At 42.5% G+C, this 72,089-nt stretch overlaps 1 long non-coding RNA gene across 1 annotated transcript; it reads right to left on the bottom strand.

Annotated features, from left to right (window-relative positions):
* Positions 1 to 31,961: 31,961 nt before the first annotated feature.
* Positions 31,962 to 59,118, bottom strand: LOC114767763 (uncharacterized). The gene is made up of 3 exons (XR_003742983.1): positions 59,065 to 59,118; positions 58,915 to 58,962; positions 31,962 to 32,009 (listed from the first exon to the last, which is right to left on the bottom strand). It is a non-coding gene; the product is annotated as an uncharacterized LOC114767763 (long non-coding RNA).
* Positions 59,119 to 72,089: the final 12,971 nt, after the last annotated feature.

Raw genomic sequence — 72,089 nt, 5'->3', positions numbered from 1 at the left:
CACGTACGTCCAGGCGGTCCAGGCCACAACGGCCACGCTGACCTCACTGCACCGCCCCGGAAAACAGCGATGGAACGCCGGGAGTTCATTTCTGCAGCACTCCTGCGCTAGACAATTTCTCTCTTATTTTATGGGACCAAACTAACCTTTTCCACAGTCAACCAAATGACCAGGCGCATCAGAACAAATGAGAACAAAAAAAAAAAATTCCCATTTCCACCGTCTGTCACGGGCATAAAGGGCTTCTTTTTTATCGCCCGGGGAAAAGAAGAGAAATCGCAGCACAATTTAACACATGGTACTTCACACATAGAGCATTTCATTGGCGTAGGGATATTGTCTGTGTGACAGCATGGCGGTGATTTCATTTAATTACGACCCCCTTAATTATTTTTTTTTTGTGTATCTTTTAGAGCTGACGCTAGCGATTACTGAACGAATCCCAGCTCCTTTCAGGCCTGCGAGGATTTTAGCGACACAAAAAACAAAAAGTGACTACTGAAGATGCACAAGGATGCATAATCAACAATTATACATTTTGCATGCTGCATTAATAACTTTGTTGTGGTTTTTCATTGAGAATTCCATGTACATTGAATGCTGTGGGAGTTGTCAATAGCAGAAATCCCATCCCAAACTATCTAGCAATTTGTCCAGAACTATGATGCATTTGTTTGAGATTCAGAAAGACAAATTTGACTCCCGTAATGATCATGTTGGGTAATTCCTGCCTTCTGAGTGATTTAATAGAAAAACTGTTTAAGTAAATAGCTGGCAATTACTGAAGTATTAATGTTATCTTGATGAATGTTATAATTAAGCAGCCGATACACATTGATGTTGTTGAATGGAAGCCTCTTTGTACCATTGGTGCTGTGCTGTGTCTTTGGTTTGCCCTAAAGAGATTAAAAGTGTAAGACGTTCTGATTGGGAGACAGATGCACGGGCGACTTTCCGAAAGTATGAGCTGCTGTGGTGAAGTAGGAACCGCCTCGACAGCCCCTGTGACAAATGAGATTATAATGGACCAAGTTGGTGAGATGGTGATGGTCAGAACTGCACAATGCTAAATCTTTCTTATAGTGTCCCCCAACCCCAAATCAGGTCGAGAAAGCGCTGCTGATACCCTGGCCTTCCGGGCCGGCCTTGTTGCCTGCAGTGTTTGTGGTTCCACTAACAGCATTCCACCTCCTTTCTTAAAGTGAGCAGATTTGGACATCAGGCAGTGGTAAGATGTAAGCGGCAAATCGCAAAATCCTGAGCATGACGTTGCGAATTCAATAAACCTTTCGGCATCCTGTCTGAAGCGTCAAGCCGTGCAGGACCATTCATCTGAGGAAGGTCCACTGTATGTGCCGCATTTCTGCTATCGGCTGAGCTCGGGTGGCAAACCGCTGTCAATGACAGCGATATTTAGAATATTCACCATATTCTGAACAAGACAGAATTTCAGGTATGGCGTTTGCACGAGTTGCTTTTAGACTTTTCCAATCACATTCCTGTTCATGTTGGAGAACGTAGTTGGATTAAAGTGAAATATTCCCTTCGGAATTTAACAGTAAAAAACATAATGTTGCTGCATACCCATTTTGAGTTTTTTTTTTTTTACTTTGTACTCCAGCTCAGTTTTTCTACAACAAGCTCTGGTGCTGCTTACCCAGCAACTATCTTTAATGCCTTGGAGGCGAACCCAGAGACTGTGCATGCCAGTGCCAAGTACGAACTGGGGTGAGAGAATTGCACAATTCTATCTGTAAATAATGTTACTGCAAATATTACACAGGTTATGGCCATGAAAAAAATATTATCTTATTCCAGAATATCGCTGTCCAGGTAAACATGGACAATCATACTTATGCAAGGACTACTTTTAAAATAAAATATATTTCAAAAATATTTATTTTGTATTATTATAATATCATCAAAATAATAATTAACAAAGCACTCTCAATAATCAATAACACAAAAAAACACACTGCATTATCTCTAAAAAGTAAAGCCAACCAAAGTCTAGCGCCCCTGCTGGCCAGCCGTGGTACAATTCTATTTCCACACATCCCCATGGCTTTCATGACAAAATTAGCAATGTTTTTTTATGACTCTGTTCAAGACTAAAACATCTTTATCCACATATTATATTATCTCATTCAATGCTCTGGGATCTGTTCATAAATTTATTTTCTCTGGATTATAAAATGTTATGCTGCTATTCCACAAGAAGGCATGAAATGATTGACAGCCAGGCTAGAAGAGACTTCTAGCTACACCTACACTGTGGGGCGGATCTACAAATGAGTAGGTGGACTTGACATCGACTCTAGACTGTGCTGCTCAGACTCCGGCTCTAAATTGGACATAATAAAAACTTAGCCGGACTGTTTTGGCTTGTTTGCTGTAGGACGGAGGCGACGGAGCCACAGAGGTTTCTCTGTGAAGTCAGTCAACACATTCCAACTTTTCTCTTTGCTGAATGTGTTGTTTTTTGTCTCTACTACTTTTTTTGCCAAATGAGCACCAAACCCCAATTTGTTGTTTGGAGCGTCGCAGTGAAACCCTCATGCAGTTAATGGACGTGCGAGGCTGTCCAAGCAACCCGAGTGTGTGTCTGGTGATTGAGCACATGACCCGCTTTCCCTGGGATGGGGCCAGCCATTACGCGCAGGACCGGTGCAGCAGGGGAGGCGCAGCCATATGCACCAGACCTCGCCGGGCAGGTGTTCAGCACGGCCAGGTGGGGTGCAGCTGAGGCTCCGCGCCCCGCCGCCGTTGCGAACAAACATTTTGCTGGACGCGATCGAACAGGGAGGCAAACGGTTTGCTTTATTTCATCGAGTCAGAGAACAAAAAGAAAAAGCGGCCAGGCGGTTTGCTTAGAAGTAAAACCGAAAGGGTAGAAAAGAAAGACACAGTTGACATTTATGCACTGCGTTTCCAAAGGACCACATTAATAATGTCACGCTGTTGGGGTGAGAAATGAGGAACCCCGTCGTACATAGGATGCTTACTGTGCTACTTGTCTGTACTCCCGGCGTCTGTCATGGCTGCCCACTGCTCACTCAGGGTGATGGGATAAATGCAGAGGACAAATTTCACTGTGTGCACCGTGTGCTGTATCACATGTGACAATCACTTCACTTTCTTCTCTTCCTTTCTTTCTTTCTTCTTCTGCTCGCGAGCGAAGTGAAACGTGCGAAAGAAGAAAAGAAGAAGGAAGGAAGTGAACCGGAGAGGCACCACGGCAGATCGGCCGCGGCAGCCAGGCGTGCGCAGGCCCCGATTCCCCCCCGCTCCCGGCGGGCCGAGGAGGGCGCATGGAAAGCAGGGGAGCGAGGAGGCGAGAGAGGAGGGCGTGAGAGCGGCGGTGGGTAATTAAAGAAAAATAAAGAGTGATGCGAGGCGGACGCGGGGCCCGCGAGGCTCCCCGGAGGCGCCGGAGAGGGTGTCTGAGCGGGAGCGCGGGCAGCAAACAGACTGTTGTCACTGCTGGTCTCTACACACACACACACACACACACACACAGGTTACACACTGAGCTCTTACTCATTCTGCTGCCCAAGGGCTCCCGGCTATTCTCTCTTTGTCTCAGTGCAGCTTTATATAGCCCGCCCTGATGAGCTAATTTAGCTTCGTCGTGAGAGGGCATAATTCTTCTCGCATGATTAGGTGGCACTACGAGGGGACGATGCCGCTGTCCACGCTGCTGCTGTTCACCTCCTCCAGCCGAGTGTGTGTGTGTGTGTGTGTGTGTGTGTTTATGTGGGTGTCTTTGCAGCATTTTTAAGGTTCTTTTCATTATTTATTTAGCTGAGGTCACAGCGGGTAAATTAGGTTAAGTGAGCTTCTGGCAAAAAAACGTTGCGGCACATAAATAATAATAATAAAACGAATGGGAGAAAGATGCTTTCTTTTGTTCTGCACGACAGCAGCATTCAGCAGCCGTCGTGGAGATGGCTGGAAAGTCATATCGCTCAGTGGGGTCCTGAAGAGATGCACCTTCCCGGAATGCGGCTACTTTTTTTTTTGGTCCACCGTTATTACTTACCCTACTTATGTATTTTTTTCCTTGTTGGGCGAAGTCGTTCGGGAACGAGCTTCATCAGCCGCTTTGCTCCTCGAGCCCAGACGTGACCTTGCCTATCCCCCTGCTAGAGGACCAGCTGTGGTCCATGATTCATTTAACACTCCTGGCCTCATCCGCATCGTTCCACTGTCCAGACACACGCACCGCTGATCTTAGCGCTCCTCAAGCGTAATGCTCCTCTTTACATGGAAACGACCGAGTTGCACACACTGCTGTCTGAGTGCCTTTGTTTGAAATTTTCATGTCACATTTTGTCGTTTCACTGGGTCGCATATGGAACGGTTTCATAAATTTCGTATAGGATTTATGTATGACAACTAAAAAAAAAATACACACTTCTGCACCTTTTGAATATATATTTACATATATATTCCTAATCTATATCAATCGATGTCTTGTTTCCATATATGAGACATATGGAATACATAATCACCTATAGAAATCTGGATGTGTATGATTTGTCAGGTTGAGATGCCAGATCACTGGAAGGACGAGAAGCACAGTGGAAGCAGGCATTGTGTACCACGCAACACTGATCAAAGCATGTTTATTATGTCCCCACAAAGAGTACTCTGGGCCAAAGCCATTTTCTGTTGGAAAAAGACGCATTAGCGCTCTTCTTGAGACTGAAACGAAAAGTCCATGGTTTCAGAAGTTAGCTTTGAAGGGAAGCATGTTTTCTTCATTATTTTCTATTTACACAGATGGCATATGAGATGTGAAATGGCACTGTAGGTGTCCAAGATCCCATTAAGATGCTTTGTGGTCAGGGATATTCAGTAGATGGTCGCTTGGAAGGCTCCTGCACTCCTCCTGAAGGACTTTATGTGGGCCGCGCTCGTGTTGCTCATTAAACGTTGTCCATGTGTTGACTTTTTTTTTATCAATGTGAAAATGCATTTTTTTTTGGCCTTGTTAACTCTCATGCCAAACCTTTTGGCAGGGTTGAATATTTGGAAATTTGACTTCCTTAAATAATTATGTTATTAAATTTGCACCTCAAAACTGATAACTCATAACATTTTTTTCATGTAGAGCATTTCTTCATTTTTTTAAATATTTTGTCCATATACCTCTGAAAACCACCCACCAGGTCATTTTATGTGTCACCCAGAAAAATCATTTAGATTCTGAATCTGACAATCATTCTCATCCATCATTAATTAAACTTTTTACTGAATGATTCATAAAATAGTGCTTTTATCATAAATAGACAGCGCCAGCATTGTCTAAACAAACTGGAAGCCAAAGGTTACAATATCAGAAAGTGAAAGCAAAAAACCTTATTATTATATAGACTTTTGAGAGTTTTATAAGGGTGCAATTTTTGCCTGAATAGATTTTAAAGTAAAGTGTCTGCAACGAAGCACAAAGGTTAGCGCACCCCGTGACTATATTCCATGTAGTCACTGCATAAAAAAATGTAGTGTCTGAATAATGAAGAGGAGTGGTTTATGCTCCTGGAGTTAAATATACACTCAGAAAGTCGGTTTCTGAACAAATGTCACGTGTAGGTCATGCAGCTATTGGTACAATGTATCTGGAGAAACTATAAAGCAAAGCGACAAAAAAAGGTCAAAACCTCAGTGAACAATAATTGTTTCACCTAATGGGGTCAAAATCTATAGCAGTTCTGCATGGACGCCGATTTCTTGGTACAGTAGATGACCGCCTCCACAGGTACCTTGGCAGGGTTGGCATTCAGACGCCCTACCGTACGGCAAGTTTCATCAGTATCGAGCGTCTCACGCCTCGGCAATCAGCCCTCAGGTTCACTTGTTTGGTCCGTGGCCCAGTTGTTCAGATGGACTGGCCGCCTTGCCGGCCAATAATGGACCAGACTTGCCGCGCAAACAGACCGCGGCTCAAGGAGGTGAAACCACCTTTAGTCTTTCTGGATGAGGAAGACAATCCATCATTGAAGGATCACAGGAGGTCCTTGTTTCATGGCTGTGCACCGATATGTCTGATCCCCCCCCCTTCACACGAGAACATCTTCATCAAGTGCTGTTTGGCATCTGCCGGCCTAATGAGCACAGATGCTGGTCGCTTTCGAGTACTTTGGATACTGTCAATTTTGAAAGACTGGCAAGCTTTCTGGAACGAAGTGTAGCTCACATAGTCCTCGTATTGATGGCTCGTTTGACAAATATTGTCGTTGTGCGTGGGTCTCCGAGGAATATTTCATTTATACTCACTGGGCCGCTAAGTGCCGTGATGGACGGAGCAAAGAATAGACCAATCATACCCTTCTTTCCTTGTCACTCTGACTGCCTCGCCCTTTTCTGAAAAATGCCTTTTCTTTGTACAAAAAAGCATTTGGAGTCTTTTTTTCTTTGTGGAGGTTTGGTCGTCATCACATGCTCATGACTGAATCACATGCATTGCAGGCAGTCCCATTCATTAAGAGCATAATTAAGCACATAATAATGGCGAGCTGCAAACCGCAGAATTTAATTAATAGGGTCTTATCTCTGAGAGCTGGACATGTTTAAATGAAATTCCTGGTCTAAAAGTTTGAGAACGATGAGCCAAATGTTTATAACCCAGAAACCCAACAGACACCTGAGGCACCTCAAACTGTGTCATGACTTAAGCATCACCATGGTGGATACCCAGCCCCAAAAAGTTACCCAGTAAGAACACAATGATTTGTAATCCAGTGAATAAACTTCTTCTGCAGTGTTTCACAATGGCAATCACTTCACTTTCATGTCTTCATCAATGGGATAACAAGCCCACACAAACCACAAACCTAACCATGGGGGTGTTTTCAATTATGATTTCCAATTAGACAGTCGCTGTGAAAACCCCTTGGCAGAACATTAAATCACAAATAAAAGTCATTCACCAGTTTCAAGCTCTGTTTTAAGATGTTGGATGAGCTGTTCATCTGGATACGCATAGATATGCTCTAAGTTATCAAATTTAGCTGAGTCAACACGAATGACATTCATTGGAACTCTGTTTCCCTTCAGCAGTCCAAAGATACTATCCAAACTGGAACCAGAGCTCAAGAAACACCAACACAAACCATCTGTCACGTCCTGAAGGGTTTCTCCTGTGTCTCGATGCTTGGCCTCCCCTGTGGGGACCTGGCTGTCTGCTCCTGCCTTGTTAGTGTGTCTTTAGCACCCGTGCTGGCGACAGACATTACTGTTTTTGGGTTGTCTGTCCAAAGGACAAAGGAAATAGGACAAGGTCAAGGTGACCTCACGTTCTTGACACATCAGGACCTTGTTCAGTTGGGGTCTTCAAATCTGAAACGCATGTTCTGCTTGGACTGGGGTCAAAGGTCACTGGTGCATCTCTATGGTGGGGCTGCTAATTTTGAATTCTACCTTCGTGAGCATGAGTCACTGTTCTTCATTTTTTCATTATTATTATTACTACCGTGTTCTTGTCGTTCACCTTTTCCTTCTTTCCATGATTGCCACTTGTACCTCAGTTTTTTGTTTGCGTTCAGTCGTTGCCTAGACTGTTATAACCTTGTTTTTAATAACCTTTACCTTGTCACTCGCTTCCTGCTCCTGGTGTCGTGCCTTTTCATTACCGCAGCATTGTTGATTCAGATGTTATTTCTTTTCTATCCCAGCAGGGAAATGTTAGCTCAGCGAACTAAGGCCGGGGTGTGAGACGAGCCGGCAAGTCTTAGAAAGGAACAAAGAACGGAGGCTCGCAGGTCCGGGGGTTCAGATGAGGACTTCTCTCACGGCCATAGAATATTAGCTGTTTAATGTTAAATGTGAATGGAGGACGTGCTAGAGGAAATATTTGAGGTTTCCTGTTCTGCAAAAAAAAAAAAAGGCGGAAAGGACAGAGTGCAATTTGCAACCTCCCCGGGAAATGCTCCCTGCGACGGAACACAGTTCTATGCTGTCATTTTTCATAAATTACAGTGTCTGCATGTTTCAACTTATAATAATCATGACTTCTTGAGGGAAGAATTGTGCAGTAACCATGACATGCGTAGCAAAAATGAAAGAAAGGACATCAGGGAGGGCGAGAGGCGGCTCACTGTGACTCAGACCTTAGTCACAGTCTCCATTCTTCCTCCACCATGACTATCATGATATTTTTGCATGAGGATCATAATTTCAAATGCCGGATTTTTGGCACCGGGCTTTGGAAACATCATGCAAAATTTGGCATTTTGTAATCAACCGGAATTTGTCATTGATCATCATCTGCCAGGACGTGCTCTGCAAGCATATTAATTATCTCATCACTGTCTCGCATGCGTCAGGAAAATGACGGTGGAGTCGATGGGAAGTGGGCTAAGCACAGATGGAGCCGGGATGCTCTCAGCAATGTGCTAAAAGCTCTATTCAATTAATCCACCAGTGATGATCGCGGGAATCTGGTCAGAGAAACACTAAACCCGCAGCATTAAAAAACGCTTTTGGCATTTCATTAACTGGAAAGTTATTGGAACTAAGGAAGGTTGGAAAAGAAATCAGTAGCAGCCTGGCGTAGCCGTGTAAATACAGTGCCGGAGCGAAGTAAGACTGAAATGCTAAAGTACCTCATTTGCATTTCATCTGCATACATAAAAAGGCTGGGGACCCTAAATATATTTATGTTAATAAAGAGGTGTACATCACACTGGTGGCAGAATACAAGAGTGTTGGCGAGGCATAATGTCAGCACTGAAATGTCAGGATGATAAAAAATAACCGTCTGCATGATATTGTAAAAGCTGCTTGTTTGTTCGAAGTATTATGCTGTTAATTAAAAAGCAAACACATAAATACTCATGTAGACCAATAAATTGTTCCTATGAGAATATAATTTTTTTCTCTCATTGTTCTAACTAAATATTTTTAAAAAATTATTACATTTTGGGTTTTTTTATTTATTTTCGGGATGGAGTTGTTGGCTGAAGAGCCACTTGGATTTGACTGCACAGTATAACAGGCCTTCAGCTTTTATTGAGTTCCAAAGCAAAACTGTCAGAATGTTCCGGAAGTGTGCGGTGTGCTTGAATGGCAGGCCAAATGGCGCTTTGTTGTGGCTCTGCTTGCAGTGAGAGCAGCGAGGAGATTGTCACACAGGCCAGTGACTCACCGGATGCCTTTTCACTCCAAGTCTCCAGCAAAGAGCTTCAAGGCTTCAGTCCACCCCTAGTAGTCCACTGTCCTTGCCGCAGAAAATAAATTTCACTGCATGTCGACTTGTCAGTCACACACCAGCATACTCGTAAATACGTTTACCCCTCGAGGAACTGCCACCGGGGAAGTCGCCTGAGGGGGTTCGGTCCCATAATTCTCATGTGATTTCATGCGAATTTTGGGCTGCTGTTTATTTCTTCTCAGTAATGACATTAGAAGTGAAGCTTCATTTGTGGTGAATCTGTACACGTGCAGCATGCCAAACACATCTGTAAAGCTGATATGACAGTGAAGGACTTAGCATGTGCAGTGCGTCCACAGCGTATTCAAAGCCCATCACTTTTTCCACATTTTGTTACGTTACAGCCTTATATACATGTGATTTCTCAGTTTATTTATTTGCCAAAACATCAAGTGAACTTTTTTTCATGTTGTCACATCATGTTGGGGTGTGTCTGAGGGAAAAACTCATTTAGTCCATTTTGGAATAAGACCAACATAACAAACAAAGTGATGCACATTGGTGCCCGTTGCTCCATACTTTGTATGCACCATTGTCAAGGCAGCAATTACAGCCTGAAGTCGTTTTTGAATATGATGCCACAATCTTGGCCCACCTATCCTTGGCCAGTTTCGCCCATTCCTCCAACCTCTCAAGCTTCATCAGGTCAGATGGGAAGCATTTCTGCACAGCCATTTTAAGATCTCTCCAGAGATGATCAATCAGACTCAATTCTGAGCATTGGCTGGGCCACTCAAGGACATTCAGAGAGTTGTCCTGAAGCCACTCCCTTAATATCGTGCCTGTGTGCTTAGGGTCTGAAAGATGCTGAAAAATGAACCATAGCCCCAGTCTCAGTTCAAGAGGGCTCTGGAGCAGGTTTTCATCATCGATGTCTCTGTACATTGCTGTAGTCCTCTTTCCCTCTATCCTGACTAGTCTCCCGAAAAAAACATCCTCACAGCGTGATGCTGCCACAACCATGCTTCACTGTAGGGATACTATTGACCATGCCTGGTTTCCTCCAAAAGTGATGTCTGGCATTCACAACAAAGAGTTCAATCTTTGTCTCATCAGACAAGAAAATTTTGTTTCTCATGGTCTGTGAGTTCAGGTGCCTTTTGGCTGCCTTTTACTAGGTAGTGGCTTCTGTCTGGCCACTCTACCATACAGGCCTGATTGGTAAATTCCTGCAGACAAATTCCTGTTATACTTCTAGAAGGTTCTGGAGCTCTGACAGAGTGGTCATGGGGTTCTTTGTCACCTCCCTCGTCAGCTCTCTCCCTTCTCCCTTGATCGGTCAGTTTAGGTGGCGGCCAGCTCTCTGAAAAGTCCTGGTGGTTTTGAACTTCTTCCACTTACGGATGATGGAGGCCACTGTGCTCATTGGGACCTTCAAAGCAGCAGAAAATTTTCTGTAACCTTCCCCAGATTCGTGCCTCAAGACAATCCTGTCTTGGAGGTCTAGAGACAATGCCTTTGACTTCATGTTTGGTCTGTGCTCTGACGCGAACTGTCAACTGTGAGACTTTATATAGACTGGTGTGTGACTTTCAAATTATGTACAATAAACTGTTTTTTTTCCACAGCTGGACTCCAGTTAAGATGCAGAAACATCTTAAGGATGATCAGGGTAAATAGGATGAGTCAAAATATTGTGCCTTGAAGTTTCATCTTCAATGGAAAAATTCAATCCAGCTTTATGTGATTAAAGACGTTATACAATTTCAAAAAGACTATAGAGAAGTCATAGAGCTTTGCCACGGTGACATTGTCACTTTGTGCATGTCTGCAACTAGATTCTTCCTGAGATTATTTCCCATCATGCCCCTGCTGTGTGCTTGCAAGAAGGGGAACTGTTGAATGGTAGAGCAGAAACAGCAGCTGATTTTGACCACAGCTGCCCTTGTGCAGTGGTTTGTTACAAAAATAAAGAAAGAAAAGACGCTGCTGTTCTGGCTTTGCTGTGTCCCGAGGTGACTTTTCCCAATTCCAAAAGACCTTAAGGACATGCTTTACAACTTTTTTTCAAGAGTCTTGAAATTTTCATGAAAGGATTATAGTAAACATTTAAAAACTTTTTCAATACTTTAAAACTTTAACAAAGTCAGGACTGAGAGTTCACACACTGGCCCGGGGGACATTTCCAATCGGTCCCCACCACAACGCTCTCTTCCTGGACATTATCGGGACTTTATTTATCGTCTGTATCAATCTCTCATTTGTTTCCTGTGCAATGTTCTGTATGGGATAGAAACCAGCCTTCAGGGAGTCTAGAATGCTCTGAGTTGTGTGTAGGGATTGAGGTTGTTCTTATTTAACACTTATTATTTTCCAACTGATAACATTGTAGGACTGGCAGACCTATGAATGGTAGCCATGTTGGAAAGGACCAACCATCTGATCTTTGCCTAAAGTATTAAAGTGTTTGTAATGAGCTACGAGTTCCAAATGAAACAAAGTTGAAGATGTTTGTATTTCTGCAAGCTATTTAGCAGGGAAGACTGTAGGCTTGAAAGATGACATGACCATCTCCTGCTCATCTCCTGCTCTTCCTAATACTATGTTATGGAGAATAATAGATTTGAAAGTAATAATCACAATATTTTTACATATATTCATATAATTCCGCAGTTTCCTTCAAAGTCATTTTGAAGAAGCCACATTCATTTTCAAGATGTCATACCTTTGAGAAAGGGCCATCTCTGTGATTTATTTCATGACATTAATGACTTTAGGCTCTGCCATACTTGGTGAAAGCCACCCCTGATTGGTTCTGGAATGATGAGCTCTCGAGTTCACGTATGGTGACATTAGACCCAGTAGAAATGTCAAGAAAAAGATTGGCTTAAGACCACTTTACACCAAATGATGGAAGCTATGAATACAGCCAATCTGTGGTTTCACTTTTCTTCCAACGTTCCAAGATTTAAAATGCATTATTTTACAAGCCTGCCATAAGCAATTCATTCAAAATTAGCTCCAAAGTCTAAACAAGGCCGGCATCGTGCATTTAGATTGCAGAACTGCATTCACTACGCAAGATGAAAGGATAGCAGGAGGAGAGAGAGGAAAAAAAGTGTCTTTATTATTATTAAACTTCCCTTTGAAAAGGGGGAAGAAAAAGAAGAGGGGGGCGAGTGCCTGGCCTGCCAGCGCTGACATCAATAGACCTGATTTTCTCCTGGTGGATGAAATGATTCCCTGTCACACCCGCACGCTGCCGGGGCTTTGAGGGAGAACTGTCATGCATGTTTGATTAGCGGCCGGAGCGGGACTCCAAATCAGCCGTGTGCTCCGGCAGACTGCTAATCCGCCAGCGCGCTGATTCGGAGGATGCACTTTATATTCGGCTGTTGATATTGAGCTGTTTTGGGCCCCTCCAATGGTTCCCTAATGACTTTGCTAATGCAGCAGGCACCCGATGGGAAACCGCTGCCTGACTCTTCATTTGCAGGTGCCTGGTAACGCACCGATATCCTCTGCAATGGACGCCAGTGTTTTGTTCTACCCTGGTCATTTAGATCATTTAATGTTTTCAGTCATCATAGCCTGAGACGATTGCTACATAATGGTGGAGAGAGACAGTGAACGATTTTAAAGACCGATTCAAATGGCACATCTTTTGCACAAGGCACACGGCAGCCAAGGAAACATTACGTGTAAGTAACGTGTTTGCAGTGAAGTTTGCAACTTCTGAAAACACTAAGCACAAATGATGCGATCCAAAGTAAATAGTATTCAGCTTTTATTCCATTTTTTATTATTTCAGATAATTTAGGGTCACACCCATCCGATCCCGTAATTATTCACAAAAAAACAGTGATTAATTATTATTACTTTTAGTTGACAACCCTCATAAGTGTCATTTAATGTACAGATTACAAGAGCATAAAACTGACTATATGATGAAATTGCTAATTCAGAGAATTTATACAGCAATACAGCATGTCATGTCTTCCTACATGTCAGATTGTATGTTGCTCTTCAGATGTGGCAAGGAGCTGCCGTCACATTGTCAAACTCAGAGCTTAAGACACGTTACTCTGACGACCACCACCCCGGATCATTTGGGATTTTAAGGTATCTGGGTGCCACCTGCATCAATAAATCCATTGAACCATCCTTTGTCACCCTCGCAACGTGCCTGCATGTTTTATAGAACACCAATATGCCGGCTTATTCCATTTGTCCCCATACAGTCCTGTGTGCCCAGACCAGACGCAGACGAACACAGAAATCTAATGTAATGTGGCCTCACTGACAGCAGTAATGGATCATAAATCCCGAGTTCAGGTGGCGTTTCAGCATAAATCAAACAGCAGCACCACTGGGCAGAGCCAAATCCATCTGCCGTCAAAGCGAATCAAAGGGGGAGATATACAAAACCGTGCTTACTTCATGTGCACCCAGTTACCCAGGTTAGGCATTTTATGCTCATAAATCTGTTGCTTTCCATCATTGTCAATTTGGCCTCACACGACAGGGTTAAAATGTCAGAAATATGACGATGTGTGTCAGTTTCATCTGCTGCAAGGTCATCGTGGAGATAAAAATAGCCCCGGATGACAAATTTGTTTTCAAAAGGCTTCCCTCTCCTTCTTCATCATCTGTCGGCAGCTGCTGACTCAGAGAAAATCCTTTGATCGGCCTGATGAATTGCCTTGTCTTTACGGGAATTTAGACTGACCCAAAATTTATTTAGCGTGGTAAAGACGTAAGAAAAGTCAATCACTTCTCTGGTCACGATCGCAAAATGTAAATACTCAAAATATATATTTTTCAGTTTGGAGATCACAATATGGTATGCGTTAAATAAAATATTCAAGCATACTTTCTTTTTTTTTCAGACTGATTGCTATCTAAGCACTTAAAAATGCAATGATTGCCTCCAGGGTCTGTATTTCTGTCATATTGAAGCACAGCAGCTCGTACAGCCAGCACAGATTGTGTACAGACATGGCTTGCTGACCCTGAATTTTCTCACTAAAGCTAAGTTTATACTGCAGAACCAATGTGAGCCAAATTAGTTTTGTGACTTAGATCTGATTTTCACGACAGTGTGAATGCACAAGTCCCAAGTAACCAAGTTTCTATAAATCTGTGCAGGTAGAAGTCACCATATCTCTGGATTCGTATTGCAAACATGGAGGATTGAGTCTACGTGAACCGCATTGTCTGTTGCCAGTTCAAGGTAAAAATTATTGCTTTTTAAATAACATTCCTCAGAAGTATTTTTAGACAATGAATTTTAATTTTGAGCATATTTAAACAAATAGCAGGTGTGTTTAGACATAAATACTGCAAATGAGTCACACTTGATATATGCATTTTGAGCAAACATGGGAGAGAATAAGTCCTTGTCACAATTACCAACTAATGTATTCATAAAAACTCTTTCTTCAAATTGCACAGATTAAATGTGTAAGACTGCAATTTAAAGCTGTTTAAGACACACTTGAAATAAATCCACTGTTGCGTCATTTAATTCATTTTCTTCAATAAAGTAGAACAAAGCTACAGTACAAAGCTACATCACTACCGTTTCCCTGATAAAGGGCACGATCGTTTACTGCCATGATTTATTTTATCTGCAGTGAAAATTCAATGAAAAAACGAACTTTTTCATTGCTGATTTGATTGATAGCTTTGTTTTTTTTACTCTATATAAGACTGAGGCATTTGAGTTTCTCATTTGATGACAAGTTTCTTTTATCGTGCATAGAGAACCGTTTGGGTCTCATCCCAGTGCTGCTTCAGACCAAGTGAAAGCTCCGCACATCTTTCACCTGCAGTCCCACCTAGAACGGGAGAACCTTTTAAAGGCCAGGCTTCTTTTACCATGATATACTGCTGAAGATCACCTGCTCTTCAATTTACGTGCACCACTAAATAGAAAAAAATTACAGAATAGCTGCATATTGCAGTGAAAATGTTTACTCCCCTGAGACATCTTACGATGTGTTTCATCCAGACGGTGTCTTTTGCTGATGCAAGCCTGTCTTCACCATGAGAAATAAGTAGAGACTGATTCGGCAAAGCGTCTACAGGAAGTAAACGGTATGACTTCTTTTTTTTTTTTGGTGTGGAAACAAAAACATTATAATTTCCTGTTTTTGTCACACCACATACAACATAATGGTGATAACGGTGATGATGGTGCTTCGCTGAGGCATAATGGTGCAACAGATCACATTGCGTCAGTTGGTGACATGCTGCAATAATGCCCCCTTTTCCCCATTTGAAATGGCTGATCTGAAAGTGCATTTTAACACTCGGCATGACTATCATTTAACGCTGGACTAGACAGAAAAACAGAAAAGAAACGTCTTTAGAAACCTTATAGACTTAAAAAAGGTTTGAAGGAAAATGGCTTGGCAAATGCGATGGAGCATCACAGCATGGGATCTCTGTTTGTTTCGATCATTGAGACAGTGCTTTTTTTTTTTCTCCAGCATGAATATGTTCTCGCAAATTCATCTTTCTCCAAACTAGTTCTGAAGCATGGCGAATCGGGACCAGGCTCCCCAGAGTAGCATCTTTTATTGACGGCACTAAGCCCACTCATTTGATGAAAAGCGCCGGGCTGCAGTTCATAAAAATATGCAGAATAATAGAGCTTTCATAAAGCATTGCCAAGAGCACTGCATTAGGTGAGCTAAATGATAACAAAACAACATCTTTGAATTAATATCTTCAAAAAAACATTATCTAAATTATTCTCTGTTAAACAAATTTTTTGTATCAATGCCTATATGAGCCAATTTCGATTATGGATTTGGATTAATACTGAATTATATTCATTGTCTAATAACTGTCTCAGTAAATCAATATTTGTTAAACCCACATCACTCCAGTGTTTAGCAAGTGTGACGTTCTTGACATAAAAGGTTCAAGGCTACCACTTCATCTGAGGGTGTGCTAATAAATATGTATTATGCATATTATGCAGGTTGCATAGGTGGGTAATTTTGCAGCTGTATACCAGACATCATAAAGTTATAATGCAAGATATTATCCCCTCATTACTGATCAATTATCACTCTTAATCAGCATATCTGCACCCCAATTGTGATGTCTTAAAGCATCAATGTATTAAAATTATTCAAGCCTTCAAAAAAATGTCAGTGAGTTTTTTTCTTTTTGTATTTTATTTATTACATTATTTTTTTTGCAACTCCTCTTTAAAACAAACCAAGCAGAGACCACATGGGGATGTGGGCCAACAGACCATAGATTTTCAAATTATCCCTGGAATAAAACAGACTTACAGGCAACAGTGTGTACTGTACATTAAAGATTAATTAATCTTTTTTTCCGATAATAGACAAAAGCTTAGTGCACCAAGACAACTCATGCAAAACCAAAGGAGCTCATCTTAAACATAAATAAAAGAAACCTCTTCATTTAGATGCCGAGGCATCTGGGACTTTGCACATGATTAGCTTTGCTCTGCATATTCTATCAAAATGGTATGCATGATGAATGGCTCTGAAGTGGCATTTGGGTGTTCAATTCTCATGCTCGGTTCACTGCAGGGCTTGAGGTGTGGGCTGGAGGAGACACACGCCCCCCCAACTTCCTTCCCTCCGCATTGCTTTCACCCTCCGCGAGTTGGCAGAATTTCTGATGCGCCTCTAAGAGCCGAGATCATCAAGAGACCTTCAGCAGTCAACGTGATGGAGAAGCAAGCCGAGAGAAGAAGACATGCACTGCTCCCTTATTGCTGTTGGAGAGGAGAGATGACTTTATTCATGGAGCACCGCATGTTTGGGCCCAGAGACGTCAATTCACACAGAGGGAGATTTACCTCAAGGATGAAAAGGATGGCAAGGATTAGAAATGAGCGCATTAGAGGAGCACTTAGGGTTGGATGTTTTGGAGACAAAGTCAAAAAAGGCTAGATTGCATTTGTCAGGACATAGAGAAGAGACACTGAGTATGTTGGTAGAAGGATGCTGATGGTGGAGCTACCAGGCAAGGGGAAAAGAAGGAAGCCTAATAGGAGGTTTATGGATGTGCTGAGAGAGGACAAGCTGATGGTTGACGTGGAAGAGGAAGATCTAGAGGATGGGGTAAATAGAGACGTTGATTTGCTGTGCCAACCCCCAATGGGAGATGATGAAAGTAAAAGAAATATTTCCACACAAAACCCCTGCTCAAACGCCATTGCATGCTTATTCTCTCTGCACTACAACATTGTTCTCCATCTATAGACTTTTCCATTTACAGCATTTACCTCATTGCTGGCAGGAGATCATTCATTAGTTTACAAAGCTGGGAGAGACCAATCCCCAGTTCTTCTAGCACATCTTTAGACATAAACATGAAATTACTGCCACTTTCATGTTTTAATCAGTATTTCTTCTGTGTTTTAGAGAATTTTCATCTTCTTTCAAAATTTCAGAGATTTAAAGATGGAAAAATCTTTAATTAGTTTTATTTCGCTACTGCCTAAAACTTTTGCACAGTACTGTATACATAATTTTTTTGTTGTAATGTTTTATTTTTTGTCAGAAATGGTAATGTTCCCCAATTACAAGAAAAAAAACACAAACCGTGACCCGGTTGTAACACATTCCAAATGCAGCCTTTTCATTGGCTGTGACTGGTCCTGGGACTGACTATAGATGTGCTTCGATGGAACACTCAAGCTATTGAGGCAAGTTAAGTAAGGTACCAGACCGACAGGAGTTTAAAATCTGTGAACTGTATTTGGAAGTAACGTTTACTGTTATATTACCAGGGTTATGAATGTAGAAACTACGTACCCGCTTGTGACGTTCCTGGCTCTCCGGACTGCAGAATTTTGTGATGGGAAGGCCCTCTTATCGGTCCAGCTTTTTACAGTACATAAAGCCCCAGTTACAAGTGACGTTGATTAGGAACAGCTCAAACCAGATAAAATAGATAAAATATTTCCATGAATTGATATTACACTGCACATTAATTTCAGTAATAAATGCATGCAGGTTGACTGAAGAAGAATTTAAATGTTGTGAGCTGAGCTATAGTTCTGAAGATGAGAAAATGTGCAATTTTCTCTCTCTCTCTCTCTCTCTCTCTATTTCTCTCTTCGTGTTATTTATTTATTTTTTTGTTATTGAAGTCAAACCTCTATCAGAGAGGCACAGGTAATTACAACTAAAGCTGCCATGCATGAAATCCTAGCTGGTCCATATTGATAAATTTCCAAACGCTCCCAAAGACTTTTCAAATTACCTCCTTCACTTATTAGAACTTAACTCATGCATTTTAATTCCGTCATAAGTTCAAATGCCGGCATGCACTTACTTGAGAGGACGTCCATACGCAGAGACAGGTTTCATTTATCTGGAGGCGTTGAGATGTAAGGCACTTCATTATTAGTATTGGGGGATGGTGGGGGGGGGGTTATGGCTCAAATCGGAGCCCAATTCAATTCCTGGCGTCCATCATCCTAACATGGGCCATTTCTCTTAACATGGATGACTGCCGTTCACTTTCGAGTCTCCCTCAAGGTCAACTGAAAGGTCTCTCTCTATTAAAGTGAGGAACATCAGAGGGTTTTTGCTCGTCCGAAGGGACAGCCCAGTTATGCAAGATCCCTTATGAGATTCAACTCAAAAATCACAAAGTGAGATTAACAACAGAAGAGAAATGAAATGCACCATGGAGTGAGTGTCAGATGGATTCCTTTACGCAACAAAAGAATAATGCAGGTTCAGTATAATTCATGTTGGTTTTTGTCCAACTGTTATTGTCCAACTGGTTTATTAACGTAATATTTTATTGCTGTTTCGTACTATCAAACAATATAATGATAATGAGAGGAAATCTAATAACTGTAGCAACTGTAGGAAACTGTAGGTTATGGTCACCTTTGCCATGAACTTTTGGTTTGGCAGTTTTACAGCATTACGGATGGGTATACTGAATTTAACTGCTCTGCCCTATATAATGCATACAGTGCATCTGGAAAGTATTCACATTGAATACCTTATTCCTAAATGGTTTAAATTCTCTGAATTCTACTCACAACACCCCATAATGACAGTAATCACAGTATTTACAACCTTTGCTCAAACTTTGTTGATGCACCTTTGGCATGAATATGATGCCACAAACTTGACACACCTATCCAGTGCACAGCCATTTCCCAGAGATTTCTCCAGAGTTGTTCAATCGGATTCATTGAACATCCCTAGCTACATCACTCAAGGACATTCACAGAGTTGTTCTGAAGCCACTACTTTGATATCTTGACTGTGTGCCTCAGTCTGAGTTCAAGAGCGCTCTGAAGTAGGCTTTCATCCAGGTTGTCTCTGTACATTGCTGTAGTCATCTTCACCTGACTGGTCTCCCAGTTCATTCCCACAGCATGCACCAGTCTACACTGTAGGGATAGTATTGGCCTGGTAATGAGCGGTTCCTGGTTTCCTCCAAACGGGACACCTGGCATTAACACCAGAGAGTTACATTTTTGCGTCATCAGACCGATTTTTTCATGATCTCAGAGTCTTTTAGGTGCCTTTTGGAAAACTCCATGGGAGCTGCCATGTGCCTTTTACTAAGGAGAGGCTTCTGCCCGGACACTCTATAATACAGGCCTGATTGCTGGATCGCTATAGAGATGGTTGTCCTTCTAGAAGGTTCCGCTCTGGCCACAGAGGACCTCTGGAGCTCTGACACAGGAACCATCATGTTCTTGGTCAGCTCCCTGACTAAGGCCCTTCTCCCCCCCCCCGAAGACTCCTGGTCGTTTTGAGCTTCTTCCACTTACAGATGATGGCCACTGTGCTCCTTGGGACCATACATTTATGTATTTCTCAAAGTTCTACTGGCAATTCATTTGACATCATGCTTGATTTGGTGCTCTGACATGAATTGTAAACCGTGGGACCTTATATAGGTCCAATCCAGTGTTTGTCCACAGGTGGACTCCAATTAAGCAGCAGAAACATCTCAAGGACGATCAGTGGCAACAGAAGGCATTTTGAGCTTCATGGCAAAGGCTGTGAGTGTGCTTTCTCCGTTTTTTATTTTTAGTACATTTGCCCAAAGTAAGTAAAGTTTTTTCATGTTGTCAGTGTTGTGTGCAGATGCACTGTGAGTTCGTCCCGGATGCACTGTATATTAATCAGAGCATTGCATGAGGTCGTGTATTAAATATGCATGCCTGTGAAAACCCCAAATATAAATTGTACATATGAACTAATGTGTTACCACCGCTGCAACCAGCCTGGGGATGGACGCTAAAGCAGTTGCGGCGCAGTGTCTCTGCTGTTAATGTAAATAACACAAGATAAGGTGGTGCGGGGGCTGCAAGATAGACTTCATCCATTCTTTTTTTCGGTGTATTTTCCCATCTTTGCAGCTACTCCCAGGTTACATCAAAGTGAGCAAACACAAACAAGAGATGTTTTCCTCCTCTGATGCTATTGCACTGGCCTGTCATGTAAATAGTTTGTCACTTGCAGTCCTTTTATTTTTCCACACATACACACACTTCTTGCAGCTTGTTGTCATGGGAGCTGAGGAAAAGAGCACACAAAAATGAAAGACACACTAAAAAGAGGGGGGAAATGTGACAATAGCCATTACAAACAACAGGCTGATAATAATCAGAGATAATAATACCTTCTGCACCAAACGTTAACACAAACAGTGTGATGCTCTCCAGAGTGCCGAGTCCCAGTCCTGATCCCAGACGGCACTTGGAATAATTGTTGATCCCAATAATACCTTGTACTAACATAGACATACTAACCTTCCTCTACTAACTTCAGATTTCACATTAGGACTCCTTGTAAGCATGCATTTAAATATGCTCTTCATGTAATCTGTTTTTGACACTGTAAAGAAATAAACTGCTAAGCACTGTATTGAAACACACTCCCAATCTGATGTTACCTGGCAGAAAGAGGCATGGCTCAATAGAGGTTAAAAGGACGAACAGTTTATAATGTATTAACACCAGTAGAAGACTATTGCAGTTACCTGTAAATAATGTATGTAAAAAAGGTACCAATGTTACAGAAAAACCCAAAATAAAAGAAAGGTGAAAAGGGATAGAGGAAGAGAGAGAAAAGCCAGGAGCCAAGCTTTCTTCAGAAGACTCCGAAACTGGGGGGAAAACCCTAAGTTCCCGATGGAAAAGGAAAGTGACGACAGCCCCGTCTAGCTCCCAAAAGTTCCCACAGACCAATCAGGATCTTTCCTTTGATGTCTCTGTCTTGTTTCCTTCTCTTCATGTAACTAAACTATATATAAAGTTAGAAGAAAAACAACGCAGCTAACAAATATAATAATTAAACTTAAACTTGGAACCTTGTATGTCATTCAGACCTTTTTTGGTGAGATTCAGTTCATCTGATCTCATCTAATAAGCAACTCATCATCAGGTGTGTTGGTGGTGAAAATTGACTAATAAAAGAAATGGAATGGTTGCCATAGAAACAGGAAGGTCGGCATCCTTTTTCATTTGTAAACTTCTGAGCGTTAGCTGATGTGGGACTTTCAAAATCGTTTTTCACGACCTTGGTATGTGAATTAAAACTCATACGTGTTTTAAACTCATAATTAAGCATCTGTTTGAAAAGCCTGATGCACATTATGAGAGCAGGCAGATGTTTGAACCCACTTATCTAATTCGCCTTGGGAATAGGTTCTCTGTGGCAACAGTAATGGCGTCCTCCCAACTTGTACCCAGGCTGTTGTTCTGAGGCCGAGGTGCCAGGCTGAGATGGGGGACATGCCTCTGGATGGTGCAGCTCCTGGCATCTCAGCTGGATATTTTTCTGTCTGCCAAAAATGTGACCCTGCCACAGGCACCCGTCCCTAGCTGAAGAGAAGCACAGAGACTCCTGGAGCGGCCTTCTCCTTCCTTATTCTCCTTTATTTTCACCAAACCAGGAGCAGCTGCTCACCAAACCTCTTCTGCAGCACTTTCTGAAGAAGTGGACACTGTAGGAATGGTGAGTGTCCCAGACGGCAGTAGCAGTGAGGAGAGAAAATATTTTCTTATCCAAAACCCTCCAGTATCTACCGATACAGGGAAAAAAATTACTGGCACTTTGTCAATTTGTCAATATTAACACATTAATCACAGCAACTAGATTTAAATACTTAACATTATTTATGTCTCAGCCTCACATATGTTGGTAATAAATAAAAAATGTGAATTACAGCAAACTTTTATCTTAAAAATCAATTGCATTTGTCATTAATTCATTGTGAAAAGTTTGATTAATTTGTTAAATATTGGGACTGTCAATCAATTTAAATGCACATATGCAAATAATTCATGGTATTTGGTGGGTCCCCTTGCTTAACCTGCAAGTTGTCCCAACTTGATGTGAAAAGGCTTCATAATCCTAAAGCATCATATTTAGAACCTCTAACCTTGACATTTTTTAAATAGTTTTATGGAAGTTTAGGAAATTATATAGAAAGGGGCTTCAGGCTTAGTTTAGGACAACAAGCATCTGTCACATGATTCCATCATGTGACCGGGAGTAACACGGAAACGAGGTAACGTGACTCCTATATATTAGGCTGGAGAGCAGCTGCCAATTGCTCAGTCATTGAATGACGCACGCCATTCGACTCGGCTCCGAAAACCCGCTCCCAGTAAGACCGTACCTGTCCTCTCTGTTCTCCCGATACCTGAACTCCTTCCTGTCAACCTGTCCTGCCCTGTCTTGTGTCTTAATACGCGAACGACAACATCAGTGTGGTGTTGCGGCTCGCGCCGTCCCCGTTCGCAGATTAACGCGGAGGAACTTACCTGCCTCCCTGCGTCCCGCCGCACTGAGGTCTCTCGTTTCCTCCTACACGTCTCTCTCGTTCTGGTCCCGGTTCGCGTGTCAGAATGACTGAGCCCGAATTACGCGCTTCACAACTCGCTGCTTTGTGCGATCGGATAGCGCGGCAGGAGAATCTTTTTGGAAGTCTGTCGCAGGAGGTTCGCTTCCTGCGGCAGCGCATTCAGGAAGTGACCGCCGCGCACCGAGACCATGAAGCGGCGAGCGTGGCGCAGAGCCCTCGCCCCCCCCGCGGTTCCCGAACCCAGTTTGCCGCTCCCGGAGCGCTGGAACGGGACCGAGGGGAGCGGCGAGGTGCTCCTCACCGCTCTCTCGTTGATTTTTGAGCTACAGCCTAGCCGCTACCCCAGTGCCCGGTCCCGAATTGCCTTACTCCTAACCCGGCTCGGTGGTTCCGCCGCAGAGTGGGCGGCTGCGCGAATTAGTTCCCCCAGTTCTGCGTCCCTCTCGTATGCCGAATTCGTGGAGGAATTAAAACTCACCTTCTGTCATCCGGACGGTGTGGAAGACGTCGCGTCACAGCTTTACCATCTGCGCCAGGGTACCTCATCGGTCAGCCAGTTTACCGCCAGATTCCGGACCCTGGCTGCAAAGACTCCGCTGGGCGACCACGCCCTCCGGATGATGTACTATGAGGGACTGGCCCCACGAATTCGGGGTGAGATGGTCAGTCGGGAGATGCCAGCAACGTATGAGGCCCTCATACAACTCGCGATGCGAATTGATCGCCATCTGCTTGCTCTCCCGAAAACTGCGGACCCCACTCCGACCCTGCATCAGACCCCTCGACCGCCTCTATCACCACTTCAGCCCACCGTCACTCCTCCAGACCATAAGGGGGAACCCATGCAGCTGGGACGGACAACTCTCACGCCTGAAGAGAAGCAACGGCGTTTTCGGGAGGGTTTGTGTGCATACTGCGCTTCCCCCTCACACATCCGCCTGACCTGCCCTCTTCGTCCGGGGAGACGGGACACCCAGCAGATCAGCACGGCGCGGCCATCTAGGCCCCTTCCTCCACATCTGATGCCACCGACCTCCCGACTCACTCTCCCGGCCGTCCTGGAATGTCATCAGCGAAGCATCTCCACCACAGCCTTTGTGGACTCCGGGGCGGCTGGAAATTTCATAGACCACTCCTTCATCCGACAACATCACATTCCCCTGGAACTCCTCCCAAATCCTCTCACAATAACCTCCGTGGATGGTCATCCCATCTCCGCAGGGCCCATCATTCACCGCACGGTCCCTCTGCAACTCCGGCTGGACTCCCACGTGGAGAAAATTCAATTTCTGGTGACCAAGATAATCACCTCACCACTCCTCCTCGGGTTCCCCTGGTTGTCCCTACATGAACCCCATCTCTCCTGGTCGTCAGGCATGGTGTTGGAGTGGGGAGCGCACTGCCATCACCATTGCCTTCTGCCACAACCCTCCTCGTCTGTCTCCACGAACCCAGAACCAAGTCCTCCCGTGTTAGACAACATTCCCTCCTGTTACCATGACCTAGCCACCGTCTTCAGTTCAGCCAAAGCCGCCCAGCTGCCTCCCCATCGACCAGGCGACATGGCCATTGACCTGCTGCCAGGAACCACTCCTCCGAAAGGACATCTCTACTCCCTCTCCAAGGCAGAGCAATTGGCCATGGAGCGGTTTGTGGCAGAGGCGCTTCAAAACGGCACCATCCGACCATCGACCTCCCCGGCCGCGGCAGGGTTCTTCTTCGTGACCAAGAAGGATGGTGGCCTGCGACCATGCGTGGACTATCGGGGACTCAATAAAATCACCATCAAAAATCGAACACCGTTACCCCTCACCAACACCGCCCTGGACGCCCTCTCGGGAGCCAAATATTTCACGAAGCTGGATCTCCGGTCTGCCTACAACCTGATTCGTATCCGGGAGGGCGACGAGTGGAAAACCGCCTTCATCACCCCCACCGGTCATTTTGAATCCCTAGTAATTCCATTCGGTCTCTGCAACGCACCCGCCGTCTTCCAGCAGTTCATAAATGATACTCTCCAGGACATGCTGGGACGGTGGGTGTATGCCTACCTGGACGACGTCCTCATTTATTCACCCACTCTAGAATCCCATATTCAACACGTGAGGGCAGTACTAAAGAGATTGCTCGCCCACCGACTGTACTGTAAGCTGGAAAAATGCGCCTTCCACCAGCGCTCCACCACGTTCCTGGGTTTTACCATCTCGTCCCAGGGTGTGGCCATGGAGCCCAAGAAGCTAGAAGCAGTGGCGTCGTGGCCCCTACCCACAACGCTGAAGCAACTGCAACGGTTTCTTGGGTTTGCAAATTTCTATCGTCGCTTCATCCGTGGCTACAGTACGGTCGCAGCACCCCTCACTGCTCTCACCAAACCTTCACCAGGTCCGTTTCGCCTAACCCCGGAGGCCATTCAAGCGTTTAAATCTTTGTGTCATCATTTCACCACCGCCCCCATTCTTCAACACCCAGACCCTACCCTTCCGTTTGTTGTAGAAGTGGACGCGTCAGAGGTGGGTGCTGGCGCCGTCCTCTCTCAACGCGGTCCGGACCGGAAATTGCACCCGTGTTGCTTCTTCTCGCGGAAGTTCACGCCTGCACAGCGGCGATACGGGGTGGGGGACCGTGAGCTGCTGGCGGTCAGGTGGGCCCTCGAGGAGTGGCGGCACTGGCTGCAAGGCAGTGACACCCCCTTTCTGGTCTGGACCGATCACCAAAACCTAATCTCTATCAAAACCACCAAACAGCTCAATCCCCGCCAGGCGAGGTGGGCACTATTCTTTGAACAATTCGACTTCCAACTCTCCTACCGTCCCGGCTCCAAAAACCAGAAAGCCGATGCCCTGTCTCGTCAACACGCCCCAGACTCACCATCCTCTGACCCCGAACCCGTTCTTCCTCCTCATCGCATCCTAGGCCCTCTCCGGTGGTCCCTCGAGACGAAGGTCCGGGCAGCCCAGGCATCCGACCCTGGCCCAGACAACACCCCACCCGAGTGCATGTACGTCCCAAATACCTGCCGGCCCGATGTACTGCATTGGGGCCATTCCTCCGTCCTCTCAGGCCACCCAGGACGCCAACGGACCCTCTCCTTCATTCGCCGAGCATTCTGGTGGCCTTCAGTACGACGGGACGTACAGGCCTACGTGGATGCATGTGATGTCTGTGCCCGGGCCAAGACTCCCAACACTCCGACTGCTGGGCCCCTGCGTCCCCTTCCCATTCCTCATCGCCCCTGGACCCACCTCGCCTTGGACTTCATCACCGGCCTCCCTGAAGCTAGTGGTATGACCACCATCCTGACCATAGTGGATCGTTTCTCCAAAGCGGTCCACTTGGTCGCCCTGCCCGGCCTACCGTCCTCTGCCACAACCGCTGACCTCGTGCTTCAACACGTGGTCCGCCTCCATGGGTTCCCCCAAGACATCGTCTCTGATCGGGGACCCCAATTCGTCTCAGCTGTGTGGAAGGCGTTTTGTCGCCTTATCGGATCCACCTGCAGCCTCTCCTCTGGCTACCATCCCCAGACCAACGGTCAGGTGGAGAGGGCCAACCAACAGCTGGGACGATACCTGCGATGCTTCGCGTCCGAACACCAACGCACTTGGCCCGGGTTTCTCCTGTGGGCGGAGCTGGCCCACAACCTGCAAATCTCCTCCGCCACCGGCCATAGTCCCTTTGAGATCTGCCATGGATATCAGCCCACCATCTTCACGCACCAGGTGCCTGCAGGTGGGGTCCCCTCGGCCCGTCAGATGATCCGCGGTTGTCGAAAGGCCTGGAAATCGGCGCGGTCGGCCCTCCTCATCGCCTCCCGAAGGATGTCCACCCAGCACGATCGTCGGCACCCTCGTCGACTGCACTTCCGAGTGGGACAGAGGGTGTGGCTGTCCACCAAAGACCTACGTCTCAGGACTGAGTCACACAAACTGTCCCCTCGATACATCGGACCATTCCGGATCCTCAGTCGGATCAACCCCCTCACATACCGTCTCCAACTCCCTCCTGCCATCCGTGTCCATCCAGTCTTCCATGTCAGCAAACTCAAACCCTTTGTCCGATCCTCGCTTCATCCTCCTGCTCCGGATCCGCCACCGCCACGCATCGTCGACGGGGGACCCGCCTACACTGTGGAGCGCATCATTGCCTCTCGCCGCAGAGGTCGGGGGGTCCAGTACCTGGTGCATTGGACCGGCTATGGACCAGAAGAACGGTCTTGGATCCCGAGTCGTTTCATCCTGGACCCGTCTCTGGTGGCTGAGTACCGGCAGCGTACCGCCGCCACTCCGGGGCCGTCGGGGGTCGGCCCTGGAGGGGGGGGTACTGTCACATGATTCCATCATGTGACCGGGAGTAACACGGAAACGAGGTAACGTGACTCCTATATATTAGGCTGGAGAGCAGCTGCCAATTGCTCAGTCATTGAATGACGCACGCCATTCGACTCGGCTCCGAAAACCCGCTCCCAGTAAGACCGTACCTGTCCTCTCTGTTCTCCCGATACCTGAACTCCTTCCTGTCAACCTGTCCTGCCCTGTCTTGTGTCTTAATACGCGAACGACAACATCAGTGTGGTGTTGCGGCTCGCGCCGTCCCCGTTCGCAGATTAACGCGGAGGAACTTACCTGCCTCCCTGCGTCCCGCCGCACTGAGGTCTCTCGTTTCCTCCTACACGTCTCTCTCGTTCTGGTCCCGGTTCGCGTGTCAGCATCTAAAAATGACTTTAGATGTTGTAATTTATGGCAAAATTAGAATCATAAAATTTATGAGCAATGAAACAAGTGTCTGTGGCAGGAATGATAGAACAGTTGGTGCCAGGGTGGGTAAAGGTCCCTCATGCTGGTGGACTAGAAGCAAGGACGCAGAGTGAGCAGGCCGTGTTATGTCTTTTTGGCGGTTGCTGCTTGGCTGCTCGTGGATTCAGCATGTTCTCCTGGGATTCAGACCTCCACTGAAGACCCCCTCTCTCTGATGAGTCTCCTGGGTCTCTTCTCCACATTATAAAAAAGGACCCCGCCAGGAGCAGGCGGATGTGGGATTGCTTTTTTTGAACGCACCCATTTAATGTATACCGGGATCAAAAGGACATTTTTCTGGAGCTGGTGCTGGTGCATGCTGGCTTCTGCTCCTCACGTCAGTTCAAACATCGCCCGGCAGCATTGTGTTACTATCTCGCTGTCCTTCGTCAGTTCATCTCTCAGAAGAAGACTGAGTGCAGATTCATATTTATTTAGACCCATGCCGGATGAACGGAAACCTTGTTTTTCTCCTCTCACTACTTTTTTTCTTTTTCTTGCAGTTCTGGAACTGGCTGGCAGACTCTTGTATCAGACGTGCGAAATAAATCACGCTGTGAGGAACATCATAAACTTTGTTCTCCAGTATCACACTCATTCACTCACTCACGGACAAAAAACCAAAAAACACTCGAGGTATATTTGGTGTTTTGTCAGAGGTTAAATTTTTTTTAATCTATATTTCAGTTGCTTGATATCCATTTGAATTAAGTGTATGCAATCCACTTTCCTGCTTCCGTGTCTTCATGGATGCTGTGCACATGGTTGGCAAATAAAACACAATAAAATAATAAAAAACCCTGGTCTGAATTGCATCACAAAAAAATGATCCTAACCTATAGAGCAGTCTGGCAAACATGCAGCATTCAAAATCTGTGCAAACATGATAACCTGACCACCAGAAAGGGCCTGGAGGTCTGGCCGCAACTCGTTTGTTTTGCTGTACAATTGTGTGTAATCCAAATCTAAATACAGTCAGCGGGCCGCTGGCACAAGTGTTATGGATCATATGGGTCAGCAAAATTATCCATTAAATGGAGTCTGGTAATGATGCGAAGGTTAACACTTTACATTTCACGGCTGATGTTGCATGTACCTACATAATCAAGTACATTGTGATTGCATGTGTAATTACTTGTCAATACATTGATTGCATTTACACAACGGAACATGAGGCAGTACATGATACTTGAAATATGCAACATCCATTAGAAAAAATATTGTAGGTGCTTGCACATCAATTATGTAAATGCAGGTACTGAGTGACTATTGGATTGTAATATCTCATTTATTTTTTTAGAAAAGATGTATTCAGACAGAAAAAAATATATGTGCTAATTCTAGTATTTCAATGTAGCCAAGTAAGTTTGATTTTACAAATGTGAAAAAGTCTGAGACAATAGAGACTTTGATGATCTTCTCAGCTGTCCTCATTACCCGCTGTAGGGTCCTGCAGTCCGATATGGTGCAGTTCCCAAACCAGACAGTGATGCAGCTGGTCAGAATGTAGAATATTATGAAATAATTATGTAAGTGCATGTATTATTGAGTGTGAGGATGGTAAGTTGGTCCCTATGCAGCTGATGAATCATGTGCCAGTTGTAAGTTCGAACGCTGACATTGCCTGGAGTTATGCACCGTTAATGCAATCCCTAAATTTTAATTGAAAATATTGATTCTGAGTCTAGAGGACTGTTGTATGACAACAGACGTTTAAAGTACTGTGAAAGTCAAAGTCAGTAAAATTGCAGCAAGGTCATTAATGAAACATTCAAAGTTAGAGATTCCTCTCAATTAGGGTTCTGCAATAAATGCTATACAAACAGTAGACCCTCTGGAGTGAGGACGACAGATGGCTTGGATATACAAGATCAAGATCACTACTAAAACTGATCTAGAGCTCGATCCCTATTCCAACCCATCTTAACATGATGTTGATCTTGTTCCAGTGTCAGAAGACACCATGGACTATGTCCAGCAGAGGGAGATCTGATGCAGATCACATGTTCCTGAATTACCCTGTGTACAAACCTCTGGTGGCCTATTAATCTATATTATTTTGATATATTGCCTATAACAAATTATTACTTTAACTATCAGATGTGCTGCAGCCAATGTAAAAAATTTCTTCACATCCTGTAGATCATTTAACTCAAAGTGGGTTGGAAGCACTGGAGGAACTGGATACAAAACTGTTCTCCATTTTCCAAAGGTAGCCGTTCAGTTGTTCTGAAATGTGCAGCTGATCGGAGCTGAGCGTGCGTGTCTCCACAAACTTAGGGTCTGTAATGGTTTATGGCCCAGAGACAATCTAGTTGCCTTGTTTACTGCTGATAGTCCCTTAGAGATTTATTTTGCTATTACTGAGAACCATCCAGTGTATATTTTGATGGCACTTCCTGGAGGTAGAAGCCATGTTGTTCTTTTTAATAGTTCATTTGTGCCACCAGCTCCCCCTTAAAGTCGACCACTGGCCTATTATATAGGACAGCAGCACCCTCAGCTGTACAGGAATACAGGAAAAATAAAAATCTTTATAAAAGCAATTTGATGTAGCTATGTGTCATATGGTGAAGATCACATGTTCAGCTGTTCAAAGCTGTCCCAGGCTGAACACGTCTACAAATGGAAAGACGTCATCATCCTCACCTTACCTACAGAGTGTGAAATGCAACAAAATCAAAATGCGCATGCAAAATAAAGATGACCTGGCACATTATACGCTTTTAATATGAGAAGGACAGGCAGGAAGAATGAGGGAACTGAGACGATTCCTGCAGTTAATTATGTGCTCACATCAAATGGATTTCTTCTGCCCGTCCTCTACACCTTAAATCCCAGGGCTTTCACTCACCCCGTGGCCAGTATGCAAAAGAAAATTAGCCTTCTCCTCCCAGAGGAGTGCGTCCTGAGGGATGGCATCTGTTTAGAATTGAGGTTGTCCCTGTGGTCGTCCCCAGAGCAGGACGTAAACTTTCTGCTTTCTGCTTCCTATAGACAAAGACTCAGAAGGTAACATCTGTCCGGGCCGCTACAGATTCCCATAAGGTAATTGTAAATAAAGTCACATTAACCCAATGGGATGAATGTATGTATAAGCACGTTTTATGGAAGCAGAATTGTCCAACAGAGGTAGACCATCGGGTTCATTTAGCAGACATCCAGACATTACCTATTAAATGTCTTCCTTCGGAGTGCTCTAGTGCCACGGTAGTGAATAATGAAGAGGATCTCTGTATACACGGCGCTGAACCATTGAGTTTAATGGATTTTTTTTAGGCAAACTGGGCTTTTGTTCAGTGCCGTTTATTTACATCCTCGAAGCTGCTGAACGCTTCGTTAGGGACACAAAGGCAGAAAATAACATGCAGCAGTTCGCAGAGTCCAATGAAACTGCAAAAAATGTAGAAATGTAAAGATGAAGACAGAACGATACATTATGTCCCGTGTGACAAGCTGAACATAAACATTTAATAAACATATACATTGAATATAAAAAAAACATAATAAAAATATGCCAGTGGCGTATAATAATATACAGTATATATCTCAATTTATTTCTAGAAGTAATTTATGTGAGGAAAGTAATAGATTATTTATCACAGGGATTTTAGAATGCATAATATATAGCTTTACATTGTATTCAGACCACAGGAGACATCTTTATTGACATGCTCATACTCAGTAGATAAAATGTCTTCATTATAGTCAACTCAGATGTTAATGGCAGTTTGTGGATTATTTACGGACAATTTAAAAGGCAGCAGAGGGTTAAAGTTGGGTCGAGGGTCGTCAGATCAATATGCAGCTTGATGGACGATAAAATCATATCTGGGGGGAAACTGTAGATAGATGGGTTCTTGAAGGCCTTCTGAGATGATTTATTGACTGCATTGTAAAGCTAAAGTGTGATTATACAGGGTTAAATGCATAAAAAATGAATCCCCATTAACCTCTTAACACTGCATGAATCGGCTTCACGGACAACTCATTATATTATTCTGTGACTATGCGAAATTAATACATGAAATGGGACTCTGGGCCATGAGTTTAAGTGGATGCAGTATAAGAAAAATTCCATTGAGGCTGTTGGATTACTCACCTCACTCCAGATGTGGCCAATGACTGAGACACCTTCCTCCAACCACGAGGGACACCTGCCAGGACCTCTGGAACTGCCACTGAAACACTTCTACTGTCATTTCCCGACCTCTCTGGAAGAGACATGGACCTTTTCAGTCCCTTCACCCGCAGAGTCAGCACCCCTCTGTTTGCACTGCATGTGTACATGCTGGTCCTTTTCAGACAAAATAGGGCTGGAGCTGAACGTACAGTATGTGTTGAATGGTGAGACCCACAGCATGTAGCTGTAGCTTTATAAAAAATAAAAAAAAACAGTGCAAATGATCATTTACATGGATCATTTATTTATTTACTTACTTATTTACCTGCTTTATTTTTTAATGCACATTCTACTCATCTGCCTTTTGGGTGCCACATCTGTGCATTCCTGCACGACCCAGAACTGCATTCATCACAAAACCTTAGTTAGCAACAGGAGTTAGCAACAGATTTTGTGCAAAAGGTCCCTCTGTAAAATGCGTCAGACAAAAACCTTTGAGTTTTTTAGTGATATATACACACACACACACACACACACACACACACACACACACACACACACACACACACACATATATATATATATATATATATATATATATATTGCTATTTCTTTAAAGAACTCAGTATATTGTTTTGGCATGGCCTGTATCATGCGTGAGATTGGTGTGTGTTAAGAATACATTCAAATGTCACTATTACTGCACCAGTGTAATGTTTGAAGACAACGCTTGAAACTGGCTGTTTGTAAATGGCCCCTTTGCTGCTGTAATAATAATACGATCTAAAGTGATGTCTGACGAATCATTAAACATGGCAATGCTGCAACTGGCTCTCTGTAATAAGGTTTTGTTTTATTCGTATAGGTGTATTATGTATGGTGTTGCAAGTCGAATGCAGCTGTGCTGTCAAACGCGAGAATTGCTTTGAACCCATGAGCTAAAAAATGGGAAATGTGATTTTCTATTTCTGCCCAACTCTGGTACTCGGAGGTATGTAACGTGTATCTTCTGTTCAATACAAATAGAGTGCTTTGGAACAAAATGGAATTGTGCTTCATTCAATAGAATTACTGTGGATGCCATATATTTGAAACGTCTGGTTTTGCTGCCACAAAATGGATCATCGGCGCACTCTCCCATATACCCTGGCTGCAGACGTATGCACCCTCTGTGTGTGAAGCTGCTCTGGCAATCTGTCTTGATCGTGCAGGGATTACGCCGTTTCACTCCACTCCACCATACAGAATAGTTCAAGCTCAGCCCATCCGCAAAGGGATCGTCTGTGCGAAGCCTGTCCATAGATCAGTCCACAGATCTGCGATGTGATTGAGGTTGGGTCTCTACACTGGACATTCATCTTGGTTGACTTGACTGCATGCCTCAGACCATTGCATTGAAAGATGAAATGTTTTTATCGCATAAATCTACTTTTTTTCATTGTGACCTTTTCATTTGGAGGGTAGGACCATGTACTAATCATGCTGCCACCAGCATGCTTTTCAAAATGCTCTGTGTGGTGACAGTGATGACAGAGAAATTGTTGCCAGAGAAATGGATGGTTACTTAAAGAGGTTCTCCTCACGAACCGCGAATGATTGTAACTCTAAGAATGCGTGTTCGGAGGAACTAATTCAAGTGTAAACTGCTGCACATGGAACCACCAGTCAAAAGTTTGGATTTCCCTACTCTGTAGCAGGAGGCCAAGATGGAGTCTTCTAGACCGTTGGAAACCGTCCCCGTTGTCCAAATTAAGGTGGCTGAGAGAAGCCAAAAGTGTAAAATACTGCCATCAGAGAAAAAGCTCGCTTTTTTGGAGAGATGCAAAAGTTTTACTTTATGGCTTGATTGCTTTTAATTGATCTGTTTTTGTGGTTAATTATGTATCTTCATGTTACACAGTGCTGTGTCTTCTGTTTTGTTCTGTAATGTAAAAAAAATGTAAGACCCACAAACTACATCCAAGTTTTATCTGGCAGTGTATCATAGGTAAATTTTTTATTTTTTACTTTTTTGAGCTGCCTGACACATTTTAGTGATGCAAGGCTAAAACAATGGCAATTTGCAAATGCATTTTAGTTGCGGCTCACTTATGTTCATTTACAGTTCCTACTGGCGGTGTTAATACAACCAGAAAAATGTCCCTAGAGGGAAGTTAGTTCTCGAGGGAGCACCCCAGGTGGCTAGACTTTAGAATTATTTTCCTAGAACTACTCGGTCTGAAAGTGCAGATAGATAGATAGATAGATAGATAGATAGATAGATAGATAGATAGATAGATAGCTAGATAGATAGATAGATAGATAGATAGATAGATAGATAGATAGATAGATAGATAGATAGATAGATAGATAGATAGATAGATAGATAGATAGATAGATAGATTTAATATTAGCAAAAAATATTTTGTTGTGAACTATATCTACACAATTCAAACAAGTTCTAAATTAATACCAAAATAACTTAACATTTACCATCAGTGTATTACTGACATTACATAAATGCATCCATGGAATTTTAAAGGGCTTTCAATAATTTTTTTCTATAAAAATTGATCCGTTTATTTATCACTCACACATTAATAAAGGCCTCAGCATATTATTAACGCTCATGAAAGGTCTGACAAAAGGTCACAGGCTGACTGATTAGATTTTAAATAATTTTACATTTAAATAAGCATGCACAGACATTCGAACAGACATTTACATTGTGAATGAAATATGACAATAGTTTGTGATTAAAATAAAAAAGATCATTGATTTGTTCTGAAAATGTCTAAGATGTTGTTTTAAGTCATTTTCCATTGAGCTGAAATAGGAGGGAAAATGGACAGGTTTAACTCTTCAACATTACAAATGCAGTTTTGATTTTCTGTGTTATGTATTCAATTAATGTGGTTTCTGTGCCTTTTAACAGTTTTGTCCTTACATCTTTTCTTCCCTCTTTCTCCCCAAAGGCTTTGCAGCCTTGCAAAGCCTTCGTTTTTTGCTGCAGTGCTGATGGTGGAGCTGGAAACATCAGAGGTGCTTCAAATCACCCCATGGAGTAACCCAGCTAACTGTGTTCTAAAATAAAATGTCCTCGGTGTATAATTTGGAGATGCAGACCCTGTCCATAAGCAGCTGAAAAACCCATCTCCCTGTTGAAATACCACTGAAAACAAAGGCATCATTCCCCAGGCTACATTACTGCATAGTCACTGCGCCAGGATCCCCATGGCAACAGACATGTGCACAACACTCTCCTCTTCTCTCTTCCTCCAAAAAAACCTCCTAATGACCTAAGCACACATGATAATTAGCATCATAGAGAGAAAGCGATGCGAGAGTGAGAGATGCTCCTGACCAAATTGATGACTTGTTGCTACAGGCAACCGGACACAGACATGTGACCAAAAAGAAAAAAAAAAAAAAAACAGGCAAGATGAATGGCGAATTTCATCGATGTTCTCTGTCAATACTGTACATTTCCGACATACTGAGGCTGTGACTAATCTGATGAGTTTCACTAAAATGTCCAGTAATGATGATGTAAGGTTGCCACGTGCAAAACATTCAGCTGCAGTGTGGAAGCCTACTAAACACCATACATCAGCTGTACAGCCCAATATTCTGACTCTGCCTTGTCTGACATTGCATTACTGTTTTAATACTGCATTAACACTACTCTCCCTGAAGTATTTATCACGCTCCAACAAAGCTAGCAAGCTGAACGTTAAATATGAATTGAATTCTTTTGCAAGCAATTCTGCAATTCATGCTCAAATCCATTCCTTTCCATCAGTTGTTATCTTTTTTTTTAACCTGCAAAAGTCCTGATGCTAATTTTAACCCCTTAAAATCTCAGGAGTCAGCACCACAGACACTTCCACTTTATGATTTATCGGTTTTATTAATGCATGGAACTGAGTTTGGAGAAGGGGTTAAATTTGGATTTAGTTATATTTTAAAAAGATTTTCGCTAAAAATACTCGAGGGGTTTGTGAGAGTATTAGGCACGGCTATTCATTCCTTAACTTAACTGAATGCTTGGCTTTAACATAAATGTCAGTCAAACAGGCCAGTGTCCTTGAGAAAGGTATGTCACCGCCCATAGTGAAATGCTCTTTTCCCCTACTACTCCATTTTGATTTAGAAGGACAGAAACGACTTTGCAGAACTGCCGGTGGAGCAAGGTGATAATTATAACAGTGATTACACTTGCTTCAATTAGCACGTAATATTCCCTGACATTAGCTGTGAATGGGCCAATGCCTAAATGATTCTCTTACAGGATACCGGACAATATCATGATTCAAGGCTTTTTACTCAATCCACGGTTGTCCCCCTGGACATTTTTGTCCTTTCAGCAAAAGATGTCCTCACATGTCACTTGCATCATTCTCCTCATATGTCATTTGCAGAGTTTTGCCAATGCAGGCTTTCAAGAGACACTTCTGGTTCATCAGCAACAAATGTCAAACACTTTGACAACCTAAAGGTCAGTAATTCTGAGCAAGCCTGGTATTTTACCCGCTAGCGTGGCCTCTAACATGTATATGAAATGATATCGATGTGTTAAATAATGTGAGAGTTTCAGCCGGGCCTCTGTTTGCTGGCCATGCAGACATTTGTTTTCAAAGCATTAATATAGCCAAGTAAATTATTATTTGAAATATGTAACCCATATCCTTCCTCTCTTCTGGATGTTATGTAGCAGGTCCAGCAGTGAAAGGTTATGCAAATGTGATATTTAATTAAGTCTAGTTACTATGAATATGAATATTAAGACCTCATATATATGCCTGAGGCTTCATAAATCAATGTGATAAATAAAATCAAATGAGGACAAAAATCAATTCTTCAGTAAGGAAATGATACCACATGTGCATTCTGATGCTCATTAACCAACAAAAATATGCTATAGTAATAATGCACTCAGTGTCCTGTTGGGTTTTGTGGCTGTAGTTCAACCTTTAGCTCCACACACACATATTTGTAAAAAATATCTTAGTACAACAGTCTTGTGCATGCCATGCAAACCTTCGGCTCAAAATTGGACAACATATTAAGCGTTTTGGCTTCTTTCTTTCTGACAGAACTGCAATTAAACTACTTTTTTGTATTTGGTCTATAGTTTACAGAGATTATTACTGCATAATCGACAGTCTCTTCTGCTTCACACAACCTCGTTGTGAATAATTTGAAGCCAGTGATTTCTGATGTGATAAGACTTGATGTGTGTGGGACTATCAGAGTGAAAATCTCGCACTGATTTCAGGGGAAGCTGATGTTTGCATCAGTCCAGTTAATTGCGAACCCATTCCTTTTTTACCCACACACACACCAGACACTAAATTTCCTCTCTGTTACATCGCTTTCTTTGACAAGAAAGTAATTTTCCTAAACTAGTGCGATAAGAGCAGAGTATCTTTTAATCAATGGCTCAACTTGATGACCATGCACACTTTGCATTTCCATTAAAAAAAAAAAAAAAACTGCAGCAACAAGGACAAGGTTTCTTTTTCCTTTCTGTGCTGGGGGCTCATTCACTATTTACCTTATGTTACTTCAGTGTATGCGTTATGAATTAGTAACCAAAGTGATTGCGCATCCTTCCGTAACTTCATGGAGCACAGCATTAGACCCATCAAGTTTCATGCTAAATTAAATAGATATTTGTGTTCTAATTGGTCGCGTTTTATATGCTAATGCCTCTTTAGCTCAGTTTCTGTACAACGCAGGCTGAGGCATCGGGAACACGTTGTTCCAGCATTTATGTAGAGCCCGAACATATGGAATGAAATGTATTCTGCTGGGGTTTTGCCGATTCTGATTGGAGACACGTGGGCCTGCTTCTCCATCGTCCCCGTACAGCGTCTGCCCTTTCATGCACCTCATTTCTCCCCTCCAGCCATGTGTTTGTCATCTTGATTATAGACAGGAGGATTATTGTCGAATATTTATTGGTCTTTGTCTATGCCCAACTCAACATTAATCTTCACTCCCCTTATCCCTGGTGTCTTTAATCTTCCTACAAAAAGTTAATCCAGTAATCCCTGTTTACAGGATCCATTTGCCTCTTCACATCGCGCTGCTTGAAGAAGTGCCAGTCTTGGTACCTTTAAATCAGTGGACTCTAAGTGCATTATGGGCCATATGCTGATATTAAACCAAACTGGACAGTAGTCTGTGTTCGAGTTATATCTTCACGGGCAATATTGCTAAATTCAGTGCTACACACTAAGCATGTTTTTTTTTTTTTGTTCAGTGTAAATTCAAATACGTTCAAATAAGTAAACAAAAAAAACACAATGTTTTTGCCTGTAAAATGTTGATGGCCGAGGAATTATATCATCCATAGAAAGAATTACAGACCCACAAATTGGGAAGGACGCCCATGAACTTACACTAGTGAACAAGCCCCATAGCACATAGGACCGCTTTTAGCTCCAGTTTGAAAGTAGTGCCCGGGCTGAGCAAGTCATTATGTAACAGATGAATGTGTGCATTATACAACTCTTCACATGATGCATAATAAGGTGCTTTGGTAAACTGTAAATGAGCAGATTTCCTACATGGAACATTCTGTTCTATTTCTATAGGCAATATGCTTGGCAAAACACGATAATACCGACAGTGGGACAGATGGATAAAGGGTTTTCTCCTGAGAATGCATTACTTAATTTCATTTCACAGCGCTATGCCCATTTTCCAGCAATTATATTTATGAACTTATTTACTCCATTTTGTGAAGCAGTCTCCTTGCCCTTTTTAGCCATGCTGTAAAATCGGAAGATATGTGCTAATTCCATCTTGCTTTGCATCAACACAATCATGTACTGCAATTAGTTTGGCCAATCTCTTTATTACCTACACTGAACTTCCAAAAGCTCTCATAAAATGTGCCACGTAAAGCAAGGTCGGGAAAATAAAGAACCATAATAACTTTTCAGACATTTATTATAGTGTCTGGTTGTGTTCAGGGATGCCTGAGCTTTGCAGGTAGGAAGGGCCGTAAAAGGCCCATTTCTCAAACTGAAATGAAGCCGGCTGCACAGGAGGGAGGGACTCATGATTTATCATTACGCCTCAGTTTGCGTTTTGGTTAACTGTGTCCTCGCCCGGCGTCGGTTCAGCAAACTCCCTCTAAATGATAATTAAGAGAGTCAGTGAACAGAGAAAAAAGAAGGTGACATAAATATGTTCCTGTTAACGCAGATAAATGTAAATAACAGTCAGGCACGAGTCTGTTTTTTTTCCTCTTTTGTTCTTTTTACACTTCATTTGCCATGAAGTGTACTGATGAATATTAAGCGTGTTTATTCTGTCTCCTTATTTCATCTGCCCAGATTGTGCGGTTTTATTAATTCGGCTCTTCAACGGCGATCCATCAGCGCCGCTCCGATCTAAAGCGGCTCCTGGTCCGGCGGGTGTTAATTGCTAAGCAACTGGAGGAAAGTCGCTCCTCACCCTGGAACAAAAAGCGCTTGATGGCGCTTCTTTCACTCTTCCGTCCTGTCCTCCGCACCGCTGGGGACGGCGGCGGTTGTTACCAGTCAAATTAATCACCCGCCATCCAGTCCGCCGCAGCACAAAGGAGAAGTGGAACATGACAGAGAACCTTAAGCTGTTGTCAGAGTACAATGCGGCCCGTTCTGCCGGGCTGTTTTCATTAAGAAAACACAAGTGGGCTTATCTGTGAAGTTTGGGTCCATGATTCAAAGTCAGGGCACGCCATCGAGCACAATGTACTTTGTTTTGGGTTTTTTTTTTTTTTTTTGTTCTAAAGTATTGAAGCCCAGAGCCCAAACCCATACAGCAAAAGTAACAAAGAAGTTACATTTGATTTTCTGTCTTAAAGGCTCGACATGACAGGACCCCCAAGAGCACTTGGGGGTCACAAAAGAGGTATACACAGTTTGTTCAAAAAAGGATTTAACTGTCAGCAGAAATTTGTAGAATATCTACGGTGTGTTATCAACAAGGTCCTGGATAAACGCGAAGCACTGAGCGAGCCTTTAGATCAGCGAAGGCATGGCGAGCTGACGTCACCTGGCATACAGCGATCTAGCTGGACGAGTAGCACAAAGGTGCATACTAATTAATTTATGTCATTTGCAAGGTCAGGAATTTTTATTCCTGTCTGGACTTTTTTTGCACAATTTCAGGGTATTTACTGTGATGTCCCTAAATGCAGCAGTATCAAGGCAGTGGGGGAAATAACCACTTTTTGACCATAAAAGCTGAAATTGGTGGCATTACGTTTTTTTGAAGGTAGGGGACACAAATCCAATTCTGCTTAGGGCCCTATAAATACGGTTCTGTGTTATAAAGTTCTTAAATAGGTAGAATCTCAACTTTTACTAAGAATTTTTTAAATGATCTCACTCTGACCGCACCAGAAACGTGAGGAGTTAAAGTAAAACATAGATACACATTAAAACTTCACCGAACATTCTAAGTGTTAGTTTGGGGATGTATTGTCATCGTATTATTACCGTGAGGAAAAAAAAATTCTGCAGAATGCTGCATGGGGCCATTCAAATCTCAGAATCTCCTCTTAATGACTCGTATGTGAAATAAAGCCCAGTCAAAGATAAGAACATAAGAAGGCTGCAAATGAGAGGAGGCCACTCAGCCCATGGAGACGGCTTGGGGTGAATAAAACGAATCGTTTCGAGTTGATAGAATCTCGTCTCGATCTGATTAAATGGGGTCTGGGGTTTTAGCTTGCAACACACTGCATCAGGAAGATCGTTTCAGACTCTAGTGCTGTCTCAAGTTCACGCTCAATCCGCAACTGGTCCGATGTTCTTCAGTCTGAATTTAACTGGACGAACACAACCTATACTTGGGCGGTGCGTTTCCTAAAGCAAAAATGTCCTTTCTGAGATAGCGGGACCAGGCAGGGGTGTCATGTGTGCTGAATAAAATAATTATAATATTATAGTAAATAATTGAATACATGAAATCTAGATACATAATTTAAATGCATGTGTATTTATGCACGTTGGCGGTGGCTGCAGTTATTTCACTTTGTTGCCTGTTGCTATTTTGGTGCTTGTTAATAATAAATTATGTCAAGCCTAGCACAGAATAATTCCATTAACCCCACAGAACCTGTTCATGAGGTTAATTGCCAATGTCATAACCAATACATCACGCCGCTAATTTCACTGGATCAAACCGCTCGATTGCTGTTTGTGCAGTTTTTAAGGTGATTTCCAGTGGCTTATTTCTTCATATTTCTGTCCCACATATTGAGACGCGGAACAATGTCAAGAAGGGTGATTATTAAAAGCACCATAAAATGGAGGTCAGAAAGGCTAACTGGAGCCATTAATCTAATTGGTGTCAATTAAATTTCATAAATCACGTGTTTACCTTTGATACGTTCCTTCACACTTTAGCGCCGCTGAATTTATTGTATTTTTGTCCTTGTTCTCATAATTGTCATTGCGAGATTATTAATGCACCTTATCTCTCTCTCTCTGCGCCTCACCTAAAATGAATAGCGGCGGGTTCGGGGCCAGGGGAGACCTGGGCCGACCTATGCATCTCATTAAAAGTAAATTGTATTGTAACGCCAACCTGGCTGGAGGAGTAAAAGGTGGCCGGACGGCCCGAGAGGGCGCACCCCAATTTACGCCGGACGGCCGCGGCGTCCCCGCTGGACCAGCGCTTTCTACACCGGCTGATGGGAAAGAAAGAGACCGCTCCAGCCGCACTTGTCCAGGAGCTGCAAACACTCTGAGACTTTATGAGCCAAGTTCCGAGGGGTGCCGGCTTTTTTCAGGCCTTTTTCCGTTTTTTTCCTTACGAAGGGGAAAGTATTTTTCTGCTTACGTTTCGGATAATTCTGTCACTGGCGGCTCAATCGAACATGTTTTTTAAATGTATTTTTCAGCGAAGAGCAAGACGTGTTTACGCCCAAGGCATGTGGTCACCAGACAGCGCAGCGCACGAAGAAACAACCACAGGATGAATTATAGATCGGACATTTGTCTCCCGTGATCGTTTGCTACGAATCTTTCTTAATTCCTCGCAAGGCGACTTTTGCAGGATCGCCTTCGCGGCGCGTTGGGCACTGAATAAGTAAACAGGGGAAAATGTTTACTCAGGCCCCGCCCCCTGTTCCCCTGCTCTGCCGGCGTGTCAGAAATGAACAGGAACACACACACAGAGACGTGATTGTGTCTATAAGTCTGGACAAACAAAGTCTGACCTTTGGATTGAGGAGACGGCTGAATGGAAACAAAAAAATATGGAAAGTTCCTCAAGGCCCCCCTGCCAGAACATTTTCATTCCAGCGTTGACACCTGCTCTAAATTTTGAGGAATCGAGACCTGTTTCTCGACACATCAATAAGTCACATATGTGTGTGTGTGTGTGTGTGTGTGTGTGTGTGTTTTTCATATTTTTCATATTTCCCACCAGGTACTTCTTCAAGATCAAAGTAGTCCTTAAATTCGGTTGTCAACCAGGCTGCAAGAGCTCAAGAAGGCAACCAAAAATGCACACTACCAGACAGAGCTCCTCTATATGTAGTTTCCTGCACGAGTGTGAAGTGGCGAACAAAATCGCAACGAAACAACATATCCTTGTAGTACCGCGAAAGCAAGTCCCATAGATGAGTAGGTGTGTTTAGACCTACTGGAAGTGTACAGGTCTCAGAACCTGTGAGAATAAAATAAAATAGAGTGAGAATTTCTATGTTCTTGTGCAAACTATTAGGTCAAAGCAACAATTTGAACTGTTTTTTTTTTTTTTTTATTTCACCAAATGAAGGAAAAATAAATTCTTCTCCGGGAGAGAGGAAAGGCTCCCTGTTGCTATAGTAACTTATGTTAGACCAGCGGGGTAGCGTATTCAGTCGCCAAACAGAGACGCCCACCGTGTCTGTGACTCAGGAGATCATGGCTGTGTTAAAGTCCAGTGGGTGGACTGTTATGTCTGCCTGGCCGATGGGCCCTCCGACTAGCAGCTGCCTCCCCGCAGCAGTGGGCTGCGCCGGAATGGCATTCTATTTGCTGGACCTTGATGCACATGGGAACGGAGGTGCACCTGACGGGTTTAATGGACTTCAATTGGCCGAGGCCTCCGTAATTAGGCCATCGCTTAGTTCCATTTTCATGCATAATGCATGGAACTCATTTTTTTTTTAAACCATAAATGGGAATTCAATCACTGTTTTAGCCAATAAAATGAATTTAGGAGCTAAAAGGTGGCTGGCAGAGCTCTTCTGGCTTATTGACGGAGGGTTCAAATCAACCTCGGATACTCCTCTGTGATCCTGTGCCTAGGTAACTATGCAATTTTGGGAGCGCTCCAGCACCGACAGCTTACCCTGACACACTGCGGCTGATCAAAACAAGCTTATTCAAGCATATCATTAGATGCCTGTTAGTGAAGGGGCTTCTGAAGATTAGGGGCTTTAATTTAACAGTGATAATGGTGGTGCAAATGGGACTTAGCAGATGGGGCTAGCATTTGCTAGCGTCCCATAAAGTTTTGTCAGGAATTGGAAGCGAGTGGCCACTTACTCACGTACATTTACATGCGCGCTGTTGAGGCTTTTTTTTGTGGTTTCCACATGCAAAATGGACACAATTATTTTCAGCGAATCAACAATCGCTTTAGCGAGAGCATGTTGATGGTCGGAGCACATTTCCAGTCACTTGTTCTCTAGTCAAGAGTTCATCATATGTGAGGGAACAGATTGGAATTGAAATGCAGCCCGTAACCTCCAGAAGCCTTTTAGAAACGTATATTTAACAATCTGCAGAAATGTTTAACAAAAACGTATAGATTAACAGATGAAATCCATTTGTGTCTATAGAGAAGCTGATAGAGGAGTTATTATCTATGGCCCACCTGCACATAGCTTGTTATCGAGATTGAGATGGAAACCCCGTCCTGTTTTGTTGGCACAGAAGCTCAACCCTTCAAACATCCGTAGTGCTCGGCTTGCATTAGTGACGGGCTGGTGGCGTGTGATTTTTTTTTTTTTATTTGTCTTTATTCCATTGTCTGCTATGAATGGTCTCCAGCTCTGCGGGAAGGTGTCTGAACGAGGTGCACATCAACCTGGGGAGTCGCGTGGACACGAATGCATTTCTCTACCATAAAAAGGTGCCAACGCAAAAATAAAAGAATAGTGCTGAGCTCGTGCTTTGCACCAAATTAACTCTCCACTCGATTACCTGCCGTCAGGAAACAAAACAACCACTTGTAGGTACACTTCAGATGCATCTGTCTGTGCACACAGCTGATCGAGGTGAGGAGCTCCCCGCTGCTTTAAGTAAACAGGCTCGTGCGGTAATGCCAGTTAAGATGCCGTGGCGAGCAGGGTCAAGGCCCGGGTCTGTTTGATGTCTGGATCGAAATTCGAGAGACGGTGCTCATAATTAATAATGTCGTGTGTGTCTGCAGTGCAGCATTTCCGAGGGTGCTGTTGTGCTTCGGAGGTTGTCTTTTTCTCTAAATCCACAGCAGTCTGCCACCTCCAAAAACATTTGGCACACCAGGCACTGCAATTATGACCGGCATTTAAATAAGCATTACTGTGGGTCTATTTAACAAGTTTACCCAGGATGCTATTTTACTTAATGAGTATGTTTTATTATTGGCTCTCATAAGCTTTCAGAACTGTATTACACTGAGCATGTTAACAGTAACAATCAGGCAGAGCAAGAGAACCAAGGATCTAGCAGATCTCCTTCCAGCTGAATATCCTTCCAATAAATCGAATCAATAAAGCAAGAAAGTAGTAGTTGTAAAGTAATAAGGGACAAGCACTGTATATTAAACACTCATCCTGATGGTACCTGGCAGAAAGAGGCATGGCACAATGGAGGTTAAAAGGATGAGCAGTTTCTAATTTATTAACACCAGTAGATTACTATTGCAGTTGCATGTAAATGTTATATGTAAAAAGGAACCAATGTAACAGGAAAACCCAAAATAAAAGAAAGGAGAAAGTGATAGAGGAAGAGAGAGAAAAGCAAGGATCCAAGCTGCAGAGCGGCAGCTTGGCCCTTGAGAAACAGGGAGAGAATGGAAGAGGAACTCAGAAGGCACCAAGAGAACATCCTTTTATACATTTGACTCCCAAACAGTTCCCACAGACCAATCTGGATTTGTTCTTTGATGATTTGTTCTTTGCCTCCTGCTTGGGGGCGTGTCGCAGCCCGACGACGACACAGGCGGTGGGACCCCCACGCAAGACAAAAGCAAAGTGGCATGGGATTTCCCATCTTACATAGTTATCTGTAGTGGTTATCTGTATCTTGAGGAAGATCTTTTTGTTGATGTGTAATTATTTCTCTCAGCTAGAACATGATGATTTTTTTTTTTTTTTTTTTTTTTTAATAACTAGTTTAAAATCCGGTTCTGGATGATTTAAAAACAATCTTTAATTTGTAAATGTTGAGGATGGTTTTAACCTTATACTATGAATACATGTCCATGCCTTGAGGGTACCACGTTGCTTATCACCAGTTTCACTGGTGTATTCAATATGCTTAATAAGAATATCTCCTTCCGTTTAAGCTACCAAACAAGGCCATTTGTTATAAGTGAGTTTTTTTTAACACTTTTGTCTTGGTGACTTACAAGAGTCAAAAACTAGTTTTAAAAGCCTCTCCCACTGAGCACATCAAATAGCCGGTTTAATTGAACAAGCGTTTGATTTTTATGTGAATGGTTGTGCTCTTGATGACAGATGTTTTCGCCACCACACACCCTAAACAACCAGCAGGCGAATTCCCGCCGCACTCCAGTTACTGAGAAACATTAGCAGGCTGGCCGGAATTTCATTTACATCTCTTTCGGAGTGTCTGTGAAAACCTCCAGTGCCTTCGAATGCTGCTATCATTTCTCACTGGCCTAAAACGTCCATCTCAGATCGTAGTCAAGGTGAACAGATTCCTCCCCGATCATTAGTTATTTCAGCATATGGTAATTGTTCTCTCAGGCAATGGCAGGAAAGGGCAGCGCATGGTTTAATAACACCTTCTTCTTAATGTGTTGCACTTCACTGAGTATCCAAATAATGAGACCATCACTCTTCCCTACTGGCACAGCTGATGGGCACTTCAAGCCAGATATAAGTGCAACTCATTCCTTAAAATAAACAACCTTGTTTAAAGGCTCGTACAGTGAGACCAAATCTTTGGTGGCTAGCAGTGCCAGTGGAAGCGTGTGGCTTAAGTGGTCTGGGGCACAACCACAGGTAATGAGGCAAAAAATCCCAGAGAATCCAAAAAACATGTCAACCGCATTGTATCAAAAAATGAAAACACTACAGGTCTATTGCCCCCTCTGGCTGGTCTCAGTGCAGTGTGTGGATGTTAATGTTTTTTTGACACGGCCTTTGATTTGAAGGCAAGCCTACATATGGATGGAAAAAGACCATGTGAAGTAATTGCATCACAGGGTTGGTCTACAAATGAGTAGGCATACTCTCATCTCTTCTGCACAGTATTTCACTTTACATTTGATAGCAACGTGAAGGATTTTTTTTTCCCCCTTTCAACTCCTCCACTTCCTTCTCACAGCAGAAGGCAGTGGAGGAGTTCACAGGAAAAAGTATCAAGAATCTGGAGTTGATTAACCCAGATGCAAAACACTCAGCAGGCCCAGCAAAGGGTTAATTTTTTTCAATCTGTACATGCAAAATGGGAAAGAAAAAATCTATACGGACAGTTATCTTGAACTGATCATGCCCAAGATCGCCTTTGTGCTATCTGCTATCCTTTCTCATTTTCTGCCAGGCATAGCCAATGAAAGATATATGGGGATGGAGGAGGGGGACAGAGAGAAGGGGAGAGAATCAAATACTTGGAAAAAATGGTACAGGCTTGAAATTTGTCAAGTGTGCGAAATCAACAAGCGTAGCAGCTGTAAATCCAAAAACACCAACAGCACAGTCTCTAAAGACGGTAACACCTTCATAGATCTGTCAGGCAACTCTGATGTCTGAAATAAAATGCATTATATTATTGCACCACATGTATAAGAAGAGAATCTTATTTTCGATATTTTTTGATAAATATGGGTCCAAAAATCTAAATGACGGGGACATCAGTAGTGACAACAGTGCACACTATATGGAGTTGCACACTGTATATACACAATTTTTTTTTATACAATGCTTTACTTATTTATAGCAGGATGTCAAAAATGGAGCGGATGGCAGGATATTGTAAATTTTCTTCTGGGGAAAAGCAGTGTTTGAATTTCAACCTTAACCTTGACTTGACACATTTTAGCCAGGGAGGAGTGGGAAGATGCAAAACAGAAGACTGGCTGGTTGCTTTAATATTTTATGAAGCCAGCAGAACTACAGTGTGAACTTTTAAAGCCTTTTGGAAGTACTACGCCCCACATACTCTGACATCAGGCTAATAATACCCACAGCATAGTGTGCATGCATGTATTAGCACAATACCAGTAACTGCCTGAGTAATACTCATCTATTATGGTTTTTTGGACAAAGTACTGAAATTCTATAAAAGAATCCATTTTGAAATGAGCTTGGGATGATTTGCAGAAGACAGCATAATTTCGTCCCATTAGCATTGCGGTCGGAGGGGAAGCAGCAGAGAGGCAGACTGGAGACAGAGGAGTGATCGAAAAAAGGAAGAAAGAGCATAAAAGTCTTTAGCTAACCAGTATGCCATGCAATTGATTGAAAGCACATATACCTGTAATAGACCTGTATGGAAGCTGAAGCCGAAAAGGCATTTCAGACTTTTTTTTTTTTTTATAAAAGAACAGGGGAAAAATCGAAGCACTTATAAAAAGAGTCTGCTTTAATCAGCTTGCAGGACAGGAGGATATTATTTCAGGCCTGATGTTTTGAATATTGCACCAACGCTTATGATACCTGCTTTTTTGTTGTCTCTGAATGGAAATACTGAAATCTTAGCGGCTTAGTTACTGAATGTTAAAATATGTTATGTAATAATCTCAAAAACATAAAGAAAATATGATGATGTTAACTGCTCCTCATGTCTTTAATGAACAACTCTTCAAATCACAGGCTAGGTCCATCTTCCTTGTATCCATCTTGAGACGTCTAGAATATGAAAATTAACGTGTCATGCGATAACAGGGAGGGGAAATGATGAAATAATTAATAATGAAACTAAGGCTTATGTACACATGGGAAAACATGTATGTGATGAAAGCAGGCAGCATAGGTGAACACAGGAAGTCCTGGGGCGTGGCCAGACATACAGACCCAATCAGAACATGATGGTCAACTGTAAAACATGCCAAACCAATTGGAGTTTTTCAGTTTAATGTTCACCTGCATTGATGAAGTTTTTTCTTCCCCTCTCCAGATGCATAATATATTTGAATTGGGGCCTTTGATTTATGGTGATTTATGGTGGATTTAAGGTGCATTCTGACAGCAGTTGGCTTCTTCGGTGCTCTGAGGCTGGGGTCTGAATGCTTTTGAGGGGCTTAGATTCAACATAAAAAAGGGATCACTTGATATCAAAAAAGAGTGCCGGGAAGGTTGCAGCTTCCGACTTCCTCAAGTTGTGTTGACTAAACATGAGATAGCATGAGCTGCAGAGACGTGGATGGAAGTATACTAATGGGATTCTGGAATTCTGCTTTCTATCAGCAATTTACACATCTTGAAAAATCTCGTTTTTAAATTAATCGAAGGGTACATGTATTATTGAGATGTTCTAAAAAGAGGCTGGGAAAGTATTTGAGAGGTTTGTACACGGGCTTCTTTCACTCAGGAGGTGCCAACTGACTAAAACAACCATGACTGAACAGGAGTTTGGGCACAATGGGCCGCTTCAGCATATGGTCAGGGGTTAGTAGCCTAGTGGGTAACACACTCGCCTATGAACCAGAAGACCCAGGTTCAAATGGCACTTACTACCACTGTGTCCCTGATTGTAAGTCGCTCTGGATAAGTGCGTTGGATAAATACTGTGAATGTAAATGTCTGACAAGTTGTTCACCAAATATCTGAGCACACAGACATACTTTTGTTCATAGTGCACATGCTGCTGCTATTGGCTCCCTCTCTCCTGTACCGTCTCCAACACGTCAAAGGCCTCAACCACCTGTAATGTCCCATTTGCTAGTGTGGGTTTCCAAATGACCACAACGTGAATAAATGAGATGTTACCTTCAGTGAGGCCCGGCTACGATGCCGGATATGTAGTGATTTTAAACTGCCAAGAAAGCAACAGATGGATAATAATTACCAGCATTCAAATTCCTGTAAATGGAGCGGAATTAAATGCCCAGTTAATAGGTAGGTGTGTTTAGGATTAGACATAGGGGCTAAAAACACAGAAACATTAGCCTTTTATAGTGGGCAAGCATTCAGTCAAATGTTATGACCCATTCAGAGATCAAACTGTAAAGTTGTTTGGGTCACAGCACTCTCCATATGTCCGTCGCACCAATAGTTAGCGGCCACTAAAGCTGGATTGGAAGGATTCTGCACAAATTGTGTTTTGCGAGTAAAAATAGATGTTCAGCAGTGTGTTGGAACATCGAAGTTTCCCACAAGCACTGCAGCATAATGGCCATCATTAAAAAGGCAGATAGATTTAGAGTAATTCTCGCACTGCCATTTAATGAGGGTCACCGCGCAGCAAGGGTTTTTGGAAAGCGCTGCGCCGCGCCGCTCAGAACATTACTCAATATGCGGCGCTCAACCGCTCCCCTTAACCTTACAATTTTCCATGTGCTAATGGCTCTGTATTCCTTTGGGCCTACCTCGATCTTAAAACAAGACTTACTTCTCTGAACTTCTGCTGTTTAGACTTGCCCATACATTCAAATGTAAAATGTGCTGAAGTGCATGAATTCCCAAGTTCCGGCCAGCTAAACTTTAATTTCATGCGCTGCTGTACATTTTACATGTGCGCAATTTGCATGTCGTCAGTGTAATTAGTTGTTTGGCCTATAACACGCGATTATTAACATAATTTTAAACACTTGTTCTTAATGATTAGCAAGCACAGGGGCAGGAGAGTATGAGGGTGCATCGGGCTTTTTCCTTCACACATTCATACATCACACATTCAGGCGGCCTGGTTCATGAACTGGCCCAAGGACAGGAGCGTGCAAGTGTCTGCAAGGGTCCTTTGTTCACCTTATGTTTTTGCATTTTTCTTACAGCAGCGCACATGTCTGCTTTTTGTTCCAAACCATGTGCGTTATATCAGTACAGTAAAAAGTCAGTGACCTTAAGCAGTTAACATTGATTTTGCTTCTTGACTGCATAAGAGCTTTCTCATGTATGATATAGAGTGAAGTGGAGATGTAGGATTCATTATTTAAAAGGATTTTTTTTTTGGAGTGTGGAGCTTGCTAGCCCTTGTGCACCTTCATTTATTTTCAATAACAGTAAAAAAGAAGCCGGGAAAAGAGTGAAAATCATATTGTGGAAAGAAATTGCCTGTGGATGTGACATTCTGGTGCCGACCGGCTTTGAATCCTGCGAATGTTGTGCCATTTTAAGTGAGTGCTCAGACATTCTGTAGCACTTGGCAGAGGCTTCCGCATTCCATTTACAGAATCACTTGGCTAAATGTGGTATAGATTCCCAGTAGTATTTTACATATTTTATAAATATTAAGACACTGAAATCAGTGTAAGCTCAACTGTCCAGGAAAGCATGCAGTGGGGAAATAATAAGAAAAACATTCAAAGAAAATGCTGTTAGCACTGTGGGTCAGAGGCAAGCCCTAACTGTTTCTCTTTTGGTATTATTATCTTTGTGAACTCACATATCACCGTTGGCATTATGCTTAACAACAATTTGAATTGTTGTTGTTGAATTGGTGGTAGTAGCCTAGTGGGTAACACACTCGCCTATGAACCAGAAGACCCGGGTTCGAATCCCACTTACTACCATTGTGTCCCTGAGCAAGACACTTAACCCTAAATTGCTCCAGGGGGACTGTCCCTGTAACTACTGATTGTAAGTTGCTCTGGATAAGGGCGTCTGATAAATGCTGTAAATGTAAATTCTATGCATTGTAAGCTGAAATTGTGAGGATCTAAGAATCAAACAAATGCATTTTGGTCAAATTTATGCTGTCAATCAATTGAAACCAATAAGTTGCATATTTTGCAATAAACTAATCAGACGATTATGAATCATATATTTTTTTTAAAGAATAAAGTGCTACAGTGCATATTGTGAAAGAATCTTTGACTGGAGATGATCTGGTCTTCTTTTTTTTTCTTTTTTTTTTTGCCATGCATTCTGACAATAATCTGCCCTATCTGAATCTGCCCTTCACTGTGTATTAGTGAAAGCACAGCACACATCTGCATTTAACCCTCAGTGGCACCTTGGTGGCTCAAGATTCAAACCGGCAATCTTCAGATCATGGGTCCGTTTTCTTCACGCTGGGATTGTCTCTGGCTAGGATGAAATTCACCGACGCTGCCACAGGAAATAAAAAAAAAACTCATCTGTGTTAATGTATTTTCATGTGTTTATTAATGAATCACTGTAATTGACATGTTAATCTTGACTCTAAAAGGAATAAAGCTGCGCTTGTGCTCTATGCATTCATGTTCGCCTTTGATTTATCATCAGATGACTGGTTATTTGAATGATTTCGGAGGAAAAGCTCGCAGAAAAAAAATGGTGTAGCTCTCTTGCAGGACTGCAGAGCAAATGGGCCGTTCTGATCTGTCATATTATATCAGCGTTGCACTGCTGAGAACACAGAGGCCGGCGAGCAGCTGCAGTGGCTCGCTTACAAGAGATACCTGGCCCATTTGACTAAGACTAATTGTGCTCCGAAGGGTAAACGTAATTGGTTGCCCTTTCCTTCTTCCCTTCTTTCTGTCTTTCTTGGCCTACTAAAATTCCTTTATAAGCAGTAATGAAACAATGGAAAACGTTCCAATTCTTTAATTATTGATATACCAGTCCAGTCCATTTAAAAATTGCACTTCACATTGCTTCCAACATTGCACAAAAGTGAACGGATCCTGAACACTGTGCACGGCATGGAGGAAATACTGTACTGTATCTGGGCGAGCATAACATCATAAAAATTTGAAGCGAACTTGACAGCAGACTTGAATTGCATTTAAGGGTGAAACGAGGTAATCCTGGATGGCTGAGTCTGCAGTCAGAAATAGTACTAGAACTTACCGTTGCATCAAGTAGCATGTCTGTGTGCGATCTCAAGACATATTCATACGCATTATACACAGAAGCCTTTAGCTGATTTTAGCCTTTTTCTTACAATTACATAAGTAGCTTTAAGACGTATAAAAATTCAATTCCAGCGAGTGCCCTTTGTGAGTGCAGTCAGTAACCTTTCGACTTCCAGGGGTAGCAGACCAGCTGGTGTAAGAAATAAGAAGGTCACGAACATTTATTGTCCTCCTCTGAGGTCACACAGTACTGCTACAACGTGTTCAGAGTTCTGCTACCGGTTCCACACAATCAGGAAGCGCACTAGGTTTATTTCCAACAAAGCCTGTGCCTTGGCTGACTTTTGCGGGCCGCCCATGCACATGGCCCGGAGACATGCATAATGCAGTCAGTTCATTCAGACCCGTTCAATAAGATTTCATTTTCACAGCAGCAGATTCACATTTATGGCAGTGACACAATAATAAAGAGAGCGCAACTGACAATTACAAGATGCGGCACCAGATTAAGAATGATTCAATTGATCAAACGCATGGTTAATAACGCTGTTAATTGACTGATATTACTATTAACGTGCAAATGAATGATGTGTGTGATTTGCCTCAGAGGATAATAGGTCACTGCAGAGTCGTGGTAAATGGTTACTGCCATGGGCAGAACTGACCTTCTGTAACAGATCTTTACTGAAGAAGAGCTGAAGGAACTCTCTGTTCTACCAGTAGGTTGTGTTGTGCAGTGTGTTGAATGGCTTCTGCAAAACCAACTCAAGGACTCCTGAGTCTGACTATCCATCTGTTTGTTTTTGTAAGGTGGCCATGTTTTTGTTTTTGTAGGGTGGTAGTAGCCTAGTGGGTAGCCTATGAACCAGAAGAGCCAGGTTCAAATCCCCCTTACTACCATTGTGTCCCTAAGTTGCTCCAGGGGGACTGTCCCTGTAACTACTGAATCCCGTGATTGTGAAGTTATTGTCATTTTGAAACCCTGCAGCACAGCACACAGTGACACAACGAAATGTGTCCTCTGCATTTAACCATCACCCTTAGTGAGCAGTGGGCAGCCATGACAGGCGCCCAGGGGAACAGTGGGTGGGGACGGTGCTTGGCTCAGTGGCACCTCAGTGACACCTTGGCAGATAGGGATTCGAACTGGCAACTTTCTGATTATGGGGCCGCTTCCTTAACCGCTAGGCCACTATGTGTGGTCTTCTGTGTTTTTGTTTGATTATGACCTGTTGTATATTGATGTATATATTTTTTCCTAGAGGGTGGTTTGACCCAGGAGTAGGGCCAGAAGGTGGTGTTAACCTCTAGGGGCAGGTGAGGCCGGAGGGAGGCGGGGCAGCCATGTTACGAACTTTTCACACTGGAGACAAGCGAGGTCTCAGTATTGGAGCAGGACCAGGTTTAGGTAACCTGCACAAAACAGAGTTTATGTCTTATGCTTTCTGTCATTTTTTTGTTATTGTCATGTTTGATTTATGTTTAAAATGCCGTTTTATTCCTCCTGTAAACAATTGCACGTTTTATTCTTTCACATTTTGGGAAAAAGGAAAAATACAACAATAAAAACAAGCGCTGCTTTTTTGGAACCTCGTTGTTGACCTCTTCTCTCCTCTGACTCTGCTGACCAGGCGTCCTGCCACAGACCTATGCACTGTGACGTTGTTTTTTCACTATTTGCTGGCTTCCGATGACCAAAATAGGGCAACGTTTTCACATTCGCCGGCTCTGGTGCTGCTGTCCCAACAAATTGCAGTTATTTACTTGTCATCTGAACTTTTAGGTGAAATATAATCTTCCTCTACACAGCCTTCTTCCAGTTTCAAACGTCAGCCTCAGCGCTACATATCCTGTCCTGTCAGTTGTCCAGGTGATCATCCAGGCATCTGTATGTCTCCACCACATTCACCAATTCTCCCAAGATGGAAAGCTTAGACCTGGACTTTCTGAAAACCACAAACATCCGTTTTTTTGTTTTTTTTTCTGCAGTCACTCTGGAAGTTGCACACTGAAGTTTGGAGTCCACTGTTCAAATACCCATCCTCTCAACTGTGCAGACTTTGGTCTGTCTCTCAGGTAGTGAATAATCCAGGTAGTTCTGGAGGGTCCTTCTTTTGGAGCTGCAGATATTGACAGACTGTGTTTAAGTTGCCAAATACTGTCCTATAAGAAGTGATTGTCATTGTGATACACTACAGCACAACACACGTGCACGTGCAAACAATGAAATGTGTCTTCTGCTTTTAACCCATCAGTGAGCAGTGGGCAGCCATGACAGGCGCCCGGCGAGCAGTGTGTGGGCACGGTGCTTTGCTCACCTTGGCGGATCGGGATTCGAACCGGCAACCTTCTGATTACGGGGCCGCTTCCTTAACCGCTGGGCCACCGTTGCCCCATTGAACATTCACTCTATTCTATAGCATTCATGTAATTGAATGCGTAAAGATTAGGTCGCAAGATTAGGCCTTTTCTTTCACAACAGGCTATGGTCATCTTGCAACTTGACTATTGTAACTCTGTCCTGGCTGGAGCCTCTGCAGTCACCATAAAACCACTCCAGATGGTCCAAAATGTGGCAGCCCATCTCATCTTCAATCAGCCAAAATACACCCATGTTACTCTTCTCACCTCTCTCCACTGGCTCCCGGGAGCCGCTTGCATTGAGTTCAAATCCTTGATGCTCACCTACAGGGCTGTAAATGTAACTGCTCCCTCCTATATCAATACAATACTAGCTACCTACACTCCGGCACGCCCTCTCAGATCTGCAAATGAAATGAGACTGAAAAGTCCCTCTTCACGGGGTCTCTGATTCTAATCAACTCTGTTCTCCTTTGTTGTCCCTGGCTGGTGGAACAACCTGCCCTCCTCCATTCGACTAGCCGAGACAACTACCACTTTTAAGAAGCAGTTGAAAACCCACTTATTCAAAAAGTATTTCAGACAAATCTAACACTTACACATGCACATGCATACACACTGCACAAAAAAAAAGTTTTCTCCGAGCTTGTTGACAAGTTAGGCCTTATCAGGGTTTTTAGTTTTTGTAAACTCAAAATCTATAGAAATCGAACGAGAATTGCTGGTGTCTTCCTCCTGTAAGTTGCTTTGGATAAAAGCGTCTGCAAAATAAAGTAAAGTAAAGTAAAAATGCACAAACGTAAAGCAAGAGGAACGCCTACTGTTAATTGTTTTCAACTTATTCAAAATACCTGCTTAGGTGGCATCCCGACCTGTCTAGTTCAACTCTGCAGGTTGTGAAAGAGCAAAGTAGCTGAGAGTGCCTATAACAACGAGCCTTGGTCTCACCCATTATGATTTAATGGATCTCATTATAAGCCCATCTGTCTCTTTATATCACTGGCTTGTTGTCCATGTTTCAATGAGCCCAATAATTGTGGAAAACTATCACTTTAAATGGATGTGACTATCCACAGTGTCCCACTCCACTGTCCATATAGTATATAATTATAGGTGTTTATTTAGTTTATGACAAATATCCATGGAAAAGCCCATCCCCAGACCTGCTCATTAGGCTCACAATGAAGCGAAGAGTTTATCCTAAGGAGTAGGGAAGGACCGCTGGACAGTGCATCCATTATTACAGCGAAGAGAAGATAGTATTTTCATTTGTAATTTACCATTTTCATTTTGTCCATGTCATTTCCATTTCATCCAGAGCTTTTCCACAGTTCATCCACAGTTTTGCATCACTAAAAAATATCTAACTTTACTATAAAGTTAGATATGTTATTATATCAATTTTGTGCATTCACTTATAAATTTGCACATGTATATATGGTAACAATTTCTCATGGCTCTAATGAAGGTCATGAGCTTACAGCGTAATGTGATGTCATCACCTACATCGACAGTGGGAGTGTGCATCTCAGCACTATAGAGGAAATAATAGATTCCCATGAACACCCACTGAGCACTTAAACTTATACCAATATTTTTAAGAAACTATGGATATTTCTAATCTAGACCACAGTGGACTAATCTTGACAAAACCTTTCCCCATATTTCATCAACATTTTTTTTTCATTCAAACACTGGATTTTATGTTTCTTCAAAAACATATATATATTTCAGAGTGATTTCCCTCACATGATTCATGTTGCAAGAGATCACTTGGGGATAGGTTGCTCATGCTTCAATGCAAGCTTGTGTAAAAATCTAGTCCTGGACACAAGACTTCTAAAATTCTCTTTTCTCCTGAATGTGCACCCCATTAAAGTGGACATTTTTTTATTACTGCTCATAATGCAGAGATGCTAATTTTGCATCTCTGTCACAATGTGTTTCTCCTTGCATCAGTTGTTCTGAGTGCTTCCAAACTAGCGATGCTCTTTGAGCTTCTCTGCACATCTCCTCATGCATCAAAATCAGATCCTGTTTTTGCTTTGTTCTATTTTGGCACCTATTAATAAATGAGTCAGTGAGAATGCAGATCTCCTCCTCAGAAACCAGATTTTATTTTAGGTGGCCCTCACTCATGTATAATGGTGGCCCTCATTTGTCATTGTGTGTAAAATAGGATAAAATCTTACGTGTTAAATCATAAAAGTTATGTGTGATCCTTTACTTTGGGTTGCTCACCTACCCACGGGGAAGCTGATTTTCAACATGTGTCATACACCATGGAAAGACTGTTTCCAGTGCAAGAATACCAATGTGTTTTCAAATGTGTTTTCTTTTTTTTTTCAAGCAATGAGGTGCGGGAATCATAATAATGGACAGCCGTGTGGTGATAAGCCCGACGATGACGTGATGTGATGAGAAAGATATGATGAAGTGTAAGAGCCAGTGAACCAGGAAAAGCCCGCTGGCTATAGGCATCTGTGCGATTAGAGGGTCAAGGCTTGCAGGAGGCAGATAAGAGCAAAGGCACGTATTTTGCGCTTTTCTTCATTATCTTTCCATTCTGACAACAACACTGCTGGCACTTGCTGAGGTGTGTGACTGAAATGGCAAATTATCACTGTATGTGTGTATAAACTACTTCTCTTCATGTCCCGTCTCCTCCCCTCACATGACTGCAGCGTAGACAATTATCTGTGTGAGCTCTTAAAGCGGAAATGCACGGCATATGGTCTGTCACGACAGGCATGATCGGCAAGCTTGACAAATGCCTGCCAGCCAGCTACTTGGCTTTCTGGAGATGCTCACTTTTGAGGAAAGCTCACCTAGCATTTGTTTGCTGATGTTCCATTTCACAGATGCATCTCAGTGCCACATGAGCATATGCCAATACTGGGTGTTTCTGGATTATTTGAATATTGTTAATGCATTGTTCAGGTTTCACAGTGCAGAGCAATTTAATTACCAGAAAATATTCCAAAGCTATGGGCAGCAGGCATCTGAAGGGCTGAAGGCCAAGAGCAAGGTCACCATGACCACCATCATGAAAGCAAACATTTGCTTATTATTCTAACTAAAAGTGACAGCCTAATGCATCATAAGAACAGTACATATATGAAGGTCATACATGTTGAACGAAGTGTAAGTTTAAAATACTATATATGTAAATATTTTAAGATGATCATTTATTTTTAACAATCAAGGTGAATTGAATTGAAATGGTGTCACTGAGGTATCTGGCATTTTCAATTACTGGCTAACATCACTATATATGGATATCACATATATATATAAAATTTAATTCACCTCGATTGTTTAATTGTGTGAAATACCAGACATGGCAAGCCCCAGCCACTAGTGGCCGCCATCTGCACACTGGACATTATGGACATGTGTGACTTTCATTGGTGGTGTTCATATTTTTTTTATATTAGTTGAATCTCCCTATATCTGTACAACAATCGGTCACATTGTATTGAGTTCTTCTCTGTTGTCCGTGGCTTTATTTTATCATATTTATATATTTTATATAAATAGCCTGCACCAGAGCCATGCACATTCACCTATTGTTCATGGTTGTTCATGGTTTGAAATCAAATTGTTCCAGGCAGCAAATGCCAAGGACTTATGGTCAATCACAGAAAAGTTGGCAACAGTTTTTCATAAAAAGGGCAACAGCTCTCTTTTCCAGACCGGAGGGCCAATTATTTTTCCTGCTGAGACAATTTTAAGATTTTAATGGAAAAAATAGCGACCGATAAAAATGTGTCTGTGTTAGAATTGCAATTTAAGATTTCCACATGTAGACACTTAATTCCTGCAAGAAGCTCTGAGTTGAGATATTATGAACCTTGCGGTTCTCCCAGGTCTCATGAGTGTTGTTGCTGATATATGCACTTCTCAGATAGTGTAGCTAAGTTACCCAAATTGCGACCTTAAACCATTTTAAAGCATTTACAGCAATTAAATTCGTTGTCAATTTGGTGTTAAGTTATTAACTGTTTGCAGATGATCCATCTACATGGCGAATGGAGATAGTAGAGGGCAAGAGTCAGGATTGGACTTTTGTATTAATGATGTTGAAAAGTAATTAAGAATTTAGTCGTTCCACTTCCCAAACTTTTGTCATCCTGGATCCTTTCCAAGGGACTCCATTTTATCAGTAAAGGAATGGTTAGTGTGCAGGTGCCTTTGCTCCCACTGGTAATCCAGCCTGTAGAAATCCTTCTTTTTGCACCCTCTTCTTGCCCGGTTTTGTTGCTATGCTGGTTATAGAGACAGTTTTGGCTTATTGGACTGTGCTCCTGGACTGTCTGCCTGGATTTAATAAACTGACCTCTGCACTCGCTTTCTCCCTCCTGCCTTCCATTGGTGACTGGCTGATTTATGGCAGTCATCTGAGAGGATATTGACATTTTACTGATGATATACAGACTGTTGGTAAAGATGAAAATAAAGATTTACCGAACCTCGAAACGACCCACCTCTCGCGTTGCTTGGTTGATCCAGTCGCCCTTTTGTCCTCTCCAAGCCTGCAGACAAATCAATTAGCTGTTTATCTCAGTGGGATGGAGACTCGGCACAGGCAGATAAACAATTGCCCAGGTCTGAACCAGATCGGTTTTAACATGTACTTGACATCCCGAAAAACAGAGGAGTTGAATAAATCCACTCTCGGCTCCCTGGAGATAGACCTCCATGACCTTTGGTGGCTGCTCCAGTCCGCGGCTCTCTGTGAGGAAAATGAGGGGTTTGCAATGATGCTCCAAAAGCTGTTTCAGCTGCATGTTTCTATTTTTTCTGCCCGACTTCATGTCAGCAAGCAATTTTCCCAGAACACCATGGAGGAGACATTAGTGTCTTCTGCCATGCATAATAATGTTTCGTTTATCCTGCTTTAAACAGATGTCCCTGTAGAATGCCAACAGATTGTGGTTCATGGACATGGGCCGTTGTCAAGGTAATAACCTTGTGCACTTTTAAGGAAAATATTTCCTCCCTTAGCTGCATGTTTGGGTTTGATTTTCATATGTCATTTGATTGAAAGAATGACAAAAAACCCTCTTGTGGCATGTGCTCATTTTTCATTCTTCTGATTTCGATAATATGCACCAGATGTAAAGACAATGAGGCAGAAGTTGAGATCAGGAGGCATCAGGTACATACTTCAATTTTTATATTTCTGCTAATACAAAAACAGGCATGAATAAACCTACAAACCTTAAATATGTAGATAAATACATATAATTTTTTTTGATGCTCTTACCTTTGATCTATCCACTTTCTGCCATGACAAATGCAATTTCCCACTTGTGGGACTAATAAAGGTCTATCTTATCTTATCTTATCTCTATTATTGGTAGTGAGTATTATATAAGGAAGCACCACTAGATGGATTGTTTTACACTGCAATTAAATGAATGATGTTGCAATAATTCGTTGACTTATCAGTATTGAATGGCAACAGGTGTTCAATACTTCTGTAATAGTTCCTTGTAAGTAATATGTTCCTTCCAGATGTCAGTACCTGTGTGAAAACATCTAGATCTTGACCATTGTCAGGATTGACTGCAGCTGTGCTCAACACCGGTGGCCAATCCTGACAGCGCTTAAATGCCGGATGTTTCCGCCCCTTCCAGGTCTCCGGCATTTTCGTGAACTTCAGTTGGCAACAGTGTGCATGTTTGTAATTTGAGTTCTGGCAATCGCCACACGCCTACGGGTAAGTTTTAGTTCTTTATTTAAGTTAAATCGTTTTCGGCCACCGCGCCATTGTTTATTTGTATTTATTTATTGTCCGTTAATAAAAACCCCTTCCCAACATGTCAGACCTCTGCGCTTCCTTTCCCCGTACGTCTGTAGTCGTGACAACCATTTTCTAAACCCTTGAACAAATTTGCATTCATAAACCCATTGTAACCCTTTGGGACTTATTACATGTATGTTTGCCAATGGAAAATATCCCTAGATGATCATGTTACAAAAGTCATATTTGAAAAAAAGACCTGACCTTTTTAAATGCCATTTTACCAAGAATGGTCACTCAGTGCCACACTTTAAGTGAGTGAGTAAAGTGATTGCTATTGTGAAACACTGCAGCACAGCACACGGTGACACAACAAAATGTGTCCTCTGCTTTTAACCATCACCCTTGGTGAGCAGTGGGCAGCCATGACAGGCGACTGGGGAGCAGTGTGTGGGGACTGTGCCTTGCTTGGTGCCACCTCTGTGGCACCTTGGTGGATCGGGATTCGAACAACCTTCTGATTAATAATAAATAATAATTATGTCACAAATCACAACAGAACAGATCAATGCTGCTTCTAAAACACACGATTTTTTTTGCATATTTCTAGTTAAAACTGGCACAGTAACATTTGCTAATGATTCACTAATGAAGTAAACTGGAGGTGTATGTGAACATGTTTTTTTTTTTATTGCATCACACGGCAACATCCATATAGCACTGAAAACCCTGGCATTATGTTGAAAGGGAATGTGGGCGTTGTTCCACCGAGGTTTTCTATATAAGACGAAGCGGCCCTACTGCATATGTTCTCATGCTTGCAGTGTAGGCTGGAACTCTTGCTACAGAACAGAAATGCTTCATTTATCCTCGTAAAATTTAATTTTAACAAAAGGTTTTTCCCTCTGGAAGGAAAAACCAGGGGAAAAAACTGAAAGGGGTAAAAAATTAAGCAGTGTCCGCTCTTAAAAAATTAAACGGGCAGTGGGTGGTGTATAAAAAAAGAGTAATTGATGGTGGAGCTGTCTTGTAAACACGCACTTTAAAGCTCAGTAAAACTACCTTGTTCTTCCGGCTAACGCTGACAGCTCTCGCTCTCTCGCTTTCTCTTTATCTGCCAAAACCTTCATCCTCCCCCCCGGTCTCTCCTAACCCCCTTCCTCACCCACCCTCACATCCCTTCTTCTCTCTGCCAGACATCATTAATACACTGCAGCAGCTCAAAGTCTTGTATCACTCGGTGCCATCATTTTGGAGGTCAGCGGGGAACTCTGAGCAGCCACTTACCCACATATCGATGTGAACGCACATATTGACCGACATGGGTGTAAAAATACGCCAAAAACTCTTTTGATACGAAGTATCCTAATTGCACTCCTATCAGAACAAACTATGCAACGGCTGGGAAAATACGCACAGGGTCAAGCGTTCTGAAATATCTACATTACAGGAAAACAGAAATGAAACGTGTCAGACTTTAAATGTAATACTCGCACAATCGGAGCAATCACTAGATACCGATGGGCCCTCCGCCCACGCTAATTTCAGTCAACACAGGTAGCCAAGATCCAATCCTAAACCTAACCATAGCACTAAGTCCTAACTCTCAGCAAACAGTGAGTGGAATATTAAATATTGCCTGTAAGCTCTTAGTCCTGAACAGGATATTGATTGTGGACAACATGCAAACATAGGCCGGATTTGTTTCACTATAATTGGATTGAGCAAAATCAACTTTACAAAAGCATTTGTCCTTTGTGACGTCACCTTGGCCTGTTTACCAGTCTGGCAATAAGAGGCAGAAGCTTGGCTGCAGCTGAGAAAGGCAGAGTCGTGTCTTGGATGTAGCTCTAGGCCTGACAGATCCTTGCTCTGATCCTCCAAGAAGAGCAAACTGCCACTAGCAAGCACCACGGGCAGCTCACTGCTTAAAACATTCTTTACATTCATCATTTACATTTTACTCGGCAAGGCCCTGAATGTCAGCAAGTGTGCAGATTTGTGCGAGACAACAACACGGTAATAATTATTGAGTCAAATCCAATCTGCAAAATGCATTTTACAGAGTTAGCTAAATGTATTCATCCATGAATTTATTAATGCCATTGTTCATTAACATACCGGCGAACACATCAGACCCTCAAGGCGCCCTAGAGTGTGAAAGAAACACGTCCACCTGAATGGGACCTGTCACAACATTCACTATTTCTTATTTTTGAGTATGTCGATACAAATTGCATGAAAACAACAACCCATGCAAATGACTAAGTATTATTTAGTATGTAAAAGACGTGCCCGTCCCTGTCGGTGGTCAGATCGCTCGTTTGATTTGGTGTCAGGAGTAAAACGGTGCATTTAAAAGTGCTCAACAGAGTTAACCAAATCTGCTGCATTAATGTCATTGCTCATTAGCATGCAGGGTAAACACCTTGGGCCCTGCGGGCACCCCCGAGCGTGAAAGAGACACCATGTCCACTCTGACTGAATGAGCAATGTCACCGTGTCACGTCGTCACCTTCTTGAGCTTGTTTACTCGGTGGCTGAGCTGTAAAGGCTGCAGAGTAAATGTCAAGTCCAGAATGTTCTGTTGAGTCCTGGCACACATGAAAGAATGGCAGGTTCTGGAGTTGGAGTTCTGGATTTAAGTCATAATATAAGAGCGCATATATATATATATATATATATATATATATATATATATATACACACACACACACACACACACACACACACACACACACACACACACACACACACACTCACACACACATATATATATATATGTGTGTGTGTGTGTGTGTGTGTGTGTGTGTGTGTATATATATATATATATATATATGCTCTTATATTATGACTTAAATAGCAGCACAAAGGTGAAAAGAAAGAAAGAAGTAAACAAAGGCTGCTGACCCAGAAATATATGCGCCCGGTAAAATACTGCACCATACAGCCCCACACACACTCGACGAATGCAGACACCCTTGAGCCCTTTGCTGAGTCCTTTGTGTACGGTGCTGTGAATCAGCATAGCGGGTAAAAAAGAAAACAGACAACTGGGTCAGTGGCAATTTGGTGCTTTTCATCGCGCCGCCTCATCTCAAAAGAGGCCGAAAGCCATTCATTTTGAAAACTTTTTTTGGACGACGACTTTGTAAATCCTCGGTCATGTGGCAAATGGGGGTTGCTGTGGGCTTGCGAACGCTTGATGGTTGTGTCAAACGGGTTGGCATTAGGAGTCCATCTCATTAATACAGGTTTTAAGCCGCGGCTCACAGAGAGTGGATGCAGAGCTGTCCTCTGTCCTTTTTAATTAGATTTAATTTGATGTTTTCTTTTTTTTTTTTGTTCCCCAGTCTACAGGACTTCCAATTATTCTTACAGCCTGCATCACCCACCATGAATGGCTATTATACCTGTCAGCACCCTGTAGACAGATACAAGATGTGGGTCATTTGTTCTCCTGAGTAAAAGAACAGGGTCTCTGTTAACACGTAGCGGATGATCTGCATGCTGTTACAAGCGCAGGGATGTGTGGATGTCTATATTTACATTATGAAACTGATGCAAAGGTCATAGCATGTCGGTAAATTAAATATCTGTGGAGTCAGTATTTTTATTCATCAAATAAAGGAAGATTTTCACTGTGCAGTTGAGTGTGTTGAAGAACTCGGCGGGCAAAAGACATAAATTGCATGCCATAAATTGAATGCAATTATTTGTTATTAACTGCTCTCAGTTTAGTCCAGGTCACCCATTGTATAATGCCAATATAAATGGGGCTACATGAGCTACACACTTTCAGAGGGAGTGATGACATTATTATTCACAGACCTCAGGGCCACTCTGTGGAGGTACATAATGGCACAGTCAGACACTGCTAATGCCCAATCGCGACATTTTATGTTTTTTATATCTAAAAATGTCTTTACAGTACACACACACACGCCATGGTGACTTGATGGGATTTATGAAAAGGGTATATATTCATGTATAACTGCGTTATTATTCAGAATGTCTGAAGTCGGTTAAAATCAGCTCATCTGGTTCCTGGCTCGCTTTCCTTTCACCATGTTACTATGGTTACAGAGGCTGTCGTGCAATATAATGGCTAGTACAATTTACAAATCATAATTAAACTTTACTGTAACTACCTGCACATTTATATGATATCAATGTACACCTACTTTTGCCAATTCAATTAAATTATTTACCCAGACCAGATATATATTGTCCTTGATGTATGTATGTTTTAATATACATAAACAATCATAATCCTGGTCATCTAAGCCTGAATCTGAGAACAAAAGAATTAATAACATAATGTGCTTGGGTGTTATATATGTGGTGAATATTGTGGACATTTTGTAATGTGTAATGACGACACCCCTACAATGGAGACTTTGTAGATGAATAGAAAATATGTAACTTTAGGATATAACGTCAGATCTCTGATTTTCCAAGTGAAGTTATTGTACTTAGAAAGCTGAAACAATGAGCATTACACAGAATCCACTGAGAGTGGAGTTGAGAGTCTGTGGACGTTTTTGAAAGCAGTGTTTCAGAGTGATTGAAGAGGTGGGTATTCTGCATGCGCTTGTTAATGTCTTAGTTAGGAAAGCAGTTATCCAACCTGAAGGCTAATAAAAAAAAAAAAAACATGCTGCATGGCATAGTGGGAGAGAAATTACGACAGGATTTACTGGGTGGTTTTGGACTAATGGTAATGATTTCAGATTTATCACGGTTCAATTTGGGAAAATTAACCTCCATCTGGGATTTTATTATATTTAGAAAAATGAATGGTGGGTGGGGGTCATGAGTGGCAGTTAAGAAACATCAGGCACAGCATCATCGGCACAGCCGTGAAATTGAGGCAAAAGTCCTCAGATGGTGGGTGGTGGGTTTGGAGAATTAAAAGAAGGGGACTAAGCACTGACCCTTAAGGGACACCACTATAGACAGGCACTATAGAAGATATCTTATTTGTGGCTAACTTTAATAAAACAAAAACAACGTCCCGACGTGAGGGCCAGAAAAACAAAGGAACAGACACACAGTATTCTAGGAAACATCAAGGGGGTGAGGGACAAAGGCACACTGTGATTTGCAGCACCTGGCTAGCCCAGGACTGCCAAGCCAACAGACTGTTGTTAATCCTTATGAAATGAACTGACTGGTACAGATGAGAAAACCATTATCATTGGAAAGGGAAAAAAATTGCTTGGTTCCTTTCTTTATGCATTTTAGTTCATATCTCACGTCTGTAAAAGAAAATGGTGCCAGATTTTTCTCTCTTCTAATAGGAGGGGAACTTTTGCTGTAGAGAGTGTTTTGTGGTCCTCCATAACTGAAGTGCCCTGGCACCAGGCGTCAAGATAATGGTCCCAGCAACCCAACATTGTATTTGAGCGGATCTCAAGAAGAAAGCCCACAAAAATGACCAGTGGCAGCTGCTGCTGAATGTTCCCGGGCTGCTACGACACTGGACCACACCACATGTTGCTTAGATTTATTCCAACCACATGCAGACATATCCTGGTGGCCCCAGGGTCACTTTGGCCTGCCATGAACTGGAGCACCAATAAATTAACACAGAATGCAGCAATGTGTTGTCAGACCTTTCAGAGACTCTTGTCTCTGTGGATGCGCCTCCAAAAAAAATGACGCCATCACATCTCTTGGCGATGCCCCTGGCAACCATCTACCTGCTTCTCTAACCTATTATATCTTAGACAGCTGGCCAGACGAAAGGGGTGTGTGCATTTCTTTAACTCTAGCATGTTTTAAACTTTTTGTTGTTGTTGTATAGAGCTTCACAATCCCCCAATCCCCATGGAATGCACCCACTATTAGACTCTAGGATTAGTGCTTTGGTATGGAGTCTCATTCCACCCATGTACGCTTATTGTATTTTTTAAAATCCCTTATTTATTAGTGTCTTGTTTATTCACATTGGTCTATAATAGGGGGGTTTATTGGAGTAAATCAAAATTTAATTGTCGCTAAATGCCCCTATTATGGTGATTGTATGAGCTGAAATTGCCATCATTTGTAAATGTTCTCAAACTAAGGTCAATTTGAAAATGAAAAAACAAATAGTTTCTTGTACAATAATTTTTTGTTTTCAATATTATATCAACTTTTATTTATTGTATTCATAAAATGCATACAACAAAAATAAATAAATAAATGCATTTCCAAATTAATAATAACCAAAGGAAATGCATTAAATTTATGAAGCTGTTAAGCCCACTATATGCATTAAAAACAAGCAGATTTGGCTGTTAACATGGAGCCCAGTCAGCACCCGCCTATCATGCCATTTCCCATGTGCAGTCAATATTCAATGCCCAAATGGGGTGGAAGTGTGACACCCCGGGACCATGGGGCTGTCACAGCGGATACCCATGCACCTGATTAAAACCGGAGTGCAGCCCGCGGACCACGGCTGCGACATTCCGGTGGAATATGTTAAGTACTTTTTGTCTGTTTTAAGTTCCTGGCAATCGGCACACGCCCTCTAGATTCGTTTTTGTTGGTTTCCTTTATTTTGGCCCTCATGCCGTTTTTCTTTGTGTTTATTAGTAAATTCCTTTATCCAGTATGTCCCGTTTCGTCCCGTATCCAGTATGTCCCGTATCCAGTATGTCCCGTATCCAGTATGTCGTCCCCCCCCCCCCCCAATCACCCCGCGGACGGGACAGGAAGCCATGGTGTGGTCCAGGATTTCTACTTGCTTGCCCCTCACAATTTCTTTCCTTGTTCTGCATGCTCTTATGAAGCATTCAGTCTTTGTAAAGAAGATGTGAAATATATTTTGGTGACAAATGAAATTAGCCCAACGAAAAGCTATGGTGCTGTATAATCATGACTTGGAAAATTGACTTTGTGTGGACCTGGCAGGGCTCTTCTACGGCCAAGTTACATCACCATGACAGTGATTTTAAAAAGAAATAAAGGCTCAAGCTGAGAACATGCCCCCCGAAAAAACGTAATATTCACTGACTGTGTATGCCTCACTTGCTCTTGTTGAGAATTGTCAGACAAGAATGATTCGGTGATGCTGATGTATGTGCAACTGTTTGCATTTAAGGTGTTTGGGTCAAAAGAGGAACCAAATCAAGGCCACAACACATTGAAAATTTAAAAAATCATAACTTCAATATTTCCCAGCAAATGGAATGAAGTTCATGTGACCCCCATTATATAAGCAAAAGCAAAAAACCTGGCGTTTTAAAACATTTACAATCCGCTGCAGTTACGTTGTAGGTGCTCATGTTCAGCAGGAGGCTCATCAATGAGCAGAACTCTGCATGAAGATCATATTTTCTTGGCCGTGGCAGGTTAGCCTGAGTTGCACTGAGAGAGTGGGCGTAATGATGCTTCTCTCAAGATTGGCACGAATGAATGTGAACAACTGAGGGTGAGGATGAAGGTGAGGGTGAAGACTCTGCTGCTTTTGACCAAATAATGATCCAAATGGAGCACTTTCAGGAGGACAGAATGCGCCTCATGTTAAGTGTGAAAATAGCTGTGATAATGTTCAGCACCACACAGTGGAATTAGCAGAAGTTTAACTCAAACATGGATGTTTGGCTCAATATCAACCAATGTTGATGGCAACTTTGACATTTCGAAGGTTGTTGATATTCAACAAAAGACATGAGTTTACACTAGCAACACCATGAAAATCACAGAACTAAAGGAAATATATATATCTAAAAGTATATATAAAAGCTTTCCATATAAGTTTTAATAATAAGTGGTTGTTTTGATTATTATTATTATTATTATTACTGTTGTTATGCAACAGTGTCACAAGCATGAACAAATAGTGGAAAGTATTTTCCAGATTTATCTACACATATAACACTTAAAAGAAAGAAAGAAAAATAAGAGCTCTGGAACATTTTCAGCAGTGGTAGGCGTAGGCAACGTAGTTGTGCTGCAGTGAATAATGTGTTTATCCACATTTTTCTGCACCTGCTGTAATTTCTGGCTGTATTTGTGACAACTCATGACTCCCACACTTTTTTCGAAACTCTTTTGACTTTGTAACACATCTGTCACGTCTCAGAAATGTAAACAGATTTCAAGTAACTGCTTTAATTAGCCGTTTTGTTTGACCCGTCGCTCCCACAGAAGCCACTTCATACTGTATTGAATGTCATTGACTGTCATTGTGAAACACTGCCGCACAGCACACGGTGACACAACGAAATGTGTCCTCTGTTTTTAACCGTGGGCAGCCATGACAGGCAACCGGGGAGCAGTGTGTGGGGACGGTGCTTTGCCCAGTGGCACAACAGTGGCACCTTGGCGGCTAGGGGATTTTAAGCGGCAACCTTCTGATTATGGGTCTGTTTCCCCTAGGACACCACTGCCCCTTAAAGTCACAATCAGAGGTGTGACCACAGAGACAAAATGCAAAATGCTCTGTTTTTCCAAAGAATTGTCCCAATTGTCCCATTTAAACTGGGTGTGTTGCCATCAGTGCTCCTCCACTAGATAGCACCGTGCCATTGACAGTTCGCGTTGCCACGTATTTTTTCAGCTTCTTTTATTTTCTGGCTTGTAACACCAAAAGCTATGCATCGGTGGCTTATTAAAGAGCTGACATCTTCAACCCCTGTTGCACCACGGCTGAGCCGAGCACCGCTGCTACCAGCACAGCGCACCCACGTCAAGAGCTGAAACCCCAAAAGATGTAAATAAACCTGCACAATCCTCCAGCTCATTTTAATTAATGATCCCAGGCGCACGATCAGAAAGACACTCCGACGCTCTAGTGCGAGCTGATAGCAGTCTCGACCATGGCTTGAATATTTCGCTGTCGGTTATGCCAGCTTTTGCTTTGCTGGCCGAAAATTTTGTGTTTCCAATTCTGACCGCAAAGGACACATTCACCGTCATGTCAGCACTAATTGGAAAAATGGACAGTAAAAGACGAGAGCTTCCTCTAACATGCATCTAGTACCCTGCAGGTCAGAGCTGTGTCTGCACGACAAGAGTATCAGTGTTCTACATCCTGTAGTTCTATATTTATAGAACAAAAAATGCAAACATTTTAAATGTCTCTGTTAATTTTATTGAACAATATGCTATGATTTCTGCCACAATTTTATATAAAAGTAAGCCACTATTAAATGGAGTGCAAAATTATTAGGCAAGTTGTATTTTTGAGGAATAATTTTATTATTGAACAACCATGTTCTCAATGAACCCAAAAAACTCATTAATATCAAAGCTGAATGTTTTTGGAAGTAGTTTTTATTTTTAGCTATTTTAGGGGGATATCTGTGTGTGCAGGTGACTATTACTGTGCATAATTATTAGGCAACTTAACAAAAAACAAATATATACCCATTTCAATTATTTATTTTTACCAGTGAAAGCAATATAACATCTCCACATTCACAAATATACATTTCTGACATTCAAAAACAAAACAAATCAGCGACCAATATAGCCACCTTTCTTTGCAAGGACACTCAAAAACCTGCCATCCATGGATTGTCAGTGTTTTGATCTGTTCACCTTCAACATTGCATGCAGCAGCAACCACAGCCTCCCAGACACTGTTCAGAGAGGTGTACTGTTTTCCCTCCTTGTAAATCTCACATTTGATGATGGACCACAGGTTCTCAATAGGGTTCAGATCAGGTGAACAAGGAGGCCATGTCATTAGTTTTTCTTCTTTTATACCCTTTCTTGCCAGCCACGCTGTGGAGTACCTGGACGCTTGTGATGGAGCATTGTCCTGCATGAAAATCACGTTTTTCTTGAAGGATGTAGACTTCTTCCTGTACCACTGCTTGAAGAAGGTGTCTTCCAGAAACTGGCAGTAGGACTGGGAGTTGAGCTTGACTCAATCCTCAACCCGAAAAGACCCCACAAGCTCATCTTTGATGATACCAGCCCAAACCAGTACTCCACCTCCACCTTGCTGCTGTCTGAGTCGGACTGGAGCTCTCTGCCCTTTACCAATCCAGCCACGGGCCCATTCATCTGGCCCATCAAGACTCACTCTCATTTCATCAGTCCATAAAACCTTAGAAAAATCAGTCTTGAGATATTTCTTGGCCCAGTCTTGACGTTTCAGCTTGTGTGTCTTGTTCAATGGTGGTTGTCTTTCAGCCTTTCTTACCTTGGCCATGTCTCTGTCACTCCAGTGATGTTGCAGCTCTGAAATATGGCCAAACTGGTGGCAAGTGGCATCTTGGCAGCTGCACGCTTGACTTTTCTCAGTTCATGGGCAGTTATTTTGCGCCTTGGTTTTTCCACACGCTTCTTGCGACCCTGTTGACTATTTTGAATGAAACGCTTGATTGTTCGATGATCACGCTTCAGAAGCTTTGCAATTTTAAGAGTGCTGCATCCCTCTGCAAGATATCTCACTATTTTTGACTTTTCTGAGCCTGTCAAGTCCTTCTTTTGACCCTTTTTGCCAAAGGAAAGGAAGTTGCCTAATAATTATGCACACCTGATATAGGGTGTTGATGTCATTAGACCACACCCCTTCTCATTACAGAGATGCACATCACCTAATATGCTTAATTGGTAGTAGGCTTTCGAGCCTATACAGCTTGGAGTAAGACAACATGCATGAAGAGGATGATGTGGACAAAATACTCATTTGCCTAATAATTCTGCACTCCCTGTAAAGTTTCTTAAATAACTAAACAAGCCAAATGCCCACCCACATATGATGTTTTGGCCACGTGTCTGGTTACATTTACGTTTTAAGGCATTTATCAGATGTCCTTATCCAGAGCGACTTACAATCAGTAGTTACATGGACATTCCCATCCTGGGGACACTCAGGGTTAAGTGTCCTGCTCAGGGACACAATGGTAGTAAGTGTAGGTCTTCTGGTTCTTAGGTGAGTGTGTTACCCATTTGGCTACTACCAGCCTAGAATGGTGTACAAGTATATCAGTGCCAAGAAATACGTATATACGTACACTTTTTAAAAAATCTCTCACATGCACACACACACACACAATTCAAAGTACTATAATAATTAACATTATTGTTATTCATATTAACAATACTAATATTTATATTTAAAGTCATTTTAATTTTCTTCCCAAACATCAATTCTTGTTTTCACTTTGTTTTCACCCATTATTTGCCGCCACAGCAAATGGTTGTCTGCTCAGATGATTTGGCAACAATTTTACGCCTGATGCCTTTCTTGATGTGGCTCAACATTAATTATTCATCGAAAATACTCTCACTGATATTCCATTTCTTTTTATCATTTAAAACAAGCATCTTTGGCACTTTTAGATGTGTTTTACTAGAAGTTCTTCTTTTTCTTCCGATATTTTGAGTTAAGCAATAATAACCAGTCGGCAAGCTATAACGAGGTGAATCAATAATTCATTAAATTACCATGGGGCAGAGCTTAGTTCATATGTCCAGTTAGAAAAATCATGAAGCAAGTCGTCTTATTACAGCCGAGTGCCTACGTGCAGGTATCACCATCCCACACGCACAGCAGCAGCCATCGGATGGGACCTGACACCATCTCTCAGTAATAACAGCAACCTTGTGCCATATTAACGATGATGGAACTAATAATTGTGCCGCAGAGTCAAAGCTCGGAGTTCTGTTTTATTTTCTACACTAAACGTTTCACGCTAGTATTATTGTTTTCATTAATGATACCAGGGCTGACATAATGCCTTATGTGTAGTGTTCTGTATTTTTCTGCCTATTCTTAGGCCAACGGGTGGAGAAAACTGGTCTAAATGTAAGGAGGTACAACTCCAAATAATATAGTGGATGTCTCCACTGCCGGGGGACGGTGGACCGGGCTGGGTCAGCACTGGGTTTGAGAGCTGACGAACAGGGACAAATTAGTAATCGTTGGCCAAAATCCAAAGGGCCACAGCGATTGATTTGGAG

This window comes from Denticeps clupeoides, chromosome 18 (assembly GCF_900700375.1).
Source record: "Denticeps clupeoides chromosome 18, fDenClu1.1, whole genome shotgun sequence".
Classification (NCBI taxonomy): domain Eukaryota; kingdom Metazoa; phylum Chordata; class Actinopteri; order Clupeiformes; family Denticipitidae; genus Denticeps; species Denticeps clupeoides.
The sequence above is the reverse complement of the archived record's forward strand: the minus strand, read 5'-3'. Positions and strand labels throughout refer to the sequence as shown.